This window comes from Salvelinus fontinalis, chromosome 32 (assembly GCF_029448725.1).
Source record: "Salvelinus fontinalis isolate EN_2023a chromosome 32, ASM2944872v1, whole genome shotgun sequence".
Taxonomy (NCBI): domain Eukaryota; kingdom Metazoa; phylum Chordata; class Actinopteri; order Salmoniformes; family Salmonidae; genus Salvelinus; species Salvelinus fontinalis.
Window position 1 is genome coordinate 43,576,373 of NC_074696.1, and position 71,898 is coordinate 43,648,270.

Consider the following 71,898-nt stretch of genomic DNA (forward strand, 5'->3'; position numbering starts at 1 on the left):
GACCAGGCCTACACCAATCTCCCCCTCCGTTCAACACACCACCCAGCAGAGGACACACACCCATCCAGCAGAACACCACCGCTCTCCACGAGACCGACTCAGCCCAGACACCTCCCGTCGGAGACACCACAACTACTACACGGGCCATCGGTCCCACCTTGGTACAGGAAGATACCACCACAAGACATCCTACAGCAGGCACTCCCACTATACGGGGAGGCAGAGCAGACCAACAGAACAGGACCGAACAGCTCCTGCACCCCTACGTAGCACCTCCAACCCAGAAGACCACCACCACACAGAGAAGATTGAACACCACCACGCCCTGGGACATCCTCCACGCTACACAACGGCTTCCAGACACTCCAGAGAATCAAGAAACCCACCTACCTCCAGAGAAACACCTCCCCAGCAGCGAACTGATCCACCTCTGACTCACCTCTGATCAAACACCACCACAGCAACCCCTCCGGAACAGAGACTACGCCCCACACCGGCAGCAGCTTCAGCCAAGCCGCAGAGGCCACCACTACTACTACAAGGGACCATGGACTACTCACCAGTCCCCAGCCCTTCTCCTCCCCTAAGACAAGACACCAGGAACACCTACACAGAGGACTCCACACCAGCAGCACCGAGACCCCTCTTCACGACACCAGAGGACATCTCCTCCTCCTCTTCCCTACCATCATTCCAGCGGCCCATCTCTCCTCTCCACACCCATAGAACTACAGAACAGCAACCAAGAGAGACCTTCACCCTGTTCCACCCTAGGGGCAAGACAACAGCTAAGCTGATCTCCAGACTCCTCAGAGCGAGACACCACCTGGAAGCAACCAGCGAACACCTCTCCGGAGGCCCTCTACCACCTGGCTACCAGACCAAGACAAGGGAACTGATAGCCCTCTTCACCCCATCTAGAGCATCAAACGACACCCTCAATGAACTAACCATTACCACCACGCAATGGCTCAGAAGAAACCATGAGATCCTGGAGAGACACTACAGGAACGAGACAGAATACACCCACCACATCCTCTTCGATAACACCAACTGCACCAACTGGACAGAGGCCGGGTACCTCAGCAGCAGATGGACAGAAGAACTCCTTCAAAGATCCCCACTACTACCTCTTCTGGAGAGCCTGCGGAACTCCCTCCCTCACCTTCAAGGAGACTGGCCAACCAGAGACAACGGCCAATTCATCCCCCACTCACCCACACCCCCCCCAGGCAGTAAAGCAGAGGACGACTCACCTCTCCAGACCTCTCTACACATCACTCCAACTGAGGAGAGACCTCCTTCGCCACAGCAAGGCCTGAAACGGCCCCTCTCCACAGAAGAAGAACCGGCAGGACCCGAACTTCGACCCTCAGGACAAAGCCACTACCTCCCACATCACGGAAGAAACCTACAAGACAAGATACCCACAGACCGCTACTAGAGGACGCAAGAGAACCCACGAGACCTACAGGGCCTCTACACCCTCTCCAGATCCTGACAGAACCAGCCTCCTACAGATCAAGACTGCCCCCGACCCACTGCCGACCACCAGTACGGCCCAACCCAACCCCAGCACGGACCCCACCCAGACCAGGGAGACCGCACCTGAGGAAACCAAGGCTCAACCTACTACCTCTGAGCCCACAACACTCCACGCCACCCTGGACAGAGACCACCACCTACCAGAATATACAGACCCGCCAGCAACAACTACCTACAAAAAGACCAAGAAACGACTCAACCATTACTCCAAGATACGCCTGGTACTTCTCCAAAAGACCAAGCCCGCTCCACCCTCCAACCTATCCACCCGGCATTGCAGAGACCATCAACCAACTCGCCGCACTAGAAGAGGGGCTCCCCAACTTTCTGGACCTCACCACCAGCCCTCCAGTCCTCTTCTTCACTTCACCGGACTACCATCTCCACTGGCTCCAGAGGATCAAGATATCCTAGACGACGCCCTCCTCATGCATGCTGTGACAGAACACTCCCAGCAGGCTAGAAGAGAGAACACAACAGCCACCAGACGCCACTCAACCCAGACACAAGAGGCACCACTACCCTCCACAAGGAAGAAGACCACCACTACAACACTACCGTGGCACCTCCTCTTCTACCTTCTCCACGATCCTCCACCACCATGACGAACACCAGACAACATCGAAAGGAACACAACACCCCCAGGATCAACCAACCACCGCCCAACAGCAAGATCATCACACCAGCACAGACCAAGAGCAGCTCCTCCACACCTCAACCCTCCACCAGCAATGACTCCTCTACACACTTGTGTAGAAACATCGCCACCACCACCTCCTCCACCGCCGCCGCCGCCTCCTCCTCATCATCATCCCTCTCCTCCTCCACCTTCTCATCCTCGATGTGCTCCCATCACCACCATCACCATCCAAAACCTCTGCCATTGCGGACCAACCCAACACCTACACCTACCACATCTCATTATAAAAAATGACACAACAGACTCCAATCAACACTACTCAACAAGATACAAAGCCAAGTACGGACCCAGCAATGGGCCCCCAAGGCACTAGCCATCGAGGGAGCAACAAAAACACACGGAGGCAACAGCCCTCCTGTGTTTCAACCCATCCACTCTCCAATCAAGCCTCTCATCAATCTCAACTGCAATCAACCCACTACAACCCACCAACAAACCCTACGACAGAGAGGACCTAAACACTCCTCCAACCTTCAGTCGCTTGGCTCCCCCAACGGGCCGTCTGTGCGCTGAGCCTCCCTTGCAAATCAGGCCCATCCAAATCCTAACACCAAAGGGTGAAAATTACGGTAAAAAGGTAACCATTTAAATACGCCTGTGGGACTGGATGTAGGGTCTTCTCCTCCAAATCTACCCTTCAACCACATCTTTAAGGCCTTCATGCGACCCTCGCCCCCGCTGCGCAAAGGGGCTCAGAGTTGGAGTGCACCTTGGATTTATGCCCGGCATAAGATGCTCTAACAAAGCGATGCTGCCCTACGCATATCCGTTCCATATCTCTTTAAAAAAAATGCCAGACACACTTACTGAAGAGTATGCGGGGCTTGACTAACATCCAACGACATGCCTTCGCTCCCGGCAGAGCTACCCTGTAAGTCACTGGCCTGCTGATTTAGTACCTTGACAGAATGAGTCGGGAAATTCAGCCTCTGACCGGCTGGTGGCCCTCGATGTCTCCAATGGAGCGTTGGTGAAATGGGCTTGGGATCACTTGGCGCGCTGGAACCTGGTTGGGGCCTTGGAACCTGGAAGGGGGACCAGGTGCAGTTTGACGGGGAAGAGGATCCGTCAGATATGAAAATCAGCTTCGGACACTCTGCGGACACCTGGCCCAGTCTCGCTCATACTGATCTGACCACTATAAGACTTGGAACAACATAGTTACAATAACTCACTGGCTAAGAATGACACCCTATGGGGACCCACGATCCTGGAAGGGAGTGGCCTCACTAGTTCTTGCCATCTGAACCACTGAGTACGAAGGACTGACACCGTAGAGGGGGTTATACTTCCTGGGTTTTTGTCTGCTCAATCTCTCAAGGACGACTGATTGACATGCTTGGGATGGACACATGGCAACCGACTGAGAAGCTGGGTTCCTGGAAGGGAGTAGCCGTCTATGTGTTTTGCCTGACCCTTAACCAAGTAGGTATCCACGAGGACGATGGACGGAGCTCAAAGGGTGGATGCATGAGAACCAGCGCAGGCGGGGGTTCAGTGTCTCCCCTCACAATCGCCCTGGCGATGGCAGGGGAGCACCCGGACGCTCTCATTTCAACCTCAAACCTTTTTGTGAAATATGTCCTCTTGCTCTGGCGAAAGGCGGGCGGGGGAAAGAAGGGCAACCTCCCCGACCCCCACCTAGCCACCAACCTCTGCGAAACAAAATTATGTCTACTGACAGAATTAACCAGGTAATGAACTCAATTCCATAAACGTTCCAGGGCGACCAACCCGGGTTATCAAAACTGGCATCACCTTGCGGCAAGGCAGAGCCGTAAGACAGACATTGCTCTTTCAACCCCTACTCTGTGTCATCTATTTAGGGGAGTCGCTCCAACGACTGGGAAAAAAATAACTTCTAGCAGGATAGTATGAGGAGGTAAGGAAGGTGCCCTCTAGTAGGGCCTCTCTAATCCCTTCTTGTATGACACCTGGTGGGGTTGAGTTGATCTATCTCTGACAGGGTAGTGCGAGGAGGTAGGGAGGGGGGCCTCTAGTAGGACCCCTCTGGTCCCTTCTTGTATGACACCTGGTAGGGGCAGGTCGAACTGTCTCTGGCATGTTAGTGCAGGGAGGTAAGGGAGGCAGCCTTCCAGTAGGGCTCTTCCAGCCCCTCCTTGTAGGTCACCTGTTCTCAGGTGTCGATAACGATGCAAACAAGAGTACCCAACCAGAGAATGGTGGCTCAGCTAGGAGGGGGAACTATGTTCTGGGAGACGGCTGATGGAACTTCGGCAACATCAGTCTGATCACTGTGGTGAAACGTTTAAACACGCGTCCCTCGCATACTTGGGTAACTATAAACCGCGAAGGTTTGAATCGAACGCCAAAGAGTGAGCATTAAAGGGAGACGGTCGGTGCTTAGCGGTTAGATACTACCAGGTCTCAGGTTTGCCTGAGTACGGGACTCTACACATTAAGGTGGGAGCTCCCTTCCACGCTTCTCAGAGCATGAAGTGGGATGGCATGTGACTAACCCTTAGCAAAAACATATCGTCTACAGATGGGTCTTAGGTTCCGAGGACCCGGGGGTAATAACTGCCCCCATGGTGAATAGAGCGGATAAAAATCAACCGAGGGTCAAATGGCTGACGTTCAAAAGAGACGAGCCCCGCTTCGACCTGTCAAAGTGAAGAAATTCAATGAAGTGCGGGTAAAGGGCGGGAGTGATTGTGACTCTGTTAAGGTAGCCAAATGCTTCGTCATCTAATTAGTGACTAGCATGAATGGATGAACAAGATTCCCACTGTCCCTACCTACTATCTAGCGAAACCACAGCCAAGGGTTTGGCGGAATCAGCGGGGAAAGAAGACCCTGATGAGTCTGATGTTCAAGAGGTGGACATTGAGGAGGTCCATGGAGAAGACATGGAAGCCTGAGAGGAAGAGAACCAAAGCTTTAGTTTCTAGACTATCATTTTACAGATGTATGTTGAAAACGTTTTTGGGAGATGCGATGAATCATTGGGATCATTCAATATTCCCTTTATTTTGTTGTTCAGTGAAATCATTCCATGCGAAGAGTCAACTCATTTAATTAAAGTTAAATTCATAACTAAATTGTTTTTTGTTTTTTTCTATTGGAAGAATTTAATCATTTGCAATTATGTCTACTGATGATAAGGTAAAATGTTTATGTTTCTGTCTTCATATGATATGGTAAATATATCCAATGCAAAAAACATCTACATTTAAATGGTAATAATATTAATTTACATATATTTCCATTAGTTCCCATATATTCCCGTTAATTCCCACGGAAAGTTTCCACCTCTGAATACTCCCCAAATTGTTCAACCCTAGTAATGATCATGTTGTTTAGTCAACTTCATGATATGCCACACCTGTCAGGTGAATGGATTACCTTGGCAAATGAGAAATGCTCACTAACAGGGATGTAAAATTTGAGAGAAACATTTGTTGTCCATAGACAATTTCTGGGATCTTTTATTTCAGCTCATGAAACACAGGACCAACACATGTTGCATTTCTATTTCTGTTCAGTGTATACAGGGCATTCGGAAAGTATTCAAACCCCTTCACTTTTTCCACTTTTCTGACCAATATTTGAGCAGTGTTTCACCTTGACCACTGGGAGGCAGTAGAACATTATCTATTCTAATAGTAAGCCTAATTCATACCTTGGGAGAATCTCAATTGTATTGCTGTGATACCTCATGTCCTCTCTCCTTGCCTCCTCAAAACCCATTGGATGAGAAAGTGAAAAGGGAGGGACCACTGACATTCTCATCCAAGGGGTTTTAAGAAGAAGGCAACGAGAGAGGACGCGAGGAATCAAGGAAAGGCTATTGAGATTCTCCCCGTACTATATTATATTATATGTATTATATGTACTATGTACTGGGATAGACAGCAGTGATGAGGGAATGTAGCTCACTGTGTCAACTATGCATAAAAACCATGGTACATAAAACTCACCCTGGCCAAACAAACAATCTTAGGGATTTAAAAAAACATTTTATATTATACCACAGTGGTATACTTTAGCGTTGTGGAGGCATGGAGCCACCTGTTGGGAGATAATGACAATAGAGTCACTGGCCTGGTACCTAATCTCTATAAACTATAGCAAGTCCTCAGAAGGACAATGATAGTCAAACGACTTGGCTAAAGCACACATACAGATCTTTAAACAAGCAATGCTGCTATCCCAGCCTCATAATATATACAATATGGTTTACATCTATGATGCTTTATTGTAGTTGAATGGAAGGAAAAATGTAGGTTTCCTTCTCAGTAGCCTGAATGCTGAAGATGGATGACGTTGTAGACTATACAGTACATTTTTTTTAACAAATTCCACATGTTTAAACAAAAAACACAATTCTGACTGTAAAATGCCGTATTTATGAAATAACACTTAACTGAAGTGAGAAATAATGTCGTCTTATGAATCATGTGAATAAAATGAACATCTGATATGTCATTAAACATCATTACACAATAATGAATACTGTAAGACTGTACCGAACATGTGAGAATGTTCAGCATATGGTCCCTATGTAGATGAGCGTGATGTAAATCCCTACATTTTTTACGAGACCTCGATATGAAAATCCACATATGTATTTAATTGGGTCTATGTTCAGGGGAACCAAAGGGTGGATGGGTTTGCTAGCTTCAGCCACCAAGGAGAAATAAAACCGACCAAAAAACTGTAGAAAGCCAACAGCACCATACAAAGGTTCTGAATTTCCTAATACATAGATAAAAGTCATCCAACGTGGCTTTATCTCTCTATCGCCGCATGATAGAGGGAGCGGAATTGGAATGTATTGTACTGTACCACTCCTCTCTCTTTCTCTCCTGCTTTCCCTCTCTCGCTCGTTGGCATTGCACCTCTCTTTTTTTTATATTTCGTCTAAATCTGTAACAGATTGTGTTTAGACTGGCTGGAGGTATGCTGCCCCAACACCACATGCAGGGGGACCACGTTATCCTCCCATTGAGCATTAAGCCCAGCATGGGCCTTCTTTTAAATACCTCAGAATAATTACCACCAATACTTCATCTCCATGGTCATTGTTTAACATGTACTGTAACGAGAGGGGGGAGGTGGATGGGGGACTGGAAAAGGCATTTGACATTTTCTGATGAAGGCCTGGCTGGCTGTGAGACCAAATCTGGAAGAGCTGTACTGTAGCCTACCATCTTGAAAACCCACACTGCACATTCTGGTTGTTGAGGCTGGTAATGATCTTCTGTATACAAGATCCGTGTTAGTACACACTCTAAGACAATATAATTTGTAAGGCCCAGTGTACTAAATAATATCCATATAGCATGAGTTCCAGTCTGTTTGTGCTATCATGTCAACTCCCTGTCAGCAGCAATGGAATAGACAAGAGACAAGAGCACAAACAGATCTGTGACCAGGCTACTGTCTGTATACATGGTCCATATTTCAAGGTTTTTTGATGACCTGTCCTATACTGCACAGTTAAAGTCATCATTGCCATGCTTTGCTGAAATGGAGGCTCTCAGTGATACATATAGACAATGCCTTTTATGAACCAGTATAAATAGTAGCCTAACATCCCACTTACATGGCACTGACTGTTCCACTTTGGTTTGATTGCAATACAAAAGGCTGTGAATGAATTGCAACCCAATCAGCACATGTTCCCACAAGTTACATAATAAAACTATTCTATTTATCTTCCTTTTCCCCTTTGGCATGCTGTAACATTCACATTACCCATTGTCCCAAATTATACTTTTTTATCCTGGACTTTAAACTCTAATTATAAAACCATTTTACACAAAAAAATAGGCCTCTGGTTAAAACAATTACACTGTTTCTTTCATCCATCAGCAGCAGGAATGTATTCCCGTCTGGCTGCCTTCATCAAATTGATAAGCTGAATTGAAGTGCGGGGGTGGGGGGCGGGGTCAATCAACTAAATGTTTGGTAAGAGGATTTGAGAAGCCATTGTGGGGTCATCTTCATTCACTATAATAAATTAGGGGTGACAGTAATACTAGACACAGCCCATATGGCCACATACTGTATCCTGGTGCACTACGGCCATGGAGGGGAGGGCATGGCTAATTCAATTACCATTTACACTCCCAAAAGCCACATCCATTTGGATTGTCTTTCAATATTTCCGTTTTCCCTATACAGACAAACTCTGCTTTTATTGTTACACAATGAAGATGAACTGGCAGAGTGAATGTGAACAGGCAAGCATAAAGGCTCAGTCATTGGTTTGCTGCTGCGGCTACAGTATATCCTTAACCCAGTTAGGGTAAACTATAGCTAAAACTATTCCACCACTCACTTTGAAATGTGATATTGACAATAAACTCTAGGGTTTCTCCATGCATCGTCGAGATCGGACAGCGGACAAAAACAAAGGGGGGAGGGGGGGTGTGCCTCTTTGTAAACCCTAACCCTCAGGAGGTTGAAAAGATTTGTCACGGCACCTCAGATCCTCAAAAAGTTCTACAGCTGCACCATTGAGAGCAAATTGACTGGCTGCATCACCGATTGGTATGGCAACTGCACCGCCTTCAATCGCAAGGCTCTACAGAGGGTGGAGCAGAGGCCCAGGCAATCATTTTGGCCCAGCTCCCTGCCATCCAGGACCTCTATACCAGGCGGTGTCAGAGGAAGGCCCTGGAAAATTGTTAAAGACCACAGCCACAAAAGCCGTAGACTGTTCACTCTGCTACCACATGGCAAACAGTACCAAAGCACCAAGTCTGGGATCAAAAGCCACCTGAACATCTTTTACCCCTAAGCCATAAGACTGCTGAACAGTTAATCAAATCACTACCAAGACTATTTACATGGACCCTTATTTGCAGTGACTCTTACACTCTCTGCACACTCATTGGACTCTACCCACACACTCACACATACTTACACGGCAACATACACACACACACACTCACGCTCACAAAACACACACACATGCATATTGACGCCACACACACACTCTTCACATACACTGCTGCTTCTCTGTTAATTATCTATCCTAATTGCCTAGTCATGTTTTACCCCTACCTACTGTACATCTACATACAGTATTACCTCAACTACCTGATACAGATGCACATTTACTCGGTGCGCATACTCCTTGTATATAGCCTCCTTATTTTTATTTATTGTGTTACTATTTTTCTACTTGCCATTTTCCTTACTTTTTAACTTTGCATTGTTGTCAAAGGGCTCGTAAGCATTTCACAGTAAAGTCTACACCTTTGGTATTCGGCGCATGTGACAAATACAATTTGATTTGGTTTTGATTTTACAATAATGCTGACTTAAACTGTGGCATCAATCTCAAAGACTTAAATCAAGTGTATAGGAGGAATCCAACACATTTCAAAACCCCTCAACGGTCTATGGTACAAAGATCTCCATCTTTAACTATTCTTCATACTGAATTGCAATCTGGAAAGAAATCTCTTAGTGAACCTCAAGTGCATGTGGTGAAACTGGGTCCCATTCTATAATGTATTTATCAAACTAAACATTAACGTAAAGCCTTTGTGGCCCTCTGGTGTAACTTTAAGGCTGGTGCAACTTCAGCTATTCTGGAATAGCATCTGGAAAGAGTAATGATATAGTGTTATTTCGATTGGGCTTTACATCCTGTCACAGATCTATGCGGCAGGGCTTTCCCTTCCATGGTCAAACACACTGTACTGACTGGAACCTCAACCAACAGCCCCAGAGCTGTTAAAATTCCAGGTCCCTGAAAAGTGAAAGTCGAGGCAAATCCGAGTGTCAACAGGGGGTTTGTAAACCACACGTTTCCTGGACCGCTCTGTCAGCAGCAGCTGTGCACTTCAAAATCCTAACGGTGTATAGCCACCGGGAGACACACAGAACACGCACCCCGAGAGATGGACAGAGTGGGAGAAAGGAGAGAAAGGATCAGGGGAGAGACAGGCAGTGAGGGAGGGAAAGACAGAGAAGACTGAAGAGAAGTATAGAGAAGGTTTAGACAGCCCAGGGAGGAGGGGGTAGTTAAAACAGTTGACCTGTGAGAATAAAAAAAACAGTCTGAGCTGTCTCTTTAAAGTCTGGAACTGTTGGCCCTATCTGTTACAGTGTCAACACTTAACCCTCTCCAAACGCTCCCCAGGTTCACAGGTCAGAGGTTGGCAGGTGCCTGAGGGGGCTCTGGGGTTGAGGGTCCAGGGGTCAGATTTCTGTGGAGAGCACAATATCCCCAGTGTCCAGACTAAAGCCATCGACAGGCAGGTCATCAGAGTCCAGCAGTCCAGTCCAATCAGCCCCATAATGATTGATATGCATGCACACACACACGCACACACACACACACACACACACACACACATACACACACACACACACACACACACACACACACACACACACACACACACACACACACACACACACACACACACACACACACACACACACACACACACACACACACACACACACACACACACACACACACCTAGAGCAGGTAACTGTACATCACATCAGCCTACAGGATGGCGGGCAGGGAGGCGAATTCTGGGCCTTTCTTCCGTCACAGCAGCAGCTGAAACAGGTGTGTTTTGACTTAGGGCAGCGAGGGCACACAAGTGCAATGCCATCCTCATATAGTTTTCATAGGACACACTGACTGACTACACACATAGCCACACGCTCACCTCACACCCCAGTTGCATATTCTTTCCTTAGCAGGAACACTAATTATATGCAGAATATCCACACGTACACACAAGCACGCACATGCACACACACACACACACACCGACACACTCTTAGTCACCCTGGGTACACAAACACTCATTACAACCATCTCATGGCTACATAACACACAACGGACTAGGTCTCCGACTCAGGAAACAGAGGGTTCCTGTTAGTTCGCCAAGCTCTATTGTTACCCTGGCTGACTCTCTCCTATACTGTATACACTCTCAGCTCAGTGAGTCTCTCTCTCCCCTTCTCCCTGTTGCTCTTTGTGTTACTCAGAATTATATTCTGAGTTATATACTGCGCGTCAATATTTATCAATACAAAATGTTCAATATGTTCTTTGTTCTTTTAGACCACAATCTCTTATCTGAACCTCTCACTCGACTGATATTGACCTAACCACACACACATACAACATAAATCTCTAAAACAAATGTTTCAGCTTTATCTCTCTCTCTGGAGTCATGAGTCACTTCTCCTCTTTCCTGACTTAATGATACAGTACCTTCTTTTTCAACTCAATCTTTCTTTCTCTCCTCTGTTCCTTCTATTCCCTCCAAGCTGTAACTTCACACTGTTGGAAGCAGGATTTCTGTTTGCACGTGGGAGGTGGTTGGAGGTGTTGGGGGATTGAAGAAAAGTCTGGATGAGCATCTGGATTTAATGCACCATTCAGGTCATCAATTGTTCAACCTGCACCTGCAAATTCCCTTCCTTTCAACCGCATCCCTTCTCAACCTCTCTCCTCTGTTCCCTCCTCTCCTCTCCTCTCCTCTCCTCCCCTCTCCTCTCCTTTCCTCTTCTCTTCTCTCCTCTTCTCCTCTCCTCTCCTCTCCACACCCCAGACCCAATCCCCCCTATTTTCTCTCCCACTTCATCCCCCCTCTCTCCCTCCCAATCTCTCTCTCTTTCACCTCTCTCCCCACTGCCTCTCTCCCTCCCAGTCCCTCCCCCATCTCTCCCCACTGCCTCTCCCTGTGCCTCTTCCCTCCCCCAGACAGGCTGTTGTGCTGTGTCTGCCAGGCCCTCTCTGCTGGAGCACAGGTTTCCTGAGGAACAGGAACAGGAGCTGGCAGAGAAACACACTGAGAAACGCCAGCATGGCCGTTCCCACTGAGACTCACACACGCACACTGGCGTAGCATTGACAACTACACTACACATCACAGAAACACAACACACATTCGTACACAAAGGCAGATACATGTACGCAGGTAGATGCAAGCACATGTACGCACACACTATTGCAAATGTATTAGCAGAGGGATACTCACATTCACTGTATGTAATAAATATGATTTGACAATTGCAGTTATATATACTCAGGCTCAGTACTCAACATACAATCACAGTCAAATACGCACCAGATGTTTGTGTAGGGTAGGCCTATATGAGTAGCGTATGTGTGTGTTAAAAGATATACTATATTTTTGTGTATGTTAGTAGAATGTGTGTATCTTACACTCGTACGCATGTGTAAACCCTGTATAAACAGAAAGAGCAACATGTGCCGTCACACCGTCACTCACACATTTAACAGTGACACACACAAACACCAACGTCCCAAGAAGAACTCTCCATTTTCCTCAGTGAATGATGTTTATGTCTCAGTGGCTCTTCGGTGTCTCCCTTGCCCTCCCTAAGTGAATTATGTTGATGTCTCTCTGGCTCCTAAGTAGACACTAAAGAGGGCCGTGAATGAACGGATGTGACCCTTGGCACATCCCACCGTACCTTCTCTGCTATGCAATCTGGTTTCCGAGCTGGTCATGGGTGCACCTCAGCCACGCTCAAGGTCCTAAACGATATCATAACCGCCATCGGTAAAAGACAATACTGTGCAGCCGTATTCATCGACCTGGCCAAGGTTTTCGACTCTGTCAATCACCACATTCTTATCGGCAGACTCAATAGCCTTGGCTTCTCAAATGACTGCCTCGCCTGATTCACCAACTACACTGCTCAAAAAAATAAAGGGAACACTTAAACAACACAATGTAACTCCAAGTCAATCACACTTCTGTGAAATCAAACTGTCCACTTAGGAAGCAACACTGATTGACAATAAATGTAACATGCTGTTGTGCAAATGGAATAGACAAAAGGTGGAAATTATAGGCAATTAGTAAGACACCCCCAAAAAAGGAATGGTTCTGCAGGTGGTGACCACAGACCACTTCTCAGTTCCTATGCTTCCTGGCTGATGTTTTGGTCACTTTTGAATGCTGGCGGTGCTTTCACTCTAGTGGTAGCATGAGACGGAGTCTACAACCCACACAAGTGGCTCAGGTAGTGCAGTTCATCCAGGATGGCACATCAATGCGAGCTGTGGCAAAAAGGTTTGCTGTGTCTGTCAGCGTAGTGTCCAGAGCATGGAGGCGCTACCAGGAGACAGGCCAGTACATCAGGAGACGTGGAGGAGGCCGTAGGAGGGCAACAACCCAGCAGCAGGACCACTACCTCCGCCTTTGTGCAAGGAGGTGCACTGCCAGAGCCCTGCAAAATGACCTCCAGCAGGCCACAAATGTGCATGTGTCAGCATATGGTCTCACAAGGGGTCTGAGGATCTCATCTCGGTACCTAATGGCAGTCAGGCTACCTCTGGCGAGCACATGGAGGGCTGTGCGGTCCCACAAAGAAATGCCACCCCACACCATGACTGACCCACCGCCAAACCGGTCATGCTGGAGGATGTTGCAGGCAGCAGAACGTTCTCCACTGCGTCTCCAGACTCTGTCACGTCTGTCACATGTGCTCATGTGCTCAGTGTGAACCTGCTTTCATCTGTGAAGAGCACAGGGCGCCAGTGGCGAATTTGCCAATCTTGGTGTTCTCTGGCAAATGCCAAATGTCCTGCACAGTGTTGGGCTGTAAGCACAACCCCCACCTGTGGACATCGGGCCCTCATACCACCCTCATGGAGTCTGTTTCTGACCGTTTGAGCAGACACATGCACATTTGTGGCCTGCTGGAGGTCATTTTGCAGGGCTCTGGCAGTGCACCTCCTTGCACAAAGGCGGAGGTAGTGGTCCTGCTGCTGGGTTGTTGCCCTCCTACGGCCTCCTCCACGTCTCCTGATGTACTGGCCTGTCTCCTGGTAGCGCCTCCATGCTCTGGACACTACGCTGACAGACACAGCAAACCTTTTTGCCACAGCTCGCATTGATGTGCCATCCTGGATGAACTGCACTACCTGAGCCACTTGTGTGGGTTGTAGACTCCATCTCATGCTACCACTAGAGTGAAAGCACCGCCAGCATTCAAAAGTGACCAAAACATCAGCCAGGAAGCATAGGAACTGAGAAGTGGTATGTGGTCACCACCTGTTAAACCATTCCTTTTTTGGGGGTGTCTTACTAATTGCCTATAATTTCCACCTTTTGTCTATTCCATTTGCAAAACAGCATGTTACATTTATTGTCAATCAGTGTTGCTTCCTAAGTGGACAGTTTGATTTCACAGAAGTGTGATTGACTTGGAGTTACATTGTGTTGTTTAAGTGTTCCCTTTATTTTTTTGAGCAGTGTACTTCTCCTCCCCACAGAGTTCAGTGTGTCAAATCGGAGGGCCTGTTGTCCGGACCTCTGGCAGTCTCTATGGGGGTGCTACTGGGTTCAATTCTCGAGCCGACTCTTTTCTCTGCATACATCAATGATGTCGCTCTTGCTGCTGGTGATTCTCGGATCCACCTCTACGCAGACGACACCATTTTGTATACTTCTGGCCCTTCTTTGGACACTGTGTTAACTTACCTTCAGACGAGCTTCAATGCCATACTACTCTCCTTCCGTGGCCTCCAACTGCTTTTAAATGCAAGTAAAACTAAACGCATGCTCTTCAACCGAACGCTGCCCGCACCTGCCTGCCCGTCCAGCATCACTACTCTGGATGGTTCTGACTTAGAATATGTGGACAATTACAAATACCAAGGTGTCCGGTTAGACTGTAAACTCTCCTTCCAGACTCACATTATTAAGCATCTCCAATCCAAAATTAAATCTAGAATTGGCTTCCTATTTCGCAACATAAAATCCTTCACTCATGCTGCCAAACATATCCTTGGAAAACTGACCATCCTACCGATCCTTGACTTCAGCGATGTCATTTACAAAATAGCCTCCAACACTCTACTCAACAAATTGGATGCAGTCTATCACAGTGCCATCCGTTTTGTCACCAAAGCCCCATATACTACCCACCACTGCGACCTGTATGCTCTCGTTGTCTGGTCCTCGCTACATATTCGTCGCCAAACCCACTGGCTCCAGGTCATCTATAAGTCTTTGCTAGGTAAAGCCCCGCCTTATCTCAGCTCACTGGTCACCATAGCAGCACCCACCCATAGCACGCACTCCAGCAGGTATATTTCACTGGTCACCCCCAAAGCCTATTCCTCCTTTGACCGCCTTTCCTTCTAGTTCTCTACTGCCAATGACTGGAACGAATTGCAAAAATCACTGAAGCTGAAGACTCATATCTCCCTCACTAACTTTAAACATCAGCTGTCAGAGCAGCTCACAGATCATTGCACCTGTACATAGCCCATCTGTAAATAGCCCATCCAACTACCTCATCCCCATATTGTTATTTTTTTGTTGTTGCTTCTTTGCACCCCAGTATCTCTACTTGCACATTCATCTTCTGCACATCTATCACTCCAGTGTTTGATTGCTAAATTGTAATTACTTCGCCACTACGGCCTTACCTCCTTAATCTTACCTCATTTGCACACACTGTATATAGATTTTTTCCATTGTGTTATTGACTGTACGTTTGTTTATTCCATGTGTAACTGTGTTGTTGTTTGTGTCGCACTGCTTTGCTTTATCTTGGCCAGGTCACAGTTTTAAATGAGAACGTGTTCTCAGCAGGCCTACCTGTTTAAATAAAGGTGACATAAATAAAATAAATAAAAAACATAAAGAGACATTGAATTAATGACGCCGTCTGTGCCACTGAGCGCATGTAACCTTTGTTGGTCCCGTTTTAACTTGGTATGTCATTACCATCACATAGGATGAGACCAAGGTTGTGAATGACAATATTTGAAAATTAATTTCTACATTTAGAGCAGTGGACATATGTTTGCTTAAAGAAACAATTAGAGGTACTTTGAGTAATCTGTTTCCAATATGTTTTACATATCCTAGGACCATTAAAAACAGATTTGCTTTTCATGTCTGAGTATTTCTAAAGAAATGTGTCACTTGTTGGACACTACTTGTAGTCCCTTCAATCTCTCTGACACTCCATATCCCATACGTCCCTATTTACTTATGACGTCATTTCTCTGCGCCTAGTGGTGAGTTGGCTTTAGGAAGAAGGTAAGAACACGTATTAATATTTAACGATGTATATTTGTATTTTTAAGTCAATTTTCAAATGTATTTAGCTAGGTCAAATACTACATGTACCGCAAATTCGACGTTGAATATATGCCCTTTTGTCGCTAGTTTGTTGTGTAGCATTGGAACCTAAACTGGCTAACGTTAGCTACAGAGCTAGCTAGCTAAATACTCTGTTCTCTCTAGTCTAGTAAAAACTCACATATCGCAAAATAGTTGTCATATAGGCCAACTAACTGAAGCTATTCCTCTTTTCATATAGCTGTAGCTATGTGATGTCGCCAGTTTCTACTGCGACAGAGTTGTGACCTGTTGAGTTAGGGTAGCTTGTTAGCTACCTTATTTGCAGTCTTGGCAACAAATAGCCTAGCCTAGAACCAGGATCAGGGCAGAAGAAGAGACGATGAATATGACGGGTCTCCATTCATTGTCCGACTGGACAGTTCTGCAAGCGTTATAATTAAGCAATAAGGATCAAGGGTGTGTGGTACATGCCTAATATACCATGGCTTGTGGGTTGTGGGTTCGATTCCCACGGGGGACCAGTACAAAAAAAAGTAGGAATGTATGTACTTGTAAGTCGCTCTGGATAAGAGCGTCTGCTAAATGACTTAAATGTAAATGTAATGGCTAAGGGCTGCTCTTACGCCAGACGTAACGCGGATTTCCTGCATATAGCTATGGTATATTGGCAATATTGCTATTATAAACTGGTTACCAACGTAATTAGAGCAGTACAAATAAATGTTTTGTCATTGGCTTTCAGCCAATCAGCATCCAGTTCTCGAACCACTGAGTTTATAATGTCAAAATACGTTCATTACCAAATATGGAGATTCCCTGCGCAACTATTGTCTGTATTTAACTAGGCAAGTCAGTTAAGAGCAAATTATTATTTACAATGACGGCCTAACCCAGGCAAACCCGGATGACGCTGGGCCAATTGTGCGCAGGAACCAGGTACTGCACTGGGATGCAGTGTCTTAGACCACTGCGCCACTCAGGAGCCCGAATCTACTGACGTCCCGCACAGTATGTACTTCAATAAGAGTTTGAAATAAAAATGTATTTTCTGGAATGAATCTATACTCAAAGAAAATATAAACGCAACAATTCCATAGATTTTTACTGAGTTACAGTTCATGAGGAAATCAGTCAATAGAGCTATGCATCTGTTGGTCACATACCTTTAAAAATGGGCCTCACAATAGGCCTCAGGATCTCATCATGGTATTTTGGTGCATTCAAATTGCCATTGATAAAGTGCCATTGTGTTTGTTGTCTGTAATTTATGCCTGCCCATACATAACCCCACCGCCACCATAGGGCACTCAGTGCATCACTGACATCCAGGTCATAGACTGTTCTCTCTGCTACTGCATGGCAAGCGGTACCGGAGAGCCAAGTCTAGGACCAAAAGGCTCCTTAACTGCTTCTACCCCCAAGCCATAAGACTGCGGAAAAATGTATCAAATGGCCACCCGGGCTATTTACACTAACCCCCCCCCCCCCCTTTGTTTTTACACTGCTGCATTCGCTGTTTATTATCTATGCATAGTCACTTTACAAATTACCTCGACTAACCTGTACCCCCGCATATTGACTCGGTACCGGTACCCCCTGAATATAGCCTCATTATTGTACATTTTTGGTGTTACTATTTTTTACTTTAATTTATTTAGTAAATATTTTCTTAACTCTATTTCTTGATCTGTTGGTTAAGGGCTTGGCATGTCACAGTAAGGTTTACACCAGTTGTATTCGGCGCATGTGACAAATTTGATTTGAGTTGCCAACGTTGACATCAACAAACCGTTCACCCACACGATGCCATACACGTGACCTCAGGTTGTGAGGCCGGATGGACATGCTGCCAAATTTTCTAAAACGTCGTTGAAGGCGGGTTATGGTACATTCAATTCACTGGAAACAGCTCTGGTGGACATCCCTGCAGTCAACATGCCAATTGCACGCTCCCTCAACTTGCAACATCTGTGGCATTGTGTTGTGACAAAACTGCACATTTTAGAGTGGCCTTGAAAACAGGAACAGATTGTCTTCGCAAATATTGAAATTAAGTCAGTTAGCTTTGTAAATAAATATATATTTTTGTTTTGTATTCAGCAGATTTCATTTAGAAAACCCCCATTTTCACACACGAACCTGCAGCCACTAGTTAGCGTGTCAGTTGACGTTCGAAGTTGGTGACGTTGTGCCGCGAAGCAGCGCCACAGAGTTCTGAGCAGTGACCACTTTTTGATCATGCCAATGATGACATTCTATTCACTCTAAATATGCTAAATTCTCAGAGTAAATCATCTAACTTTTGAACCATATATAGTAGGACATGGGGTTTGGACTGTTTTTCTGACAATTCTCTATTGAGTGGACATATTTGTATAAACTTTGAATGAATTAATCATTTTATGTGTGAACACCCTACAATTGGTTAAAAACTTTTTCAGTTGCTTGTAAAACTTTTTGGGAAGTACGTACCGAGCGGGACTGCAATAAATAACAATAGTTGCTCAGCAAAACTCCATATTCTGTGAGTAACAAACGTATTTTGACATTATAACGCTTGCAGAGCTGTCTAATGGGAAAATGTAATGGTAGCTAACTGGGCTAGAGAGGAGACTTGTCATATTCATTGTCTCCGCCTTTGCTCAGATGCTTGTTCAGCCTAGCCCAGAGCATACACATAATTTTGGCTACAGTTGTTTTGTAACAGTGTTTTGCCAACACTGCTGAACATGACTGTAGAACATATCTAAAGATGCAGATAGCTAGGGAGAATTTGAGATTGATATGATTAAGATGCATGTATTTTTTTCTTGCTGATATATCCATTAAATCAGGATAAGGGCAGTCACTGGACTGCATTGAATAAATTAGTTAGTAAAGCGCTCAAGATCTGAGTTTTCTTTTCAACCCTAAGTTACTCTTTTCCTATCTCAGGCTTATTGACATCTGGTCTCCTGGCCCTGAAGTTTCCCATCATCTTGCTGACCATGACCAAGCTTCTGGAGTGGGTGTTTGGCGTCTCGGTAATAGGCGCAGCATGGGCTCTCGTGACTTTTGACCTTCTGAACTTGAGGCTCCCAGAGGCCTACAAGGAGGTGGCCTGGCCCATGCCTGTGTATCTGCTGGTGGTGTTCGGCTGCTACTCCCTGGCTACTGTGGGATACAGGGTGGCCACCTTCAACGACTGTGAGGAGGCATCCAAAGAACTACAGGATCAGATCAAGGAGGCCAAAGAGGACCTGAGGAAAAAAGGCTTGAAGATGTGAAACGTACAGACTATAGAGACTCTTGAGAGACTATGCGATAGACACCACAATGGCAGACTTGGACTCCTATACAACTCAAAGTTCTTATCATGGACCATGTTATTTTATTTCGTACAATGTCCATAGTGGATAAAGTCTTAGTCAAAGCGGTTCTTGCTTAGTTACATACGCCATTGAATGCTGTTGTCCCTATTCTGTATTCATGATTCACCCTATACAGATGCCTAGTCACTCGGCTGACTCATCCATCATCCAAAACCGACCGCTATCAGAACCAGTTTCAACCAATAACATCAACGGAAACGGAGAACAACAACACATAAAATGTTTGTACTGTTACATCACTGGTGCTTGTACTATTACGTCAACCCTATAAAGGGCACTTTGTGCACTGTTAAGGTAATAGACAAGACCCTTTAGCACATGCAGCACAGTCAAATCACTGTTCTGTGGCCAAATGTAGTTCATTGTGAAATGCCTACTAATAAAACTCAAGGGTCATGCTGATACAGAACGGGACTAGGATTAGTTTCCACCCAAGGATTGTCTAGCTAATTGAGTAGTGTGTCTGGAGATTCAGCTGTTGATCGCGCCAGCTAGTTTTTGTGTTTGAGAAGTGCACATTCCATTGAGATGTTTCTGACTTGTGTCCTGAGGCAGTTGTGACTTAATAAAGACTGACACATTTTTCCCAAAGCTCTCTGTGTGTGTTGTGCGTGTGTATATCTCTCAACATATGGCCTTGGCTTAGGGGCTTCTTTACTTCAACCACAGAATGAATGCTCTGTACTGTTCTATGGAATGGTCTTATATAATATTTGTATATTTGGCAACATAAAAATACATACTGTTGTTTCCCTTTAGACTCAGTTTCAGACAGTGCTTGATTTGGGCAGGACCTTGCCAGAGCTGAGTACCGGAACCTAAATATTTGCTCCAAAGTATTGTGGAGCTCCTGCACTTAAATACACTATATATCCAAAGGTGTATAAAAAGCTTGTAGCATGTAAAAATTGCCTGTCCTCGGTTGCAACATTCACTACCGAGTTCCAACTGCCTCTGGAGGCAAGGGTCAGCACAAGACCTGTTCGTCAGGAGCTTCATGAAATGGTGGAGCAGCCGCAGACAAGCCTAAGATCACCATGCACAATGCCAAGTGTCGGCTGGAGTGGTGTAAAGCTTGCCGCCATTGGACTCTGGAGCAGTGGAAATCCGTTCTCAGGAGTGATGAATCACACTTCACCATCTGGCAGTCCGTCGGACGAATCTGGGTTTGGCGGATGCCAGTAGAACGTTACCTGCCCCAATGTGTAATGCCAACTGTAAGGTTTGGTGGAGGAGGAATAATGGTCTGGGGATGTTTTTCATGTTTTAGGCCAGGCCTCTTAGTTCCAGTGAAGGTGTATCTAAACGCTACAGCATCAATGACATTCTATACGATTCTGTGCTTCCAACTTTGTGGCAACAGTTTGGGGAAGGCCCTTTCCTGTTTCAGCATGACAATGCCCCCATGCACAAAGCGAGGTCTATACAGAAATGGTTGGTCGAGATCAGTGTGGAAGAACTTGGCTGGCCTGCACAATGCCCTGACCTCAACCCCATTGAACACCTTTGTGATGAATTGGGATGCCCAGGCACAACTCCGACATCATCATTAAGTTTGCCGATGAAGAAACAGTGATAGGCCTGAACACTGACAACGACGAGACCGCCTATAGGGAGAAGGTCAGAGACCTGGCCGTGTGGTGCCAGGACAACAACCTCTCCCCCAACGTGATCAAGACAAATGAGATGATTGTGGAATACAGGAAAAGGAGGACCGAGCCTGCCCCCCATTCTCATCGACGAGGCTGTAGTGGAGCAGGTTGAGAGCTTCAAGTTCCTTTGCGTCCACATCACCAACAAACTAACATAGTCCAAGCACACCAAGACAGTCGGGAAGAGGGCACAACAAAACCTATTTCCCCCGTGAAGACTGAAAAGATTTGGCATGGGTCCTCAGATCCTCAAAAGGTTCTACAGCTGCACCATCGAGAGCATCCTGACGGGTTGCATCACTGCCTGGTATGGCAACTGCTCGGCCTCCGACCGCAAGGCACTACTAAGGGTAATGCGTACGGCCTAGTACATCACTTTGGCCAAGCTTCCTGCCATCCAGGACCTCTATACCAGGCAGTGTCAGAGGAAGGCCCAAAAGATTGTCATATACTCCAGTCACCCTAGTCATAGACTGTTCTCTCTGCTACCTCACAGCAAGCGGTACCAGAGCGCCAATTCTAGTTCTAAACAGCTTCTACTGCCAAGCCATAAGACTCCTGAACATCTCATCAAATGGCTACCCAGACTACTTGCATTGCCACTCCCCTCTCCCCCTCTTTTATGCTGCTGCTACTCTCTGTTATTATTAATGCATAGTCACTTCAATACCTACATGTATATATTACCTCAATTACCTTGTCTAACCAGTGTCCTCGCACATTGACTCTGTACCGGTACCCACTGTATATAGCCTCGCTATTGTTATTTTACTGCTGCTCTTTAATTATTTGTTACTTTATTTCTTATTTTTGTAGGTATTTTTCTTAAATCTGCATTGTTGGTTAAGAGCTTGTAAGTAAGCATTTCAATAAGGTCTACACCTGTTGTATTCAGCGCATGTGACAAATAAGATTTGACTTGAAATAAATAGGCGAAAATATATAGCTCTGAACTAATCGGATGTTTTTGGCATCAAGTGTCTCTTTCTCGTCAGCCTAAAATGGCTGCCTATGCTCATTTTCAGTGATCCCTGCTGTGCACAAACAAAGCACAATCTGAGCAAAGGCATCATTAAAGGGTTTAAAGCCCTCTTATGACTTCAGAACGAATGCAAACGAACTGGCAGTTTTTCAACCAACGTGTTCCATGTGCCTGATTTGGCACGGGATCAAGCTCTGCCTTGCCACCCCCCATGGATCTGTTGCAAGCTGTTGACTGAGTGCTGACTGGCTCGATGATGAAAAGGAACCTGTGATACACCACAGAAAAACAGACCTCTAGTCTGGCAGATTTGCACTTTCCACTCATAACCACATGCATGCGTAACTTTAATTTCATCTGTTTTCTTTTTCATCTGTTTGTCTTTATCTCCGAGATGATCCAACTTTGGTTGTTAGCTTGTATGCTGACACAAACCTTGGCCTAATACATCAAAAGATCCTTGTTGATGTCAATGTTTTGCATCAGACAATCAAAAAAGGGCAACAGAACTCTAGACTAAAGCACTAACTTCCATTTTGACTTTAATACCAAATCTTCAAAAATGACATTGCCTTCAACACAGTTTGAGTATGTTTATGGTTTAGCGGTAAATCTGCAATCTAATGTAGCCTAGAGCCAGTAATACACAAAGCTCTCCCGTTAGAAATAACCTTTCCACTACTAGAGCTCTTTGTTAAGTCTCCTTGCATTTTGCTTACGATGCACGTGAGAGGATTACCATTAGTGTTATTGCTGTGTGTTGGGCAAAAGGCTATTCGCAAGAGGGAAGCTTTTGATTTAGTACAGTACTGTAACTTGAAACGCAGAGCCAAATCCATAATAATGATCGCATAATAATGCAAAGTCTCTACCAGCCGGCCCACTGAGGAGGCTGACATGCTGTCCAGACCGCTAGCGCACATGTTGATGTTGTACACACACACCAGACACATAGGTTGAAATATCAAAACGAACTCTGAACCAACTAAACTCAGCAAAAAAAGAAACGTCCTCACTGTCAACTGCGTTTATTTTCAGCAAACTTGACATGTGTAAATATTTATATGAACATAAGATTTAACAACTGAGACATAAACTGAACAAGTTCCACAGACATGTGACTAACAGAAATTGACTAATGTGTCCCTGAACAAAGGGGGGGGGTCAAAATCAAAAGTAACATTCAGTATCTGGTGTGGCCACCAGCTGCATTAAGTACTGCAGTGCATCTCCTCATGGACTGCACCAGATTTGCCAGTTTTTGCTGTGGGATGTTACCCCACTCTTCCACCAAGGCACCTGCAAGTTCCCAGACATTTCTGGGGGGAATGGCCCTAGCCGTCACCCTCCGATCCAACAGCTCCAGACGTGCTCAATGGGCTTAAGATCCGGGCTCTTCGCTGGCCATGGCAGAACACTGGCATTCCTAACTTGCAGGAAATCATGCACAGAACGAGCAGTATGGCTGGTGGCATTGTCATGCTGGAGGGTCATGTCAGGATGAGCCTGCAGGAAGGGTACCACATGAGGGAGGAGGATGTCTTCCCTGTAACGCACAGCGTTGAGCTTGCCTGCAATGACAACAAGCTCAGTCCGATGATGCTGTGACACACCGCCCCAGACTATGACGGACCCTCCACCTCCAAATCGATCCCGCTCCAGAGTACAGGCCTCGGTGTAACGCTCAGTCCTTCGACGATAAACGTGAATCCGACCATCACCCCTGGTGAGACAAAGCAGCTACTAGTCAGTGAAGAGCACTTTTTGCCAGTCCTGTCTGGTCCAGCGACGGTGAGTTTGTGCCCATAGGTGATGTTGTTGCCGGTGATGTCTGGTGAGGACCTGCCTTACAACAGGCCTACAAGCCCTCAGTCCAGCCTCTCTCAGCCTATTGCGTACAGTCTGAGCACTGATGGAGGGATTGTGCGTTCCTGGTGTAACTCGGGCAGTTGTTACCATCCTGTACCTGTCCTGCAAGTGTGATGTTCGGATGTTCCGGTCCTGTGCAAATGGTGTTGCACGTGGTCTGCCACTGTGAGGACGATCAGCTGTCTGTCCTGTCTCCCTGTAGCGTGTCTTAGATGTCTCACAGTACGGACATTGCAATTTATTGCCCTGGCCACATCTGCAGTCCTCATGCCTCCTTGCAGCATGCCTAAGGCACGTTCACGCAGATGAGCAGGGACCCTGGGCATCTTTCTTTTGATGTTTTTCAGAGTTGGTAGGACACAAAAGAGGCTAAGTTTTGGGTGGACCGAGCACGCCCCTATTCTCATCGACGGTGCTGCAGTGGAGCAGGTTGAGAGCTTCAAGTTCCTTGGTGTCCACATCACCAACAAACTAACATGGTCCAAGCACACCAAGACAGTCATGAAGAGGGCATGACAAAACCTATTCCCCCCTCAGGAGACTGAAAAGATTTGGCATGGGTCCTCAGATCCTCAAAAGGTTCTACAGCTGCACCATCGATAGCATCCTGACAGGTTGCATCACTGCCTGGTATGGCAACTGCTCGGCCTCCGACCGCAAGACAGTACAGAGGGTAGTGCGTACCGCCCTGTACATCACTGGGGCCAAGCTTCCTGCCATCCAGGACCTCTATACCAGGCAGTGTCAGAGGAAGGCCCTAAAAATTGTCAAAGACTCCAGCAACCCTAGTCATAGAATGTTTTCTCTGCTACCACACGGAAAGCAGTACAGGAGCACCAAGTCTAGGTCCAAGAGTCTCTAAACAGCTTCTACCCCCAAGCCATAAGACTCCTGAACATCTCATCAAATGGCTACCCAGACTTTTTCCATTGCCCCCCCCCCCCCCTCCCCCTTTTTCCATTACCTCAACTGACTCTGTATCGGTACCCCCTTGTATATAGTCTCGGTATTGTTATTTTACTGCTGCTCTTTAATTACTTGTTACTTTTATCACTTATTCTTATGTTTTTTTTAAAAACTGCATTGTTGGTTAGGGGCTCGTAACTAAGTATTTCATTGTAAGGTCTACACCTGTTGTATTGATTTGATGTTATGAATTAACCTTTGACCTCCTGGCCAATAGCTCCTGGTCCTGTGGTATAGGCCTACCCTCAGTTGCCACTAGATTTAGTGTTATAAAGCACTTCATTTTGACAGTGTAGTTGGGAATGTTAGTAATGAATTAGTGTATATTCATAAATGACTGCTTCATTATTGTTATCAGATAACGCCTACACCTACCCATGACAATCAATCAATCAAGTTTATTTTATATAGCCCTTCGTACATCAGCTAATGTCTCGAAGTGCTGTACAGAGACCCAGCCTAAAACCCCAAACAGCTAGAATGCAGGTGTAGAAGCACGGTGGCTAGGAAAAACTCCCTAGAAAGGCCAAAACCTAGGAAGAAACCTAGAGAGGAACCAGGCTATGAGGGGTGGCCAGTCTTCTTCTGGCTGTGCCGGGTGGAGATTATAACAGAACTATGCCAAGATGTTCAAAAATGTTCATAAGTGACAAGCATGGTCAAATAATAATCATGAATAATATTCAGTTGGCTTTTCATAGCCGATCATTAAGAGTTGAAAAACAACAGGTCTGGGACAGGTGGCGGTTCCATAAGCGCAGGCAGAACAGCAGCAAGGCCAGGCGGACTGGGGACAGCAAGGAGCCACCACGCCCGGCAGTCCCGACGTATGGTCCCAGGGCTCAGGTCCTCCGAGAGAAAGAAAGAGAGAAGGAGAAAATTAGAGAGAGCCAAGATTTTCAAAATGTTCATAAATGACAAGCATGGTCAAATAATAATCAGGAATAAATCTGTTGGCTTTTCATAGCCGATCATTAAGAGTTGAAAACAGCAGGTCTGGGACAGGTAGGGGTTCCGTAACCGCAGGCAGAACCGTTGAAACTGGAATAGCAGCAAGGTCAGGCGGACTGGGGGCAGCAGGGAGTCGTCATGCCCGGTAGTCCTGACGTATGGTCCTAGGGCTCAGGTTCTCAGAGAGAGAAAGAAAGAGAGAACGAGAGAATTAGAGAAAGCATACTTAAATTCACACAGGACACTGGACAAGACAGGAGAAGTACTCCAGGTATAACCAACTGACCCTAGCCCCCCGACACAAACTACTGCAGCATAAATACTGGAGGCTGAGACAGGAGCGGTCAGGAGACACTGTGGCCCCATCCGAAGATACCCCCGGACAGGGCCAAATAGGAAGGATATAACCCCACCCACTTTGCCAAAGCACAGCCCCCGCACCACTGGAGGGATATCTTCAACCACCAACTTATAATCCTAAAACAAGGCCGAGTATAGCCAACAAAGATCTCCACCACAGCACAAACCAAGGGGGGGCGCCAACCCAGACAGGAAAATCACGTCAGTAACTCAACCCACTCAAGTGACGCACCCCTCCCAGGGACGGCATGAAAGAGCACCAGTAAGCCAGTGACTCAGCCCCTGTAACAGGGTTAGAGGCAGAGAATCCCAGTGGAGAGAGGGGAACCGGCCAGGCAGAGACAGCAAGGGCGGTTCGTTGCTCCAGAGCCTTTCCGTTCACCTTCACACTCCTGGGCCAGACTACACTCAATCATATGACCTACTGAAGAGATAAGTCTTCAGTAAAGACTTAAAGGTTGAGACCGAGTCTGCGTCTCTCACATGGGTAGGCAGACTGTTCCATAGAAATGGAGATCTATAGGAGAAAGCCTTGCCTCCCGCTGTTTGCTTAGAAATTCTAGGGACAATTAGGAGGCCTGCGTCTTGTGACCGTAGCGTACGTATTGGTATGTACGGCAGGACCAACTCGGAAAGATAGGTAGGAGCAAGCCCATGTAACGCTTTATAGGTTAACAGTAAAACCTTGAAATCAGCCCTTGCCTTAACAGGAAGCCAGTGTAGGGAAGCTAGCACTGGAGTAATATGATCAAATTTCTTGGTTCATATTCAGGTTTATACATTTCCACAGAAAAGCATATCAAAATATAATGAATTATTTGAATTGTATAGTCAACAGATTTAATTATTTGTAAAGAATATTCAACCGGTTCAATCGACACTGTTAAATTCAAAGAAAGATTACTTTCATGTTTTTGTCTGATTTTATGTGGAATTGTATGAATCTGTGTTATGAGTAGGTGTAGTCATTATCTGATACCAAGATAGATCGATCAATTACCTGTTATTCACTAACACGCCCAACTATCAAATACTCCCCTTTCTTGGAACCATGAGCTGTTGGCCTGGAAGCCAAACGTTAACACGTAACATCAACGTCAAATCATGAATTACCTTGAACAAATATTCTGAATAGATGTTTGTATGAGATGTGCTCCTTGTGGTCCTCTGTGGCTCAGTTGATAGAGCAAGGCACTTGCAATGCCAGCTCAGTGGATTCGATTCCTGGGACCACCTGTACGTTAAATGTATGCATGCATGACTGTAAATTGCTTTGGATAAAAGCGTCTGTTAAATGACATAAAATATGTTTGATAGATTTAGAGTTGACACACCATTGTTTCTACATTGCTGGTAAAAGGATGGTTCATTTTGAATGATTATTTTGTTTTGAAACATAAAGTGATACATTCTGTGCAAGTCAAACTCATCCGAGTTCACTAAAACAGAAAGACACGCTAAGTGTTACTTCATAATTATCTTCGTTGCAGACACTCCCTAGTGATTTTGCGTGTTCTTTCTGTAGACTTTTTTTTTGTTTTGAAATTTTGCCTAACAATTTCACGAGAGGACTGGTTTTGGCATCGGAGGATCTGACAGAGGCAGCAAGAGAGAGAGAGAGAGAGATGACTTATGCACACAGAATGTTCCCCCTGTTTTTCGGCACTCCCTCTGCTTGCTGAGCTGGTGAGAGGCATAGGCTACAACAGTGTGAGAGGAGCGCCGAAAACTGGGAACAAACAAACCAGAGATCGAGCAAGAAGGGAAGGATAAGAAGGTCACACTTAGGTCCTCGCCAGTCCTACAGGGATCCAAAGACATTGACAGCACTAAGATTAGAGTCATCAACACAGACAAGAGTTTAAAGCCAGAGAAAGTATAGCTAATCCTTCTAGCATACAGAAAAACCCTTTGCTCTCCTACACATTTCACAGTAAACCTAAGAACCTTCAAAAAGATAGGAATATGGCGAAGTCAGAGAGGTAGGAGGAGGACAAAAAGACAGAAATAAAGTGATGAACTGGGCTGAAAAGAGAGCAAGAGAGAAGGTCAGGCAGAGAGAAAGAGAAAGCCTCGGTAAGTGACAAGGTCAGGAAAGCTGAGCTAGAGCTGGAAAACAAGATAGATGACCCTGGCAGAGGCATGATGGGTGAGAAGAGCGTGTGACAGGACTATTTGCCGGGAAGAGCAGACCACACCCAGACCACGCTCCGATGGCAGGGTGCCAGGATGCGCCCTGATTAAAGAGAGAGCCTGAGCCGAGCTGCCTGGCTGTGTTGTTGACAGTGACCAGTCTGTCTTCCTTTCCTTCAGCCCTCTGTGTCCCTGACCCGTAGGGCTACTCTCTATCTGTCATTTCTAGCCAGTGGGCTAGGCAACCGCTCAGGGGGCTCTCCTTCCTAACACTTTGGCGAGCTATGTTCTATTTGTGTTCATTTGACATTGATGTAAATGTAATCTGCACACACCACTGCATAATAAATAACTAGAATGAGATTATAAAGTCAGCCACAGGTCAGCCTATTTTGTTCACTCTGTTCCGTTTCCACAACTACAGTACCGCCCAGCAAGGTTACAGATGCTACAACATGTGTGCGCCACAAATGTCACCCTATTCCCTATATAGTGCACTACTTTTGACCAGGGCACATAGGGCTGTTCAATAGTAGTGCAGAATTTTTTTTATTAGTGTGCAATTTTGGACGCATTCATTGACTAACATAACTTTAGATAACATCCCCCTAGGCTCTGGAAACTCCAGATTATTGTATCCTCCCTACTCCGTGACTGGGTTAAACATCCGCTGGCGATGACCCATGCTGTGTCCTGCTGATTGGTTGGTTGACTCGGTCCACAGGGCTAGACCAGCCGGCTGTGCCAAACCCACTCTGTTGTAATCCTAATGAGGTCCTCTCCCTGTGTCTCTGGCATCAGTCCTGCTTTTTATGTTGTATATGCAGCTCTTGTACATGCAGCAACTATGCCTATGAATATGGACTGCTGATGTAAAATGCTGTTTGTCCTGACCTATGAAATCGCGTAGTTTTTGCAAATGGTTATGTCACAGTGCATTCAGAAAGTATTCAGACCCCTCGACTTTGTTACACATTTTGTTACGTCACAGCCTTATTCTAAAATGAATTAAATTAGATTTTTTCCGCATCAATAACCCATAATGACAAAGCAAAACAGGTTTTTAGATTTATTTTGCAAAATTCAGAAAAAAAAAACTAGCACATTTACGAAAGTATTTAGACTTTTTAGTCAGTACTTTGTTGAAGCACCTTTGGCAGCGATTACAGCCTCGAGTGTTCTTGGGTATGACGCAACAAGCTTGGAACACCTGTATTTGCGGAGCTTCTCCCATTCTTCTCCTCAGATCCTCTCAAGCTCTGTCAGGTTGGATGGGGAGCGTTGCTGCACAGCTATTTTCAGGTCTCTTCAGTGATGTTCGATGGGTTTCAAGTCCGGACTCTGGCTGGCCCACTCAAGGACATTGAGATTTATCACTAAGCTACTCCTGCGTTGTCTGGCTGTGTGCTTAGGTTCATTCTCCTGTTGGAAGGTGAACCTTAGCACCAGTCTGAGGTCCTGAGCACTCTGGATCAGGTTTTCATCAAGGATCTCTCTGTACTTTCTCTCTCTGTACTCTGTACTTTTCTGTATCTTTCCCTCGATCCTGACTAGTCTCCCAGTCCCTGCCGCTGAAAAACATCCCCATAGCATGATGCTGCCACCACCATGCCTCACCGTAGGGATGGTGCCAGGTTTCCTCCAGACGTGACGTTTGGCATTCAGGTCAAAGAGTTCAATCTTGGTTTCATCAGACCAGGGAATCTTGTTTCTCATGGTCTGGGAGTCCTTTTGGCAAACTCCATGCGGGCTGTCATGTGCCTTTTACTGAGGAGTGGCTTCCGTCCAGCCACTCTACCATAAAGGCCTGATTGGTGGAGTGCTGCAGAGATGTTTGTCCTTCTGGAAGGTTCTTCCATCTCCACAGAGGAACTCTGGAGCTCTGTCAGAGTGACCATAGGATTCTTGGTCACCTCCCTGACCAAGGCCCTTCTGCGATTGCTCCGTTTGGCTGGACGGTCAGCTCTAGGAACAGAGTTGGTGGTTCCAAACATCTTCCATTTAAAAATTATGGAGGCCACTGTGTTCTTGGGAACCTTCAATGCTGCAGACATTGTTTGGTACCCTTCCCCAGATCTGTGCCTCGACACAATCCTTTCTCAGAGCTCTACAGACAATTTCTTCAACCTCATGGCTTGGTTTTTGCACTGACGAACTGTCAACTGTGGGACCTTATATAGACAGGTGTGTTCCTTTCCAAATCATGCCCAATCAATGTGTAGAAACATCTCAAGGATGATCAATGGAAGCAGGATTCACCGGAGCTCAATTTCAAGTGGCATAGCAAAGTGTCTGAATACTTATGTAAATAAGGTATTTCTAAAAAACTGTTTTTGCTTTATCATTATGGGGTATTGTGTGTAGATTGATGAGGAAAACATTTGATTTAATCTATTTTAGAATAAGGATGTAACTTAACAAAATGTGGAAAAGGGGAAGGGGTCTGAATACTTTCTTAATCCACATATGGCTACATGTCTAACTGCGCTGACGCTTGATGTTTAGCCTAAAATGTTTTGTTTTATTATTTACAGAAATGTGCACTACTGACCATGCCTTGCCCTTTTTTGTTTTTACAGTTGAAGACATTGTTCTTAGCCTGGCTTTTCTCGTCTTTGCTGTGTCTAGACTGCCCTTACGTTCAGTACGGGCGCTAATGATTTTACATCTGTTAGTCAACACTCTTCACGTTTACTCATGTCAGGGCAGTGGAGGAGCAAGTCAACAGAGGAGCAGTTCTCCTCAACAGGCTCCCATTATGTTCTCGCTCTCTGAAGGGTCAACTGTCTGCTTGACCTAATTTATGACAACCACTTTGAAAACGCAGGGGAGTGCTGTGGCACCACACTTTGGTGCCACAGCTGCTTTTACTGTCACGGCCATAAAGCTCCTCTGGGAAGAATGAAAGGGAGAGAAAGGAAGAGAACAATGGATGGAAAATACAAACAGAGCAGGAGAGGACTACTAAGATGGGGATATGAAGGAGAAATGAGAAGGACAGGGGGAGAAATTGGCCTTTGGAAAACTGGCGTGAACATCTGTATTTAACTCACTATTAATCTGAGTGATCATTATTATAGCTATCAACTTATCTCTGTGATGTTCTTTCCACTGTAATATAACAGAAATCTGTTAGGAGGGGATAAAAAAAATGGGGAAATTATAAAGTCAGAGGAAGGGAAACCACTAATTGTTCTTGTTTTCACAAAAATATATTTTATTTCACATGAGAAGTTCACATTTATCATAATTATCAAATGGGGTCTTTATATAATCTTCTATATATATACACATATAATACACTTTACTTACACATATACAAAATAAGGTAACAAAAAGGATTGACTCAATGTTAGCCATATAATGTTGTCTGTTGTTCAAACCACCCGTGAAGTTGGGCTTGGCAGCTGTGATTGATACTGTGTCTTGTGGTTTCAGTGAGTTCTGTGTGCCTGACTGGGTGTGTAGGCCTATAATCTTACCCTAGCAGTATAACCCTGACTGGCAAATTACATTATAATACAACCAAATTGTAAATTACACTACATGACCAAAAGTATGTGGATACCTGCTCGTCAAACATCTCATTCCAAAATCATGGGCATTAATATGGAGTTGGTCCCCCCCCTTTGCTGCTATAACAAACTCTACTATTCTTGGAAGGCTTTTCACTAGATGTGTGAAGATTGCTGCCCTGGATTTGCTTCCATTCAGCCACAAGAGCACTAGTGAGGTCGGGCACTGATGTTGGGTGATTAGGCCGGGCTCGCAGTCATCGTTCCAATTCATCCAAAGGTGTTTGATGGGGTTGAGGTCAGGGCACTATGCATCGGGGCAGGTAGCATTCTCCTGGCATCCGCCAAACCCAGATGGTGATGTGTGAGTCATCACTCCAGAGAAAGCATTTCCACCGCTCCAATTGTGGAGAGCTTTACACCACTCTAGCCAACGTTTGGCATTGCACATGGTGGTCTTAGGCTTGTGTGCGGCTGCTCAGCCGTGGAAACCCCATTTCATGAAGCTCCCGACGAACAGTTATTGTGCCGACGTTGCTTCTAGAGGCAGTTTGGAACCCGGTAGTGAGTGTTGCAACAGCGGTTCTGTTCTGTGAGCTTGCCACTACCACTTCGCAGCTGAGCTGTTGTCGCTCCTAGATGTTTCCACTTCCCAATAACAGCATTTATGACCGTGGCAGCTCTAGCAGGGCAGAAATTTGACAAACAGACTTGTTGGGAAGGTGGCATTCTATGACGGTGCCACGTTGAAAGTCACTGAGCTCTTCAGTAAGGCCATTCTAGGGCCAATGTTTGTCTATAGAGATTGCATGACTGTGTGCCCGATTTTATAAACCTCTCAGCAACTGGTGTGGCTGAAATAGCCAAATCCACATACTTTTGTACATCTAGTGTATTACCAACCAAATTACAACTGTTTTTGAATAAAAACATTTTTACTTGGTTGACTTTTTAGTGTCAGAGGTAGAGAACAGTGCAACACTGCTCTGGCAAGCACTGTGATGAGCATAGTTCAGTCTGGGTTATTTTGTTTGTCAGTTTAAACGGTACGGGTGCATGATCTGATATACAGAAGGTCTGCCTTACACTGCAACATACAATGTACTGTATCCGTGTTTGCTTTTGGCAGTTTTAACATTTTTGTTTGACCTCTAGCTCTCCCTCGCACACGTTCTCTCTCACTGAAACACTCATTCTAACTCTTCCCCCCTCAGAGAGAGCTCACTTACCAACAGTCAGCATAGCATTTGTTAAACATACGGTATGTCTTTCAACTGCAAACTTTTACAAATGATTTTTCACAGAATGTACACAATACCTTTTCACGTAGTGTCTACTATGTCATGGATCTGTATTGTGATGTCAGTCAGTCTGTCTGTTGTTGTGCTGTATGGTTAGTGCTGTGAAAGCACATGGTCGAGTCTGCACAGGAACATTAATAGTTAGCTAACCCGTCCCCTGCTTTTGTCGATGCTACATTAAGAACCACTTGGACATTTAGTGCCACTCAATTACAGTACAATAACAATACCACAAACAGAACACAATAGTCAAGGTTGGAATAGAATAGTTACACACTGAAGAGATGATCACTGTATTCTTTGGCTCAAAAGCTTAGAGATGATGTTTCACTAAATGCAGTTTTTTTCCCCTAACACAAATTCATATCAAATCCAAAATAGTTGTCCATATAAGAAAGTCCTTTAGCTTTTGTCTTCAGTGATTGTTCTTCGTCCATTTATGTTCCTCTTCAAAAATTTCTTACGCACTTTTCCAAAATGAATTATGTTTTTTTTTTTTGAGGAGAAGAGCAAAAGCACTAACATTAAAGAGAACAAAATCTCTCCAGGAAATACTGGCATCTTGAGAAAGCTCAGTGCCTTCCCACAAAACTCCAACCAAATTCTCACTCAGCACACTTAGTGCATGTGTCCATCCGTACTTACGAGATTAAAAATGTCCCTCTCCCAGTGACCAGCACTTGGGCTTTGAGAACTGTCTTTTGTGTCTGTGGTTCCCCACAGACCAACTTCAAGTCTATGAGATTTGTAGTCTCACTGTAACAACAGTAATAATAAGACGGGGACAATCAATGACAGGATGGAGAAGGACGCCTTTGACACCGACGAATTTGTCCGCACACTTTTCTGGACCTCTGGCAGGATTACCACTGGGTCATCTGTATGGTGAAAATATAGAATATATATATTAGTCCATGTTAACTCATCCTTAATCTTAACTTCAAGGGCCGGTTTCCCGGAAACAGATTAATCAGAGTCCGGGATTAAAAAGCATCATCAATGAAGAATCTCCATTGAAATAAACAATGCATTTGGAAAGTATTCAGACTCCTTGACTTTTTCCACATTTTGTTACGTTACAGCCTTATTCAAAAAAATAAATTGTTTTTTCCCCTCATCACGTCTTTCATACCGGCCCTAAACGTTCAGTCCTAGGATCAAGTACAACTGGCCCATAGAGAATACAACTGGCCCAATGGTTTGTTCATTAACATACCTGCAGGCAGTCTGTTGGAGGGGTTGTGTGCTCCACCCCCAGCTCCAGGTACAGCTGCAGCTCCTCCAGTTGCAACCCTGGCCTCTTGAGAACCTGGATGAGGAAAATAACAATCAATTCCTCTGCCATACTGCAGCCTGGAGCTAAAATCATTATCAGACAAAGGTTACATTCCAAATGGCACCCTATTCCCTATATAGTGCACTACTTTTGACCACCCAACCACTAGGGCAGTGAAACTTACCATCAGTAGCTACGACGTCTACCCTGAGCCTGAGGCACTCCTGTCCGTGGTGGTGCAGAGGTTTGGCTGGAGAGGGGAAGGAACAAAGACGAGCGTTAATTACAGGAAAAAAAATGCACTTATCCTCCTGTGTCACCTTAATCCACCTCCACAGACACAGACGCACGCACACACGACCTGCAGCCATCTGTGAACAGGCGGAGGGTGTCCCGTCCTGTCGCTCATCTAATTACAACACACTCAGGGTCACAGCATCGCCTCTCTCTGGGTGATTGGGCCACCAGCTATCTACTAGCTACCATGTGAGCGCTGATGCACAACATAGCATGCCAACAACACAACATAGCATGCCAACATTCACTGAATGTTAACATAAGCCTTCAAGGTGGCGACTTGTTTGTCCGGCTGCTTTACCAAGGGTCATAGACATCTATATCATCGGCAGTGCTTTTCCCTCACATTTTTCCTGACTTAAAGGGACATTTCACCTCACTCTCATTTTGACATGACTACTTTTGAGGTCTGAAAACATCAAACAAACGTTGACTTTCGGGTTAAGTTCTCTTACAAATTCTCCAGGAATAGTTCATTTACGTGGATAAAAAAAAAATAGCTAGACACTTACAGATATAGTAGTAGCTCTCTCCCTGACGGAACTCCTTGCCCAGGGTGAAGGGGGTGAAACGCTGGAACTTCTCGGAGAACTTCTCGGCGGCGTGGGGGGCGAAGGGGTGGCCGCACTCCCAGCGCATCTGGTCGTAGGACTGAGGCTTGCAAGCGTCGTAGTCCTCCCGCTCCACCATGTAGAGCACGTAGCGCTCGGCATCCTGCGATGCCACCTCGCCCAGCGGGTAGTGGGGGCACACGATGTCCAGGTAGTCGTTCAGACGCACCTCCACCGCATAGCTGTCCCTTAGGAACCTGAGGATGAAGATCAAAAGGGGTTAGTCGAGTCACAAGTGTCATCGGGATTAATAAGTACGGCGATGACTTCAGAGCGGCAAAAAAAATATACAACAATCAAATTTTGAATTATGTTTCGGCCGGTGGCGTGTGCCAGGTATTCAACATGGGAAATCATGGAGGAGATGGAGAGGCATGAGCAGCAGGCAGGGAGAAAACACAATAAGTGGGGAAAGTGAGTTGGGTGGATGTGTATAAATATGGATGAGTGTGGACAGCAGTCCTGTCTGTGCTGGGAGCTAGTCCTGAGTGCACATTGATTCCGGCTCCCCCCCTGGCACCCAGCGATGTTTACCGAGAAACATTAGCAGTCATTCAGGACACCGGGCCGGGAGATGAGTATCGATACTAAACTGCAGACAGAGCTAGACACCAGACATGCACAGACAAGGGGTGCCTAATCACAAACACACACCACCGCCCGAAAGAGTGAGAGGCATGAATATGAGGAGGCCAGGTCTCTCCTGAGCATTTAACCCTTTCATTAAGGACAAACAGACACACATGTCTGGTCCCTGTCTGTTTCTGTCTCCTGCCACACTCCCCCTCTCATAGTCTGACTGTATCTGCTCCCTATCTGCATGCCTCTCCTCCCTCCAGTCCTCTCCCAGCTTTTTACACCAGCAGTCCTTGGATGGATTTACATTTGTAAAATGTGTCTAGTGAGATCTAAAGTATGTCTCTTCAACATCCGATTTGCAACTTCTCTGTTTACACTAGCCTTGACGTGATTCCTGCTTCATGTGTGAGTGCAGCTTTTAGCATACCGTAAATGCCACAGTATGTAGACAAACAAAATAAGGATAGCAATTCAAACTATACAGGAGCTTCTCATCTAAACCATATTGCACATAAGTTTGCACACTTGATTAATGCAATGATACACAAATGTGTGGATATTTTTTAAAGCCATACATTTTCATTGTGGCTAACAGAGCAAAAATGTTGTCTTCTGGTATTAAGGTAACTATTTAGGGGACATGTGGTGTGAGAGAGGGTGTCTTACACTGTTCCACTCAGATGGGGGTATGTGGTGTAGATATCTCTCTTTAAGAGAAAGTAGTTTGAGAGACTTCAATCTACAGTTAAAGAAGTCAGAAGTTTACATACACCTTACCCAAATACATTTAAACTCGGTTTTTCACAATTCCTGACATTTAATCCTAGTAAAATACCCTGTCTTAGGTCAGTTAGGATCACCACTTTATTTTAAGAATGTGAAATGTCAGAACAATAGTAGAGAGAATTATTTATTTCAGCTTTCATTTCTTTCATCACATTCCCAGTGGGTAAGAAGTTTACATACACTCAATTAATATTTGGTAGCATTGCCTTTCAAATGTTTAACTTGGGTCAAACATTTCAGGTAGCCATCCACAAGCTTCCCACAATAAGTTCCTCCTGACAGAGCTGGTGTAACTGAGTCAGGTTTCTAGGCCTCCTTGCTCGCACACGCCTTTTCAGTTCTATAGGATTGAGGTCAGGGCTTTGTGATGGCCACTCCAATACCTTGACTTTGTTGTCCTTAAGCCATTTTCCGCAACTTTGGAAGGATGCTTGGGGTCATTGTCCATTTGGAAGACCCATTTGCGACCAAGCTTTAACTTCCTGACTGATGTCTTCAATATATCCACATAATTTTCTTTCCTCATGATGCCATCTATTTTGTGAAGTGCACCATTCCCTCCTGCAGCAAAACATCCTCACAACAAAAAGTACAATCTTCGTCTCCATGTGCAGTTGCAAACCATAGTCTGGCTTTTTTATGGCGGTGCAATGGCTTCTTCCTTGCTGACCGGCCTTTCAGGTTATGTTGATATAGGACTCGTTTTACTGTGGATAGATACTTTTGTACCTGTTTCCTCCAGTATCTTCACAAGGTCCTTTGCTGTTGTTCTGGGATTAATTTGCACATTTCGCACCAAAGTATGTTCATCTCTAGGACACAGAACCCGTCTCCTTCCTGAGCGGTATGACGGCTGCGTGGTCCCATGGTGTATATACTTGCGTATTATTGTTTGTACAGATGAATGTGGTACCTTCAGGCGTTTGGAAATTGCTCCCAAGGATGAACCAGACTTGCAATTTTTTTCTGAGGTCTTGGCTGAATTCTTTTGATTTTCCCATGATGCCAAGCAAAGAGGCACCGAGTTTGAAGGTAGGCCTTGAAATACATTCACAGGTACACCAGCAAATTGACTCAAATTATGTCAATTAGCCTACCAGAAGCTTCTAAAGCCACGACATATTTTTGTGGAATTTTCCAAGCTGTTTAAAAGGCACAGTCAACTTAGTGTATGTAAACTTCTGACCCGCTGGAATTGTGATAGTCAATAATAAGTGAAATAATCTGTCTGTAAAGAATTACTGGAAAATTTACTTGTGTCATGCACAAAGTAGATGTCCTAACCGACTTGCCAAAACTATAGTTTGTTAACAAGAATTTTTGTGGAGTGGTTGAAAAACGAGTTTTAAATGACTCCAACCAAGTGTATGTAAACTTCCGACTTCAACTGTACATCTGTCTCTCTAAACTACACAAGCATCTCTCCTGGACCTTTGTGTCGTCAAAGTAGCATAGTGTAAAGAGGCCCATAGTTCCACCCAGTAAAAAAAAAACTACACTCCCACCAGCTCTTTCTCTTTCGCTGTCCTTCTCTACCTTTCTTTCTTCCCCGTCATTCTTTCTCACGGAGATATGCGTTCATCCCCATCCATCACCACACACACCAACCTGGAGGGAGCAGTAGCTAGCTCTAGCCTCTAGCAATACAACCACCACCCCCTCACCCAGTCTTCAGTTACTTAAACTGTGCTTATCCATTACCAACTCATCCTGCCTGAATCGGTCTGCATCACCAGGGTGCCCAGAGTAACGGAGAGGTGGAGTAAACTCACCCAGCGTAAATGTTTTCACAACACGCGCCCCGAATGTGTGTCTTAGGTAGAGTTTTATTGCTTTTGCAATGAATACATGTGCAACTCTGCATTTGGGGGACTCTCACAAAGCCAGCTAGTGTGTGGTGTGTTATATCCACCCCCTAGTAAGGCGGCCGCATGCTTCCCAACCGAAACAGTTTGGTACAGTTTGCGCATATATTATGCTGACATTTTGTGCCGTTTTTGTTAGTTTTGGAGTTCGGCTAGAGTTTTGTCGGCTGCTCCAGAAATGTTGCTGCTGGCTTGTTCGGCACATGACGCATGGGAAGCCAGAAAGGAACATGCTCTCTTCACCAAAGGATGGGGTATGTTGTTATATTTTCTATTGTAGTTGACGAAGAGTAGTCATGTTTGGCTAACAATAGCTAGCGCTAGCTTCTTGGCTGGCTATTGGCTAGCTAGCCTAGCAGCATACTCATGCATGGAAAGAAAGCCAACCAACTAAAGATCTTCACAACTTTTGATCAAACAATTTTGTCAGAGAGAGAAAATCATAAGCGTCCCACATTTGTAACACCAAAGTCAAAGTTTGGTAGCAAAGTCTGGTAAAGGGAGAAAAGAGCTCCAGACTCAGTCCTTGACACATCACTGGCAAAGGCATTGCAAATGATTGAAAACATATCTCAAGATCTGGAAAACGTGATGCACAGAGCCACCAGGTTGCCCCAGAGGTAAATAAAAAATAAAATAATTTCAGACTTTACTTTGATCCCCTTTCCTCTGTTCTGTGGTCTTTTTTTCCTCCTCTGCTCTCCAGACACTCCTTATTTCCTCCCTCATCCCATCCTCTCCACAGGGTCCTGGCACCTATAGCTGATTTCATGGACGAACTCTCGCCAAGACTCCAGGAGGAATTTGACCACCAGCTGCTTGAGTTTGTGCATGACTTCAAGAAAATGACATGGACCAAATGACCGGGACCCCAATGAAATGAACAACTTGTTCGGTCGTTGTTCAGACATCTCAGGAGTCAGACACTAGACACTTTCATTTTATTCTATCAACACTTTTTTTGGCTTACATGCCTGTTCATAGCAGACACCGTTGCACTATTTTCCAGAAATATTTATATTCAGAAAGGTGTGCAACTACTCTGACACTTATTTTACTTCATTAGACACTTGTTTACACGTCTGTTCTCAGCAGACCATTTTGTATTGTGGTTTAATTTCAGAAGCAAGAATAAAAGGTTCATTTGTTTGCTGAACAAGCTCTGTTTGTATTTCTTCATGTCAATACAACGGAGTTACAGTTCATATAAGGAAATCAGTCAATTGTCAAATTCGTTAGGCCCTAATCTATGGAATTCACGACTCGAAATACAGATATTCATCGGTTGGCCACAGATACCTTTTAAAAAAGGTAGGGGCGTGGATCAGAAAACCAGCCAGTATCTGGTGTGACTAACATTTGCCTGATGCAGCGCGACACATCTCCTTCGCATAGATGATCAGGCTGTTGATTGTGGAATGTTGACCCACTCCTCTTCAATGGCTGTGCGAAGTTGCTGGATATTGGCGGGAACAGTAACACGCCGTCTTACACATCAATCCAGAGCATCCCAAACATGGGTGACACGTCTGGTGAGTATGCAGGCCATGGGAGAAATGGGATATATCCAGCTTCCTGGAATTGTGTACAGATCGTTGCGACATGAGGACATGCATTATCATGCCGAAACATGAGGTGATTGCGGCGAATGAATGGCACGACAATGTCTCATCACGGTATCTCTGTGCATTCAAATTGCCATCAATAAAATGTAATTGTGTTTGTTGTCCGTAGCTTATGCCTGCCCATACCATAACCTCATCGCCACCATGGGGCACTCTGTTCACAACGTTGACATCAGCAAACCGTTCGCCCACACGACACGTGGTCTGCGGTTGTGAGGCCGGTTGGACGTACTGCCAAATTCTCTAAAACGACAATGAAGGCGACTTATGGTAGAGAAATTAACATTCAATACTCTGGCAACAGCTCTGGGACATTCCTGGAGTCAGCATGACAATTGCACGCTCCCTCAAAACGTGAGACATATGTGGTGTGTGACAAAACTGCACATTTTAGAGTGGCCTTTTATTGTCCCAAGCACAAGGTGCACCTCTGTAATGGTCATGTTGTTTAATCAGCTCCTTGATATGCCACACCCGTCAGGTGGATGGATTATCTTGGCAAAGGAGAAATGCTCACTAACAGGGATGTAAACAAATATGTGCACAAAATTTAAGAGAAATAAGCTTTTTGTGCTTATGGATTATTTATGGGATCTTTTATTTCAGCTCATGTAACATGGGACCAACACTTGTTGTGTTTATATTTTTCATTGCAAATGACTGCACACTGAGACGTCCCAGAATCAGGTTTTATTGTGTTATAAAGATTAGAACGCTACTGGTTCACAGTGCACACAAAGAACAGTATGTGCGCGTCCATCAAGAATCCTCCTTCTTGCAGCCATGATGCCAAATGCAATTTCTAACTCTCCGACAACACGAGTGGTGGTAGTTCCAGGTACCCCCAGGTTTATTGAGATGTTACCTCTCACAGGAGTCTAAGATAAATGTCAGATTATATATACATATATTTGGGAAACAAAAACAAAATGTTTCCAGGAACCATATTCCAAAAGCCTTGATAAATTGGCACTTTCATATAGGAGGTGCATACATGTACGCAGTAACAAGGGAAATTATTCCAACATTCTATTATCAACATACCTGGATAAGGGTGCACGAGGTTCTCGTGTAGGGGGAATGGCGCACATGAAAACATGAGGACGTTGCCGTACCTGGCAGGACAGCTGGCGGTGGTAAATCGGGGGTCTTCTGCAGCAGTTTGGACCCAAAAGAACTCTTGAAACACTTCACCCTAGCTCTTTCGGCCGAGCTTCAATGCCATCCAACACTCCTTCCGTGGCCTCCAACTGCACTTAAAACGCTAGTAAAACCAAATGCATGCTTTTCAACCGGTCGCTGCCTGCACCCGTACGCCCGACTAGCATCACCACCCTGGATGGTTCCGACCTAGAATATGTGGACATCTATAAGTACCTAGGTGTCTGGCTAGACTGCAAACTCTCCTTCCAGACTCATATCAAACATCTCCGATCCAAAATCAAATCTAGAGTCGGCTTTCTATTTCGCAACAAAGCCTCCTTCACTCACGCCGCCAAACTTACCCTAATAAAACTGACTATCCTACCGATCCTCGACTTCGGCGATGTCATCTACAAAATAGCTTCCAATACTCTACTCAGCAAACTGGATGCAGTTTATCACAGTGCCATCCGTTTTGTTACTAAAGCACCTTATACCACCCACCACTGCGACCTGTCGTCGTCGTCAGACCCACTAGCTCCAGGTCATCTACAAGGCTATGCTAGGTAAAGCGCCGCCTTATCTCAGTTCACTGGTCACGATGGCAACACCCACCCATAGTACGCGCTCCAGCAGGTGTATCTCACTGATCATCCCTAAAGCAAAAACCTAATTTGGCCGCCTTTCCTTCCAGTTCTCTGCTGCCTGCGACTGGAACGAATTGCAAAAATCTCTGAAGTTGGAGACTTTTATCTCCCTCAACAACTTTAAACATCTGCTATCTGAGCAGCTAACCGATCGCTGCAGCTGTACATAGTCCATCGGTTTATAGCCCACCCAATTTACCTACCTCATCCCCATACTGTTTTCATTTATTTACTTTTCTGCTCTTTTGCACACCAGTATCTCTATTTGCACATGATCATCTGATGATTTATCACCCCAGTGTTAATCTGCTAAATTGTAATTATTCGCTCCTATGGCCTATTTATTGCCTACCTCCTCATGCCTTTTGCACACATTGTATATAGATTCTCTTTTTTCCCCTACTATGTTATTGACTTGTTTATTGTTTACTCCATGTGTAACTCTGTGTTGTTGTCTGTGTCACACTGCTTTGCTTTATCTTGGCCAGGTCGCAGTTGCAAATGAGAACTTGTTCTCAACTAGCCTACCTGGTTAAATAAAGGTGAAATAAAAAATAAATAAAAAATATGCCCCTACATCCACCATTGTGAACCTGTAGCGGGCATCTTCTCTGTCTCCGTATCTCGCCTATTATATGTGTTGCTAGGCACATCAAATCTAGTAGATCCCGGGGCAATTCAAAAAATGCAATTCTCGCCAGTCAAGTGTCTCTCTATATACACAATTTTTTTCTTCTGAGCATGTATTCCTTGTTTAGGTGTGTCGTCACTTCCTTGTTTGGCTGTTACCAGCTCACCCACCTCTAATGTCCTGGGGTAATATTGCCGCTTTCCTCTTCATTTGTCAAGCGAATATCTTTTCAGGGAGCATGGGATCACACTTGTTCAGTTTGTCTAGTCGAAGTCGAACTGAAGCATGCTGACGCCTTTACACCACACAGCTCTGTGGGAGATGGGTTGCTCCATAGTCCTGGGTTGGGTATTTGCACATCTGCCAAATGAAAACTCCACATTGGAGCCATTTTGGCTCTTGGGTATCTGTTTTTTTTTTGTTGAGAAATCCAGCTTCACCCCATGAAAGCAATGAACACAAGAAGTGACATTTTCGATGTGTTCCGGGGGGGGGGGGGGTGACAAGGTCCATATGTGTGAGTAACAATCAAAGTGCACAGGCAGAGAGAGGCCCTTGTCGCTCATTAGATTGGGTTTGTTTGTTACCGGTGGACCCCCTGGTTAAAGGACAGACGCTGTGGCTCCAAACTCCTAGTGCCCACTACCCTTCCCCCACCCCTCCAGCACAACCCCCTCTGCCTCCCCGCTTCATTGCTTTCTCTCAATGCAGATGACCAGATTAACAGCACTGTGGCAAGAGTAGTGTGGAGCCAGTAAAAAGAGCAACTGTTTCTCTCTGTATACTAATTAGGAGAGTCCACATCCATCTAGCTGCATAATAGTAGCATATTAAGCAAAAACAGGACCAGTAATTATTATTCCACTGACTGTGTGCTAGGACAGCTTAGTGCTTATCTACAGTTTGCCTAGCTGCCACACACTGTTTACAAGTCCCACTGTAGAGTGGTCATTTTGCCTGCCACTCACAATTCCAGCTAAAATCGGTAATACTACTGAGCAAACATGTTTGTATGCTGCGTTTGACCTGGTATCCTCCTCAAACAGTAACCACACGACCGAGCGCGCACGCATGCATGCAAGCACACTGGCTGCGAGCTGCGAATGGCTTTTCCTCTGTGGTAAACTTTGTGTGTGAGATTATTGCAGTTGCTTCATCAATGCCACCGTTTCATACAGTGGTACTATTCACACCCTCCTCGGATGGAATATCTTACTAACCCAAATTAACAGGGGGCTGAATACACACCCAAGAGGGGCCCCTTTATTAATTGTGAATAGTTTAATTATCCCGGGGGCTTTTGCAGAACGACTGATTAAAGGAACTTCAAAAAATGCCCGATTGAAAAGTCTTTAACAATGTCAAACCTTGTCACCATCACTCAGGCAGACTCTAAACAGCTTCTCTCTCTTGATTTCAGACTCCATATTGAAAATGGCGCCTGAATTGCTTATCACTATGGTTACAGAGCTGATTTATGCCCCCTGTTGTTCCTTGGATGCTCAGTTTTAATGACAGCAACATTTACAGAAATAACTTCAGGGAGGGGGTGACTGCATTCTCTGCTTATGGAGGATTTGTGAAACTATGACAGATATGCAACTACGATTGTGTGTGTGTGTGTGTGTGTGTGTGTGTGTGTGTGTGTGTGTGTGTGTGTGTGTGTGTGTATATTGGGTTTGCTGAGGAATCTGTGCGATGATAAGGGGGGATAATGAATGACAACGATAGCAGACAGCCAGCGAACGTCAAGTGGTTGTGTGTCTGTCTGTGTGTGTGTGTATTGTGTCTAGTGCAACAGACTCCAGACTGTTTGAACGTCTCCTCCTCTAGAGTTAATTCTTGATTTATTAGAGCCTCTTCAGTGGCAGGAGCCTGATCTATCTACTTTAATCTCTCTGGCCAGCGTTTGGCTTTTTTCCTTCACCTCTAACCCTCTCCCTCCATCTCCCTCTCTCATCTCTGCACTCTATCGCCCTGTGGAATGTTGGACATCTGAGGGGAGGAGGGGCTCACTCGGGATCAAAGGTCGGACAATCGCAGAGTCAGCACCAGAGGGTCCTTGGACACACACACATACAAGCACACACACACACGGTCAGCAAGTAATGTGCTGCTCCCGTGCATTTAAAAGCCCCGAGATGGATGTTGTGTGGAGAATCACCTGCTTTGAGGTTCAGTTGTCTATTTAAATAGCACGAGGTTACACCAGCTGACAAGCTCGCAACACCTGACCACTGTGAAGCTCCACAGCAATTACCATCAGTGCCATCGTCTAGAGCCATCACTCAAACCTAGAGCAATTACACTAACCTCAGAATCTTTTTTTCTCCCGTCGGGTTATAATGCCACACTAATACACAGCCTAAGAGGCGACTGGTCGGCGTTACGGCTGAGTGGATCGGAATGCCGCGGGGCGTCTAATCGGCTCGTCCGAGCACAGATTATCGGGTGGAGCAGCGGCTGAACTCGGGTCCATTCAGCTGCACCAGACTCTGCCTAATACAAGGGCTTAGAGCCGACACCGAGGCCCAGAGAGGGAGGGATGGTAGTGGGGGAGAGCGGGGCAGGGTGGGGCCCTGGGTCCATTGTTCCCAAACAGAGAAGGGGTATTACTCTGGACTTTGGGACTTCAAAAAGGACTGAACACAGTGTGTGTGTCCTGTGTGTGTGACTGTGTATGTCCATAGGACCATGGAGGGAAAATGGGAAAGTGAGAGGTGTTAAAAAGGAGAGATGAAAGACATGGGTTACAGAGGTGGCATTTATTTCTGAATTTATCCTCTGCAAAAAGAAAAACAGTTAAGAGATGTTTTTTTTTTTAATTGAGGAGCGTGAGAGAGGAGAGCCACTCTGAAATATAAGTCTGGCTGTGCGGCTAGTTCCCATTTTTCTACACAGCTAAATTCCTCTTTCGTTTCATCTATCCATCCATCCATCCATCTCTGTCAGGTCTCCCCACCCTCTCCATCTTGCATCACTCAATAAGCCCAATAGATCCCCATTTAATTCCGACCTCTCCCCTAGCACTTGTCGAACCAATCAGAGCCGGCCTTGTTGGAATGCCAAATATGTGAGTTTGTGACCCACTGTTTGTAGAGGCTAACACAGTTAATAGAAACAAGAATGGTCCGACTATTAGCCTCTCCCGCTTAACATAATATTCAGAGGCAGGTTCATACTTGGGTTGTGTTGACTTCTGTCATCAATCGCTCTCCTTTCTAGATCTGTTACTTTACCTTTGTCCATTGTTCATTCTGACAGCGCCCTTGGCCAAAGACTTCAATGCCTTCCCTCCCACAAAAGTAACCACAGAATCCACCAGCAACATAATTGCCTTATTTTGGACAACCACATGGATATGAATATGTGTGCTCTTTCTAAACGGTCTAACACGGTCCCAGAGTCATTTGTACTCCTGTAAGAGCCTGACCAAAAATGTCACCACTGAAATTACATTACTCAAGAGGCAAACCTTTTGCAGAATCGATTTCCATAAGATAAACCTTGTTTTTTCTCATCATTATTTCCCCAATCCTCAGAGTATAATAGTCTGTGAGCATTCACCATTGTTTGCCTGCCCGTGGCTTTGAAACTGTACAAGGAGGTAATCATTACACATCTTGACCTCCAGGGGGCACCAGTAACTGGAGCTGTGTGTGTGTGAGAGACCCATACCGTAGATCAGTGTTACTCACTATTTTTTGTAAGAGGGCCACTTTGGGTTAAGACAATCATTCAGGGGGGCGCACAGATCTTTACATTTGTTGTACTTTTTCTTCCAATATTATCGATTGAGCAAATTCAGAGCAAGAGAGCACATGCAATTGATTTGATGTACAGCACAAATATATACATACACACATTAAATAGGCTACGTCACATGTATAAAGACCCATATTAAAGGGTTACCTCAGTAGTTGGATGAGTGAAAATGTCCCGTCTGCTCCTTAACTGAATTCATTCTAAATGCATAGTGTTGTTTCTATCCTTGTGAGGCAATCCAGGTGTGCATTGGGCAGTCTGTTTCTATGTTTCACAATGTTCATTGTTGAAAATGTTGCTTCACATGAACAAGTGCTGATATAAAATGGTCACCTTTTGCACACACGGTTTCAGAAGTGGATACTCTGTGTCTGACACAAGGCTCCAGAAATGGGTAACACCTGATCTTAGTTCACATTGCAATGAACTGATATCCTTGAATCTTGACTCAAACTCCCTTGGAGCTGGAGATTCACCGTGTTCAGCTGGCATGTGATGTCAGTTGAAAAAGCCAGCTTTAATATCCTCCTTCACAGATTTGAGGGAGGAGAGAGAACTCTTTCCAAAACTCTGTCATGAGACAGCCATTGTGAAATATCGAGTCACCGTATTCTGTCTGGTATTCCTCCAGCAACTCGCGGAATTTCCGGTGATTCAGTGCCCTCGCAATAATAATAATACAATAATAATTATTTATAACAATTTTTATTTAACTAGGCAAGTCAGTTAAGAACAAATTCTTATTTACAATGACGGCCTAGGACCAGTGGGTTAACTGCCTTGTTCGGGGGCAGAATGACAGATTTTTACCTTGTCAGTTCGGGGATTAGATCTATCAACCTTTCAGTTACTAGTCCAACGCTCTAACCACTAAGGTTACCTGCTGCTCATAATAATGTTCACCACGCTCATAATAATGTTCACCACGCTCATAATAATGTTCACCACGCTCATAATAATGTTCACCACGCTCATAATAATGTTCACCACGCGCACAACTTGCTGCATCACATTCTGTAAGTATTTTGATTTTCCCATGATGTCAAGCAAAGAGGCACTGAGTTTGAAGGTAGGCCTTGAAATACATCCACAGGTACATCTCCAATTGACTCAAATGATGTCAATTAGCCTATCAGCTGTGTGTGTGTATATATATATATATATATAATCAAGTGATTTGGGCCTGCATTAGACACATTGAATTGAAATTGTATCATCATTGTTATGTACTACGAATGGAAAATATGAAAAATCACCGCAGGCGGCAAATTAAAGGGCTTTGGCCTGCGGAGTGAGTACCACTGCTGTAGATGGACAATATGCATGCAATCGCTGTGGGAACAAGTTAATAACCAGAGTCCAGCCATTTCAACAACAGGACAAACACATCAAAACGACCCTTATTTACAGAACAACACACATAATGGCTCATTTTCAGACACAATAAATCGACCCCATACACATTCTCATACACACCTTCATTACAAATGCATGGATACGTGCAAAGACTATGTAGTTGGACAAGTCTGGACACACACAATTCCATGTTTATCATATTCCTACGCCTGTTTACCAGGAAAGTCTTTCATACACAGTATTTGGGGTTGAGAGGTTGTAAAACATTGAGGAGGAGGTGGAGAAAGAGGAAGTCTGGCACGTAGATAAGGAAGAGGCAGAGACGGGGGCAGAAAAACACCCATGGGGTTGATTGAGGTGAAAATGATCAAAAGGAAAATCTTGAGGAGGGAGACAGTGGAACACACACACACACACACACATTATCAAACAACCAATCACTATTCATCCAATTACTCTCACTGGCAGGAAACGCGTTGTGTTAATTTTGATAAAATGTTCTCAGGATCATTTCATCAACCCCCTTAAGTAATAAGTAGAGGGTTTGGTGATTGCGTGTGCCGGTGTGTGAGAACGGTATTGTTTATTGTGTCGGCAGGATATGCCGTTTCCCGGGAAAAGACTAGGCCAGGAAGCTCACATTCGTAGGGAAACACGCACATACACGCTCTTGTAACACTGCCTCTGAAAACCTTTGGCCTGAATCACTATCTTACTTTACTCAATAAAACTTAGCAACCTTCCTTCTCCCACCCAGACAAACAGGAAGTTGGCTTTGTCATTATGGTCGTCAAGGTAGTTCGTCTGCTTAACTGATGATTGCCATCTATAATACTGTCGCTTGGGTGATATACTGTTTATACAGTAGTATTTCAAAATACTAATGGTATGATTTTCAATACCGTAATTTGTTTGTATGTATACAGTATCAGTCAAAAGTTTGGACACACCGACTCATTCAAGGGTTCTTTATATTGTAGAATAATAGTGAAGACATCAAACCTATGAAATAACACATATGGAATGTAGTAACCAAAAAAAGTGTTTAACAAATCAAAATATATTTTAGATTCTTCAAAGTAACCACCCTTTGCCTTGATGACAGCTTTGCACACTCTTGGTGTTCTCTCAACCAGCATCAGCTGGATTGCTTTTCCAACAGTCTTGAAAGTGTTCCCACATATGCTGAGCACTTGTTGGCTGATATCCTTCACTCTGCGGTCCAACTCATCCCAAACCATCTCAATTGGTTTGAGGTCGGGTGATTGTGGAGGCCAGGTCATCTGATGCAGCACTCAATCACTCTCTCCTTCTTGGTCAAATAGCCCTTACACAGCCTGGAGGTGTGTTGGGTCATTGTCCTGTTGAAAAACAAATGATAGTGGGACTAAGCCCAAACCAGATGGGATGGTGTATCGCTGCAGAATGCTGTGGTAGCCATGCTGGTTATTAAGTGTGCCTTGAATTCTAAATAAATCACTGACAGTGTCACCAGCAAAGCACCCCCACACCACCTCCTCCATGCTTCACGGTGGAAACCGCACATGCAGAGATCATCCGTTCACCTACTCTGCTTCTCACAAAGACACGGCAGTTGGAACCAAAAATCTCAAATTTGGACTCATCAGACCAAAAGGACAGATTTCCACCAGTCTAATGTCCATTGGCCCAAGCAAGTCTCTTCTTCTTCTTATTGGTGTATTTTAGTAGTGGTTTCTTTTCAGCAATTCAACCATGAAGGCCTGATTCATGCAGTCTCCTCTGAACAGTTGATGTTGAGATGTGTCTGTTACTTGAACTCTGTGAAGCATTTATTTGGGCTGCAATTTCTGAGGCTGGTAGTAACTCTAATAAACTTATTAGAGGGGTTTCTCGGGGTTTCCTTTCCTGTGGCGGTCCTCATGAGAGCCAGTTTCATAATAGCGCTCATGGTTTTTGCGACTGCACTTGAAACAAGTTCTTGAAATTTTCCAAATTGACTGACCTTCATGTCTTAAAGTAATGATGGACTGTCATTTCTCTTTGCTTATTTGAACTGTTCTTGACATAATATGGACTTGGTCTTTTACCAAATAGGGCTATCTCCTGTATACCACCCCTACCTTGTCACAACACAACTGATTGGCTCAAACGCATTGAGGGAAGAAATTCCACAAATGAACTTTTAATAAGGTACACCTGTTAATTGAAATGTATTCCAGTTGACTACCTCATGAAGCTGGTTGAGCTAATGCCAAGAGTGTGCAAAGCTGTCATCAAGGCAAAGGGTGGGTACTTTGAAGAATCTCAAATCTATTTTGATTTGTTTAACAGTTTTTGGTTACTACATGATTACATATGCGTCATTTCATAGTTTTGATGTCTTCACTATTATTCTACAATGTAGAAAATAGTAAAAATAAAGAAAAACCCTGTAATGAGTAGGCGTCCAAACTTTTGACTGGTCCTGTGTGTGTGTGTGTGTGTGTCTGTGTAATATATATATATATATATATATATATATATACACACGCACGCACACAAAAGTATGTGGAAACCCCATCAAATTAGTGGATTCAGTTATTTCAGTCTCACCCGTTGCTGACAGGTGTATAAAAAACGAGCACACACCCATGCAATCTCCACAGCTAAACATTGGCAGTAGAATGGCATTACTGAGGAGCTCACTGACTTTCAACGTGGCACCGTCATAGAATGCCAATTTTCCAACAAGTCTGTTCGTAAAATTTCTGCCCTGCTAGAGCTGCCACGGGCAACTGTAAGTGCTGTTATTGGGAAGTGGAAACGTCTAGGAGCACAAGCTCACAGAATGAGACTGCCGATTACTGAAGCGCATAAAAATCATCTGTCCTCGGTTGCATTACTCACTACCGAGTTCCAAACTGCCTCCAGAAGCAACACCAACACAAGAACTGTTTGTCGGGAGCTTCATAAAATGGGTTTCCGTGGCCGCACACAAGCCTAAGATCCCCATACGCCATCTGGCAGTTCGACAGGGTTTGGCGGATGCCAGGAGAACGCTACCTGCCCGAAAGCATAGTTTCAACTGTAAAGTTTGGTGGAGGAGGCACAATGGTCCGGGGCTTTTTTTTTCATGGTTCGGGTATGGCCCCTTTAGTTTCAGTGAAGGGAAATCTTAACACTACAGCATACAATGACATTGTAGACAATCCTGTGCTTCCAACTTTGTGGCAACAGTTTGGTGAAGGTCCTTTCCTGTTTCAACATGACAATGCCCCCGTGCACAAAGCGAGGTCCATACAGAAATGGTTGATCAAGATCGGTGAGGAAGAACTTGACTGGCCTGCACAGAGCCCTGACCTTAACCCCATCAAACACCTTTGGGATGAATTAGAACGCTGATTGTGAGCTAGGCTAAATCGCCCAACATCAGTGCCCGACCTCACTAATGCTCGTGGCTGAATGGAAGAAAGTTCCTGCAGGAATGTCTAGTGGAAAGCCTTACCAGAAGAGTGGAGGCAGTTATAGCAGAAAAGGGGGGGACCACCTCCACATTAATGCCCATGATGTTGGAGTGAGATGTTCGACGAGCAGGTGTCCACATACTTTTGGTCATGTAGTGTATGTCTTGTGGGGGCTATGGTGGTGTGTGCGTCGCCACTGCTTATAACTATTAACTATAAGAAATCTAAGATGTGTCAAATAAATTATATTCAGCTCAGGGCTCCACTCCAGCTATGCAAGTGGCTAGATGTCAAGATCAAGCTACTTGGTTACAGCAGAGACATTAAATCCCCTCCTGGATTAAGAGCCTTTGTTGCCTAAATTGCATTGAGTTTATTTTTTATAATAAGTTAAAAAAAATAGCTCCCCACTCGATAATACCATATACCCCGGTATTGTACAGAAACATTATGATGGTATCAACATCTGGATACCGCCCAACCCTGCGACACACCCCGTCATCCCTTCTCACACGCCAATGATCAATGACCTACAGTTGAAGTCGGAGGTTTACATACACCTTAGCCAAATACATTTAAACAGTTTTTCACAATTCTTGACATTTAATCCTAGTAACAATTCCCTGTTTTAGGTCAGTTAGGATCACCACTTTATTTTAAGAATGTGAAATGTCAGAATAATAGTGGAGAGAATGATTTATTTCAGCTTTTATTTCTTTCATCACATTCCCAGTCAGGTCAGGAGTTTACATACACTCAATTAGTATTTGTTAGCATTGCCTTTAAATTATTTAACTTGGGTCAAACTTTTAGGGTAGCCTTCCTCAAGCTTCCCATAATAAGATGGGTGAATTTTGGCCCATTCCTCCTGACAGAGCTGGTGTAACTGAGGCAGGTTTGTAGGCCTCCTTGCTCGCACACACTTTTTTAGTTCTGCCCACACATTTTCTATAGGATTGAGGTCAGGGCTTTGTGATGGCCACTCCAATACCTTGACTTTGTTGTCTTTAATCCATTTTGCCACAACTTTGGAAGTATGCTTGGGGTCATTGTCTATTTGGAAGACCCATTTGCGACCAAGCTTTAACTTCCTGACTGATGTCTTGAGATGTTGCTTCAATATATCCACATAATTTTCTTTCCTCATGATGCCATCTATTTTGTGAAGTGCACCAGTCTCTCCTGCAGCAAAGCACCCCCACAACATGATGCTGCCACCCCTGTACTTCACAGTTGGGATGGTGTTCTTCGGCTTGCAAGCCTCCCCCTTTTTCCTCCAAACATAACGATGGTCATTATGGCCAAACAGTTCTACTTCAGTTTCATCAAACCAGAGGACATTCCTCCAAAAAGTATGATCTTTGTCCCCATGTGCAGTTGCAAACCTTAGTATGTCTTTTTAATTGCAGTTTAGGAGCAGTGGCTTCTTCCTTGCTGAGCGGCCTTTCAGGTTATGTCAATATAGGACTCGTTTTACTGTGGATATAGATACTTTTGTACCTGTTTCCTCCAGCATCTTCTCAAGGGCATTTGCTGTTGTTCTGGGATTTATTTGCACTTTTCGCACCAAAGTACATTCATCTCTAGGAGACAAAACGCGTCTCCTTCCTGAGCGGTGTGACGGCTGTGTGGTCCCATGGTGTTTATACTTGCGTACTATTGTTTGTACAGATGAACGTGGTAACTTCAGACGTTTGGATATTGCTCCCAAGGATGAACCAGACTTGTGGAGGTTAAGCAAAGAGGCACTGAGTTTGAAGGCAGGCCTTGAAATACATCCAGAGGTACACCTCCAATTGACTCAAATGATGTCAATTAGCCTATCAGAAGCTTCTAAAGCCATGACATAATTTTCTGGAATTTTCCAAGCTGTTTAAAGGCACAGGCAACTTGTGTATGTAAACTTCTGACCCACTAGAATTGTGATACAGTGAATTAAAAGTGAAATAATCTGTCTGTAAACAATTGCTGGAAAAATTACTTGTGTCATGCACAAAGTAGATGTCCTAACCGACTTGCCAAAACTATAGTTTGTTAACAAGAAATTTGTGGAGTGGTTGAAAAACGAGTTTTAATGACTCCAACCTAAGTGTATGTAAACTTCCGACTTCAACTATATATAGTTGGTGTGTATTGCCTATTGTAAAAAAGTAAAGTATGTCTTGAGCGGTTGTCTATTAATGTTCTGTATTGTGTCACGTTTCATGTTTTGTGTGGACCCCAGGAAGAGTAACTGCTGCTTTTGCAATAGATAATGGAGAATCTAATAAAATACCACCAAAAAAAATACAATTGAGTCTTAATTCAGATTAATGGTAGTCCGCAATCTCAGCGTGTTCTCCGATTCCAATTCACTAGACAGAGATTAGGGAGCAGTTTATGGGATTTGGGGGAGGTAGAGAAACAGAGAATGAGTGGAGGTGGAAGAGTCATTCACAGAAATTACTAGAAAGCGGGTGAAAAATAAGGGAATAACATGAGATTAGCGAGAAGAGGAAAAACTGCCCTTTTTTGCAGAAAATAGGAGATGAGGGAGATACAAATGTAGAAATCCCATCTCACACACCACCTACTTATACCAGAAGACACGGCTATCCAACCCTCTCTCTCTCTACACACACACACCTTTGTTATTCTCAATTTTACTCCTTCCAGAGTGGCAGAGCAGAGTTCTCAGACTGGTTCGACCACTTCCACTGCCTCGTGGAAAAAAACACAAGAAGAGAAAAGCATACAGAGTGAGCCAACAACTGAAAGAGGGGTCGAAATTGCTTGAGTTCATTGAAAAACCCATGGTGGCTTGAAGGAGAGGTGGGGAGGGGTTTGCTTGAGGGAAAGTTAAAGCCGGGAGAAAGAGAAAAATAGGGCAAAGTGCCTAGTGACGAATGGCTATGGGTGCCAAAAACGATTAAAAAAAATCCACACCTCTTACCATTCTTTCCTCCTTCCCCCCTTCAGAAAGGGAGACTAGGAGGTGAGGAAATAATGGACTGAAAAGGGGCAGCATGTAAAGATGAGATAAAAGGTGTAGAGGGAGCAGAGAGAGAACCAAAGACAGGAGGAAGAATGAATCTCTCCGAGGCAGTTCCAAAACCTTGTGAAGAGGAGAGGCCTGAGCGGCAGACAGCATTCAAAGGCCACCGCAGTGACAGAATGACTGACAGACTGATTGAGGCAATGGCACTTCATCACCGTGTGCACTCTGACCCCCAATCAGTCACACCAGTTACTATTCTGTTCTGTGGCACTCTGTGAAGAGAATACCCCCAATTTGTATAGGAAGCACTACAAAAACCTCCAAATTGGCTGAATAATACTTGCAAAAACCACTTATATGGGTGAAACTTACCATAAAAATCACTAATTCGAGGCAAATGCACCGTAAAGGTCAATTCTTTTGATGAAATACACTATAGAGCGATAAGCCTGTTAAGTGAAAATATCGCAAAACTCATTTAGGTTTAAAGAAAGCTAAGCATTAGCGAAGAAGATTAAACCCCCAAAAAGATAAATGTGCAGCGAGAAAAAGAGATTGTTGGAATTATGTGATAAGAAAAAAATTGTAAATAAAATGTGAAAGAATTCTAAGTAAGTACAGAGTAAGGAAAGCGTTAACATTGAACATGTGGAACTTTATGCCACGACCAGCTTGAAACAAGGAACCGAGCCAAAACGAGAGAGGAGGCGGTGGAGAGAGGAAGAAACAGGTACAGGGAGGAGGAGGGAGGTTTACTCATGTTCTGTCAGAAAAAAATAATGGGTAAAAGAGAGAGAAGGAGCAAGCTGAATGAGTAGGCTACTGTATTACTTTACTTTTGGGTTATGAATGTTAACATCAAATCACGGCAATGCAGTGCAGTGTGCCCGTTGCCCAGCAGTGTGTGAGGGTGGAAGTCTGGGTTAATGTGTGTGTGAGCGAGCAAGTCAGTGATTTAGGAGCTGGTGCTTTAACACACTGCCTCCCCCATGGGACACACCTTTCACACAGACACGTACCTACGGACACACACAGACCGAGCGAAGCATATTGATAGAGCAACTTCTGGGAACCAGTGTGAATGATACAGCCTTTCTTAACCTATGATGCAAGCTTGCAGATTGACACATGTAGGCACACACAGCTCTAAATGAAAGAATGTCATTGGTAGCACTCGTGCTCCCAATTTGAAAAAGTTCAGAGAACAAGATTTAAAAAAATAAAAAAATAATTATATATATATTGATTGAAATACAGCCTATATTGGGCCTACGTTGCACCCTAGAAACGAAGATGTAACACTGTAAATACATTAGTTTATTATAAAAGCTAAAATGTTGATATGAAAGTTGTGGAATATTAGGATACTACATTGTGTAAAAGCACACATTTCTTATTTAGATGCATTACATTTAAAAGTGTACACTGTCTCTTTAAAAAAAAAAGTCCGGTTTGTGATGACTGTCATTCATGCATCGCTATGCTCATTGATTTTCTGAAGAAGCTATCACTTTTCCTTTCTTTCTGTGGCCCCAAATGTTTAGATATAGTGGTAAAATTACGAGGTTGTTAGCTAGCCAGCAATGAGGTAACATGGCTGAAAAAGTGTAAACTAATGTTTAACGACGCACACTCAGTTTTAGAACTACCCACAACGTTCCGGTATAGGAAGATAAAAATGTTGCGCTAGTAATATGGGTCAGGTCTTTTGACCTGGTTGGTCTAAAAGCAAGCCTTTTTCGTTGTAGTAATGGTACAACCATGACCATCACAAATCTGCACTCGCTTGTTTCTCTAGGGCACTCGGAATCAACGATACAGGGAAGCCTTATCATTACAACGATTGATATCTGGGAGATTTTTTTTTTTTAAAGTCACGCGGTGCTCCTAAAAAAAAAAATCCTGATCGCACAGCAAAATATTTTGTCGCATGCAACGAAATTGGTCGCACTTCAGAGCCCTGGGCGCACACACATCACAACCCAGCCAGAAACAGATCTCCGTTGGACTGAAACACAGCGGTAGCTCGCTCACAAGCAGCGTCAACCTTGCAGTCAACATGCCCCAAGACACAAACATAGTACACACCAATGCATAGTAGGGCATCTGTAACTGACACACACACACACTGTTGATTCCGTAGGGAAGCGGACAGGGTAAATCGTTACCACCTAACTGATCAAAATGATTCGTCTGTTGTCAAGGTGATTAGCTACAGCTTTCTAATCAAGACCATTGATTGGATCTGCCACGCAAACTGGGGGAGAGGGCGAGGGCGTCGACCCAAAAAGGACTGATAGAGAGAGCCATGAACAAAACAACAACAGTAGGCTTATCAAGCAATGGGTTTGAGGGGGAAAAACAGATTTAAAGAAAACCAAGAAAAGAAGAGAATAAATTGAGAAAGAAAAAAATGTATCTCCCGAACTCTCCTTTATTTCTGCGAGTGTGGGATTAAGTGCAGCCAGAGGGAGAGATTTAGTGCAAATATCCAGTAAAAATAGCAAGCCTGGGGATTATGCGTTTATTTGCAGAAATGATGATCATTGTTGTCACTGCATCGTAGCATGCTTACATCTGGGACTCGTAAACTTCATTCTCTGAGATTATGACATGGATGCGTTTCTGAGAACAATGACTGCAGTGTCATGGCTTTATGGGAAATCTCTATGATCACAACAAGAAACTTAACTGAGTTTAGTACTGTGTGAATTTGAATATAAATGTATGTGTGTGTCTACAAGACAGGACATGTTAAATAAAGGTTCAAAAAATGTGTTTGCATTCAAGTGAGAGTGTATGCCTTGCTGTGATTGATTGGCCGTTTGTCTTGTTTGTTTGTGCGTGATTGAGTGAGTTTGTGCCAGAGTGTGTTAGTGTATGAGTGAGTGTGTGTGTTTTAATCTCACCCTCCCAACTTTTCACCCCAACCCCCATAACTCTAATTGACCTCCACTTATTCAGTGGGGGCTCCAAACCCCAAACATTTGGGCTCCAATTTCTCCTTCCCAAGCTATCCATCGCACTCCCACAATATGACCTACTAGGCAGGCTTCAAGTTACATCCTCTGTCTCCGTCATACACCATTATTCCTCATCTTTCCATCTGAAATATGAACCATCATATGTCTCCCTGTCCTGTCAGCCCATCATATATATCCAGTGATTTAGTGGACAGACAGACACGCGTAATGAAAATGTAAGATGGAGATATCAACGCCATCAGTTGGGATGGGTTTGCAACCGATATTTACTACCACGGTCACGTCTCTGGGTGACTGTTATAAAGCCTTGGGTAAAGATAGGCATACCCATTTAAAAAAAAAAAAAGATATCTGTTGATACAAATGGAATGTGCAATTACATTTACTGTTGTGTGGTTGGGTCTTTAAATAGGATATTTTATTATTATTAAATAGATATTACACAAGCTTAAATACTCATAGTTGCTAAAGGTGGTGCTAATAATAATGCACCTCCCATTCCATATGTCCTTGAAAGTGTGGTAATTTAGATGGTAGCCTATCAATAAATCAGATTTATGGTATAACAATGTGTAACTACCAACTCACCGAAAGGGTAGACAGACAGATTGTGACACAGATAAATTGACCAGGTTATACAAGGAATTACAGATTTAAAAAAAAAGTTTCCCCTCAGGCAGTAGTGAAGCCAGTGAACAAGAAGATACTGTAACTACCTTGCATTATCATGACAACAACAGTGGCCAGCTGCATATTCAGTCGACTCAGAATGTAAACCAATTAAGGCAGTGGGCTACAACAACATAATCTATTTGAATACCCTAACAGTCACATTCATGTGGTAATTAAAAGGTATAGGCTATTGCATAGTCATTTCTATGCACAGATATAAAGAGGTACTGTAGCATTATTGAGCACTGACTAGTTTGCCGACAATCCTAATCAGCAAATTATGCAAGTCACAATCACAGCTTCTGATACATTGTTTTACTTTGTTGCACTTACGAATCTGATATGCAAACTTTTACAAATGAACAGTAATGAAATAGAATGACAAAAAACACAAGCGATCACGAATAGTTTAACTTACTTGCTGTTTGTGCTATTCCAATATATGCTGTGCCTTTCTGCAGAAGCAAACCAAGCGCCGAGAGTCCCAACGAAGCACAGGCTCCAGACCAAATCCATTATTTGAGTGGAGAGGATGCGTTCAGAGGAAAACCCGCGAGTCTTGCAGTCAAACAACTTTAGGAAAATATCTATGCGTTCGAGTAGGTTATTTACTCAACAAATGTACTTATGCACGCAACAGCTTCAAAACAGAAAGCAAAAATAGGAAGCACTCGGCAAAATAAGACGAGCCTGTTTCAGTCAAGCACAGTCCGTAATGAATGAACAACAATTTGCTTGGTTTCTAGTTTTGTGGAACGCCTACTATCGTTAAACACGCCTCATTATGAATGAGAACCAATGGGAGGACAAAGCGCCCCCCCCCTCCTCCTCCCCATTTTGTTTGTCAGATGCGGGATGCACTCCCTCTGTGGTACAGGAGGAGGAGGGGAATTTCTAAGAAGTATTAGTACCTATTCTATTGACGATTTCTTTTTCCAGACTTATTCGTAGTAGGATAGATATATCGATGAAGAAATAACACGATTTTCACAGAATCAAACGACCCAATCTGAGGGAAGTAAGTTGTATAATAGCTTTCCACCACAACCACTTTATAGTGGTCAGTTAATTAACAGACCACCTGACCTTTAGGCTATTTTACTTCCCAAATGGCACCCGATTCCCTACAAAGTGCGCTGGTCAAAAGTAGTGCACTATATAGGGAATAGAGTGCCATTTGGGATGCATATTACATTCTATTCTTGATTCCCGAGTGTCGCAGCGGTCTAAGGCACTGCATCTCAGTGCAAGAGGTGTCACTACAGTCCCTGGTTTGAATCCAGGTTGTATCACATCCGGCCGTGATTTGGAGTCCCATAGAGCGGCGCACAATTGGCCTAGCGTCGTCCGGGTTTGGCCAGGGTAGGCTGTCATTGTAAATAAGAATTTGCTCTTTAACGGACTTGCCTGGTTAAATAAAAAAAGATCCAATTCCTCAATTTCAGTGATTGGTTGTGTGTAGGTCTGGTGACATTGTCAACATGACATAGGTCCATAGACATAACATTTAACTAGGGAACATTTACTGTTGCAGTATTTGACATGGCGCCGGAAGAAATGTCAGCAGTTTTACAGGGGCCCAACCAATTGTGCTATTATGTGGGGGTTTTTCACGTTATTTGTAACTTATTTTGTACATGACGTTTCTGCAACCGTATCTTAAGGCAAAAAAGAGCTTCTGGATATCAGGACAGCGATCACTCACCTCGGATTAGACGAAGATTTTTTCTACAACAAGGAGGACGCACAAGACATTCTCCAAACACCCGACAAGGCCGACATCCCCGTTATTTGCAATAGGAAGAGAAACAGATACAGAGGGCACAGAGTGGGATGCCTCGTGAGGGCCCGCAGAAGGCGGGTGGGAAAGCTGCCGTTACCGTCAATATTACTCGCCAACGTGCAATCATTGGATAATAAATTAGACGAGGTACGATCACGAATATCCTACCAACGGGACATCAAAAACTGTAATATCCTATGTTTCATGGAATCGTGGCTGAATGACGACATGGATATTCAGCTAGCGGGATATACACTGCACCGGCAAGATGGAACAGCACACTCCGGTAAGACGAGGGGGGGCCGGTCTGTGCATATTTGTTAACAACAGCTGGTGCACGAAATCTAAGGAAGTCTCTAGATTTTGCTCGCCTGAAGTAGAGTATATTTTGATAAATTGCAGGCCACACTACTTGCCTAGAGAGTTTTCAGCTATACTTTTCATGGCTGTTTATTTTCCACCACAGACAGATGCTGGCACTGAGACCGCATTCAGTCAGCTGTATAAGGAAATAAGCAAACAGGAAACCACTCACCCAGAGGCGGCGCTCCTAGTGGCCAGAGACTTTAATACAGGGAGACTTAAATCAGTTCTACCAAATTTCTATCAACATGTTAAATGTGCAGCCAGTACTCCACACACAGAGATGCGTACAAAGCTCTCCCTCGCCCTCTATTTGGTAATTCCAACCACAACTCTATCCTCCTGATTCCTGCTTACAAGCAAAAATTAAAGCAGGAAGCACTAGGGACTCGGTCTATAAAAAAGTGGTCAGATGATGCAGATGCTAAACTACACGACTGTTTTGATATCACAGACTGGAACATGTTCCGGGATTCTTCCGAAGGCATTGAGGAGTACACCACATCCGTCAAGGGCTTTATCAATAAGTGCATTGAGGACGTCATCCCTACAGTGACTGTACGTACATACCCCAACCATCAGCCATTGATTACAGGCAACATTCGCACTGAGCTAAAGGGTAGAGCTGCCGCTTTCAAGGTGCGGGACTCTAACCCGGAAGCTTACAAGAAATCCTGCTATGCCCTGCGATGAACCATCAAACAGGCAAAGCGTCAATACAGGGCTAAGATTGAATCCTACTACACCGGCTCCGACGCTCGTCTTATGTGGCAAGGCTTGCAAACTATTACAGACTACAAAGGGAAGCCACCTGGACAAAAGGAACACTTATGTGAGAATGCTATTCATTGACTACAGCTCAGCGTTCAACACCATAGTACCCTCAAAGCTCATCACTAAGCTAAGGATCCTGGGACTACACACCTCCCTCTGTAACTGGATCCTGGACTTCCTGACGGGCTGCCCCCAGGTGGTGAGGGTAGGTAGCAACACATCTGCCACGCTGATCCTCAACACTGGAGCACCCCAAGGGTGCGTGCTCAGTCCCCTCTTGTACTCCCTGTTCACCCACGACTGCATGGCCAGGCAGGCCTCCAACACCATCATTAAGTTTGCAGACGACACAAGTGGTAGGCCTGATCACCGATAACGACGAGACAGCCTATAGGGAGGTGGTCAGAGACCTGGCCGGGTGGTGCCAGAATAACAACCTATACCTCAACGTAACAAAGACTAAGGAGATGATTGTGGACTACAGGAAAAAGAGGACTGGAGCACGCCCCCATTCTCATCGACGGGGTTGTAGTGGAGCAGGTTGAGAGCTTCAAGTTCCTTGGTGTCCACATCACCAACAAACTAGAATGGTCCAGACACAACAAGACAGTCTTGAAGAGGGCACGACAAAGCCTATTCCCCCTCAGGAAACTAAAAAGATTTGGCATGGGTCCTGAGATCCTAAAAAGGTTCTATAGCTGCAACATCGAGAGCATCCTGACTGGTTGCATCACTGCCTGGTACGGCAATTGCTCGGCCTCCGACCGCAAGGCACTACATAGGGTAGTGCGTATGGCCCAGTACATCACTGGGGCTAAGCTGCCTGCCATCCAGGACCTCTACACCAGGCGGTGTCAGAGTAAGGCCCTAAAAATTGTCAAAGACCCCAGCGACCCCAGTCATAGACTGTTCTCTCTACTACCGCATGGCAAGCAGTACCGGAGTGCCAAGTGTAGGACAAAAAGGCTCCTTAACAGCTTCTACCCCCAAGCCATAAGACTGCGGAAAAATGTATCAAATGGCCACCCGGACTATTTACATTAACAACCCCCCCCCCCCCCCCCCCCTTTGTTTTTACACTGCTGCATTTGCTGTTTATTATCTATGCATAGTCACTTTACAAATTACCTCGACTAACCTGTACCAGTTTTTACCCTCAAGCCATAAGACTCCTGAACAGGTAATCAAATGGCTACCCGGGCTATTTGCATTGTGTGTGTCCCCCCCCCCCCCCAACCCCTCTTTAACGCTGCTGCTACTCTCTGTTTATCATATATGCATAGTCACTTTAACTATACATTCATGTACATACTACCTCAATTGGCCCGACCAACCAGTGCTCCCGCACATTGGCTAACCGGGCTATCTGCATTGTGTCCCGCCACCGACCACCCGCCAACCCCACTTCTACGCTACTGGTACTCTCTGTTCATCATATATGCATAGTCACTTTAATCATGTCTGCTGGTACATACTACCTCAATCAGCCCGACTAACCGGTGTCTGTATGTAGCCTCGCTACTGTTATTTTAAAGTCTTTTTACTGTTGTTTTTATTTCTTTATTTACCTATTGTTTACCAAATACCTTTTTTTGCACTATTGGTTAGAGCCTGTAAGTAAGAATTTCACAGTAAGGTCTACACCTGTTGTATTCGGCGCACGTGACAAATAAACGTTGATTTGATTTGATTACCTCCAATGACATGTTACATTTAAGCGAGACATTAAATCCAAACTCTCCGATTAGCGCATTTAACAAACCTAATCCGTTACAAGTAGGGTTCCGGAAATTAAGTTTATTGAGTTTATTTTATTTTTACAGGGACAGTGCACATTAATCAACGTTTCAGTAAAAGTGCCGGTTTTAGCCAGCCGGCTAATTTTCAACCGCAGTCCCTGGTAGGTTATTTAGATCTGTTCCAAATGTAACTTCTGGGGTATAAACCTCTGAGCTCTGACGTACTAATGAGGCCATAAAGCACACATACTTAGACAACATAAATTATACTGGATACTGTATAGGACCAGAGCTCTGTTTGGTTAATTTATGCCCTATTTGGATGTTGAGGACCTTACATTTCACTTTCACCCAGATAGCAATCAAACAAAAATAATTAAATTAACATGGTTGCCAATTGAGGTTAGTTCATTTATTTAATTCACCTTGGGCAGACCCTACTGTAAGTATTAGGCCTACATACAAACTTAAACACTTTGCCTACCTCAAGTAGCAAAGTAATATGGTTCTGGCAGGTAAGTAACTAAGTTTCATTCTCAAAGTTTCTTTCTAACTTCAACCAATTGGAATATGAAGTATCACACAAAGCACCACTGCACATGGATACTGGTATAGAGTGCCTTCGGAAAGTTTTCCAGACCCCTTGACTTTTTCCACGTTTTGTTAGGTTACAACCTGATTCTAAAATGTATTAAATTGTTTTTCCCCCCTCAATCTACACACAATCCCCCATAATGACAAAGCAAAAACAGTTTAAAAAAAATGTTTGCCAATTAATAAAAAATTAAAAACAAAAATATCATATTCACATTGGTATTCAAACCCTTACGTCAGTACTGTGTTGAAGAACCTTTGGTAGCAATTACAGTCTCGAGTTTTCTTGGGTATGACGCTACAGGCTTGGCACACCTGTATTTGGGGAGTTTCTCCCATTCTTCTCTGCAGATGCTCTCAAGCTCTGTCAGGTTGGATGGGGAGCGTTGCAACACAACTATTTTCAGGTCTCTCCAGACATGTTCGATGGGGTTCAAGTCCAGGCTCTGGCTGGGCCACTCAAGGATATTCAGAGACTTGTCCCGAAACCCCTCCTGCGTTGTCTTGGCTATGTGCAACAGGATAACGACCTTTCGCCCCAGTCTGAGGTCCTGAGCGTTCTGGAGCAGGTTTTCATCAAGGATCTCTCTGTACTTTGCTCTGTTCACCTTTCCCTCGATCCTGACTAGTCTCCCAGCCCCTGCCGCTGAAAAACACCCACACAGCTTGATGCTGCCGCCACCATGCTTCACTGTAGGGATGCTGCCAGGTTTCCTCCAGACGTGATGCTAGGCATTCAGGCCATATAGTTGAATCTTGGTTTCATCAGACCAGAAAATCTTATTTCTCATGGTCTGAAAGTCCTTTAGGTGCCTTTTGGCAAACTCCAATTTCAAGTCTCATAGCAAAGGGGCTGAATACTTATGTAAATCCGATATTTCTGTTTTAATTCGTAAAACTTTTCCAAAAATGTCTAAAAAACAGTTTTTTCTTTGTCATTATGGGGTATTGTGTGTAGAGTGACGAGGAAAAATCATAATTTAATCCATGTAACAACATTTTGAAAAAGTGAAGGGGTCTGAATTAGAGGTCGACCGATTATGATTTTTCAACGTTGATACCGATTATTGGAGAACCAAAAAAAAGTCGATACCGATTAATCGGCCGATTTTTATATATATATTTGTAATAATGACAATTACAACAATACTGAATGAAGACTTTTATCTTAACTTAATATAATACATCATTCAAATCAATTTAGCCTCAAATAAATAATGAAACATGTTCAATTTGGTTTAAATAATGCAAAAACACAGTGTTGGAGAAGAAAGTAAAAGTGCAATATGTGCCATGTAAAAAACTAACGTTTAAGTTCCTTGCTCAGAACATGAGAACATATGAAAACTGGTGGTTCCTTTTAACATGAGTCTTCAATATTCCCAGTTAAGAAGTTTTAGGTTGTAGTTATTATAGGAATTATAGGACTAGTTCTCTCTACACCATTTGTATTTTATATTCCTTTGACTATTGGATGTTCTTATAGACACTATAGTATTGCCAGCCTAATCTCTGGAGTTGATAGGCTTGAAGTCATAAACAGCGCTGTATTTCAAGCATTGCGAAGAGCTGCTGGCAAACACAGGAAAGTGCTGTTTGAATGAATGCTTACGAGCCTGCTGCTGCCTACCACCGCTCAGTCAGACTGCTTTATCAAATATCAAATCATAGACTTAATTATAATATAACAAACACACAGAAATACGAGCCTTAGGTCATTAATATGGTCCAATCTGAAAACTAATATTTAGAAAACAAAACGTTTATTCTTTCAGTGAAATACGGAACCGTTCCATATTTTATCGAACGGGTGGCAACCCTAAGTCTTGCTGTTACATTGCACAACCTTCAATGTTATGTCATAATTATGTAAAATTCTGGCAAATTAATTACAGTCTTTGTTAGGAAGAAATGGTCTTCACACAGTTCGAAATGAGCCAGGCGGCCCAAACTGCTGCATATACCCTGACGCGAATTTGCTTCGTTAAATCATAACCCGTTTGGCGAAGTAGGTTGTGATTCGATGATTAACGAACAGGCACAGCATTGATTATATGCAATGCAGGACAAGCTAGTTAAACCAGTAATATCATCAACCATATGTAGTTAACTAGTGATTATGTTAAGATTGATTGTTTTTTATAAGACAAGATTAATGCTAGGTAGCAACTTACCTTGGCTCCTTGCTGCACTTGTGTAACAGGTGGTCAGCCTGCCACGCAGTCTCCTCGTGGATTGCAATGTAACCGGCCATAATCGGCATCCAAAAATGCTGATTACCGATTGTTATGAAAACTTGAAATCGGCAATACTTTCCGAACGGACTGTAGGCTTATCTTAATTTGTTTTTCCTTCTTGTGCTATACCCGTCATGGATACACAACAAATGTACACTTATAGATAAATACGCTGTGTCCCAAATGTCACTCTATTCCCTATATAGTGTGTTAGTATTGACCAGGTACCTATGGATGCCATTTAGGATGCATTCATGACTTCTCTTGGCCTTTCTATGGTTTACTGACATTGGCCCAGACAGACCATTTTCTGCTCCTTGGAAACAATGGCGGAGCGGATGACTCCTGGAATCGGTGGCGGTGCGGATGACTCCTGGGTCACCTTGACGATGATGACATTCCCAGTATGGTGCCGGATGGGTCCGGGTTAGCAGCAGCTCACAGGGTCATCAGCTCTATATTTACCAGATCCACAGGCTGAACTTAATCTGTCAGTCACCTTAAGTGGACTAAATGCAGAGTTCCTCCTCCTTGGGAGTGTGTGGATCATTCCGGGGATGTTGTCTGCCTGTCTGCCACCCTGTTCTGTGAATCTCAGTGGGCTCACAGCTAGCTAAATGCAAATGGCCTAAAAAGAAGGAAGGACTGCATGACTGAGGTTGTTTTCTATAGGAAGGCTATCTCTGGAGTTCTACTGCCACCATGGCACATCGGTCAGAATGCAATGAATGAAGTTAGAAGGTGAGGTCTACAGTGCCTTGGGGTTTTGCGTCTCGTTCTGGGGATGTTGCTGGCTTGCTGCCTGGACTGTTATGGTTCTGCCATTAAACAATGGCATTAATATAATAGAAAGGAGTTAATGTGTGAGCGGCACACAGTCCAGTGTGTCCAGTGGATGTCCTATTATGGGCCTCCCTGGGATGCTGCTGCTTGCATAGAAACACAAGGACAAGATTATATTTCTATGACTGCCCTGCTGTTAACAGTAGGGCCATGTTTCCCATTGCTTATCCTGGATTTATCTGTATCTTGAGTTCAGAAGTGTTTGGAATTTAGAATCCACAAGTCAGCTGATTTTTGTTTGAATAAATATAGATCTGTACCTTCACAAACAGAATGGGGTTAGAGAGGACAAGCATAGACAATATACTGTATAGCCTATCAATGGGAACAAGTTTGTTCCTGCTATGTTTGACCTTGTTCTAGCATTAAGGCTAATACCCTGACTACACCGCTCGCGTTGCAAAATAAATTAAGGAATATATGTTATTCAATTATTGCACCCACAATGCTCGCTCGCGCCAATGAGCATCTGCGTTGCCAAGGGCTAAAATAGAAGTCATTCCTATTTCTGACGCATATCGCGCTGCAAGTCTTGCCTCTCCCATCTCCTCATTGGTTTATAGAAGCAGGTACCCACGTGCCATCTCCTCATTGGTTATACCCACGTGGGTGATTGAAAGACAAACTGTTTTGCCGGTTGTCGTGGTAATACTATGAAAGTGTAGATGCCAATCACCATATAAGTTCAAAGATGAAAAAGTCTGGAAGTTGGAGAGATGACTAGAAACGATTCGGTTGACCGTTTTATGTGTGGATTAATTGTCGGAGTAGAGGACCTTGTGCATTTCAGGTAATAACAACTGAATGTTTATATCCCAGGACAAATTAGCTAGCAACAGCAAGCTAGCTAAATAGGACAAATTAGCTAGCAAGTGCAAGCTAACTAGCTAAATTGCCATACATGTTTAATGCTTTTCGACCTGTCCCCAAATTAATGTCATTGGTTCAGAGTTTGTTTTGATATTTTAACCTGCGTGTCGTGATCGCGTTTGGTATAGGGGGACAAAATACATTTATACACGATAGCGCTCGATGGCGCACGTGCGCAGCCCGTTTGGGTTCCGTGTAAGGCAGCAGAATGTAAAAAAATGGTAAATGATTAGTGGCAGCAAGTCATGCAATATAGCCTTAGTGATTAATCAGTGACTGAGCACCTATATACTATTGCCACAGTTAAGTTGTAAATAACCTGGTCAATTGTGAGTGGGTGGGATGAGCGTGGTGGTTCATTATAGTGATCAGAAGTAAATGATCAGTGTGCTGCCAGCTGAGTGTTGTGCTCAGGTAAACCTACTGTATTAAGACAACACATCTCAGTCAGAGGTCTCACGGTGAGCTCAGCATTCTGTGTGCTCTCAGGCTTAAGAGCACAGAATCAAACCGGGCAGAGGAACAAAAGAGAATGGAGGAGAGGAGGAGGAATGATGCGAAATGCAATCACAGTGTTAGATAACCAGACGGTTCTCTGAGCAATGCGGAGATTGAGAGAGAAAGTGGGTGAGGAAGAGTCAGGGTCAAGAGATGGAGCAGGTTGAGAAGCCGAAAGAAAAGATGTAAAGAAATGTAAACAAAAAAAGATGCAAAAAGGAGTCACGAAGAGAGACGGATTGAGGGAGGGATACCAAGAGACAGAAAGGTACGCAGTGAGAGAGAGAGAGTTTGTGACACAAATAGACTGTAAACAGATTAAGGAAGGGAAAGGACTGTCGGAAAGAGGGAGACACACAAACACAAGTAAACAAAGCAAGCAAGCAAGGAGGAAGAAAGAGAGAATAAACTGCCCAGAGCACACCGCCGGTGGTCCTCAATAGCTACTTCAACATGTATGAGAAAGTTTTCCGTGCTAGTAGAGACTATACTATAGCGATGAGAGAGAGAGAGAGAGAGAGAAGAAAGAGAGGGAGAAGGAGGAATTCAAGTTTTCATGAAAAGGGACTCTTACTCCATCCCAGTGACAAGACGTTTCTGCATGTCCAAGAGATACAAGCATGAACAAGAGACCACCCAGAAGCCTTGTTAACAATCCCCTGCATTTCCCTGACACAACAAAACAACAAGCTCTGAGTGCAGAAGCCCAACTCAAACAACCTGCCCACCAAATTACAACACTACACTGTTGCCAACAACACAATTAGACCATTACATCCCAACCAGAGTGTAAGGAAAACCAAATGATAACACATTACACATTACCGCAGTACACATATACAAAAGTACATAGTCAACGAAAACCACCACAAGGCCTGAAAATGTCCCATAGGCCATATGGAATAGGGTGCCATTTTGGACCAGTCCCAGCCCTGCAATCGCATATTACCTCCTAAAATTGTTGAAACATAAGCCACAGCAGCTCTCCTCCCAATAGAGAAGTGATCTGTCCAAAGCACCCAGACCTCCGTGACATTGACGTCGTCTCAGAACCCTATGGGGGAGAAGAGACTCTGGTCTCTGTCACTTCCGGAACAGAGCGATCCAGCCTGTCATATTGATGGGGACAGTGACTGACACCGGTGCTAACAAGAGAGAATATTTACATTCCAATTCCATGACCTTGTCGTTCACTTCCTCTGATAGATGTGATGTGAAGTAATGCCCCAACTACGAAAAGTTGCAACTTGCAGTTTATTGTGCTGACTGGCAGGGAATTCAGAGTAAACAGCCATCAATTAGGAATGATATGATATAAGCCGACTGATTAATGCCTTCAAGTTGAGATTGAAATGGAAATAGATACTCCGTGTAATTGTTGCATCGAAAAGTTTGGAATATATACTCTTAGAATAAAGGTGCTCTCTAGAACCGTAAAAGGGTTCTTCGGCTGTCCCCATAGGAGAATCTTTTGAAGAACCCTTTCTGGTTCCAGGTAGAAACCTTTTGGTTCCATGTAGAACCATTTTGGTTCCATGTAGAACCCTTTCCACAGATGATTCTACATGGAACCCAAAATGGTTCTCCTATGGGGACAGCTGAAGAACCGTTTTGGAAGCCTTTTTTCTTAGCAACCGGTAAATAAAAGTGTAAAGAATGATAGCATGTGTTTAGTCTATTTACGGACACGTGTTTGTTTGTGAGTATACTGTACAGCATGTATGTCTGGTCCAGTTTACCTTGTGTCTTTATTGACTTTAAAAAAATAAAAATAAAAAGTAATCTTTGCACGTTCTCTGTGCATACTCACAGGGCCCTACACCGTGGTGTAAAGTACTTAAGTAAAAATATTTTCTACGTTGTTTTTTGGGGTATCTGTACTTTACTTTACTGTTTATATTTATGGCTACTTTTACTTCGCTTTCTTCCTAAAGAAAATAATGTACTTTTTACTCCATACATTTTCCCTGACACACAAAAGTACTCATTACATTTTGACAGGAAAATGGTCCAATTCCCTGGTCATCCCTACTACCTCACTAAAAACAAATGCTTTGTTTGTAAATTATGTCTAAGTGTTTGCTTAATATAAGGAATTTGAAATTATTTATACTTTTACTTTTGATACTTAAGTACATTTTAGCAATTCCATTTACTTTTGATACTTAAGTATATTTAAAACCAAATACTTTTAGACTTTTACCCAAGTAGTATTTTACTGGGTGACTCACTTTTACTTGAGTAATTTTCTATTAAGGTATCTTTACTTTTACTGAAGTATGACAATTTAGTACTTTTCCCACCACTGCCCCACTCAGTCACCAAGTCACTCACTCACATACATTTATACTGACTCTACACGCACGCACACCCACTCACATACAAGCTGCTTCTACTCTGTTTATCTTATATCCTGATGCCCAGTCACCTTACCCTTATACAGTCGTGGCCAAAAGTGTTGAGAATGACACAAATATGAATTTCCACAAAGTCTGTTGCCTCAGTTTGTATGATGGCAATTTGCATTTACTCCAGAATGTTATGAAGAGTTATCAGATGAATTGCGATTAATTGCAAAGTCCCTCTTTGCCATACAAATGAACTGAATCCCCCAAAAAACATTTCCACTGCATTTCAGCATGCCACAAAAGGACCAGCTGACATCATGTCAGTGATTCTCTCGTTAAGACAGGTGTGAGTGTTGACGATGACAAGGCTGGAGATCACTCTGTCATGCTGATTGAGTTCGAATAACAGACTGGAAGCTTCAAAAGGAGGGTGGTGCTTGGAATCATTGTTCTTCCTCTGTCAACCATGGTTACCTGCAAGACAACGCGTGCCGTCATCATTGCTTTGCACAAAAAGGGCTTCACAGGCAAGGATATTGCTGCCAATAAGATTGCACCTAAATCAACCATTTGTCGGATCATCAAGAACTTCAAAGAGAGCGGTTCAATTATTGTGAAGAAGGCTTCAGGGCGCCCAAGAAAGTCCAGCAAGCGCCAGGGCCGTCTCCTAAAGTTGATTCAGCTGCGGGATCGGGACACCACCAGTACAGAGCTTGCTCAGGAATAGCAGCAGGCCGGTGTGAGTTCATCTGCATGCACAGTGAGTCGAAGACTTTTGGAGGATGGCCTGGTGTCAAGAAGGGCAGTAAAGAAGCCAATTCTCTCCAGGAAAAACATCCGGGCCAGACTGATATTCTGCAAACGGTACAGGGATTGGATTGCTGAGGACTGGAGTAAAGTCATTTTCTCTGATGAATCCCCTTTCCGATTGTTTGGGGCATCCAGAAAAAAGCTTGTCCGGAGAAGACAAAGTGAGCGCTACCATCAGTCCTGTGTCATGCCAACAGTAAAGCATCCTGAGTCAGGTGGGAATGAGGTGTTTTGGAGGTGAGTCACCGTAGAGATGTCAACCTCAGGGGTGTCAGGGGGGAATGAGGTGTTTTGGAGGTGAGTCACCGTAGAGATGTCAACCTCAGGGGGGAATGAGGTGTTTTGGAGGTGAGTCACCGTGAGATGTCAACCTCAGGGGAGTCAGGGGAGAATGAGGTGTTTTGGAGGTGTGTCACCGTAGCGATGTCAACCTCAGGGGAGTCAGGGGGGAATGAGGTGTTTTGGAGGTGAGTCACCATAGAGATGTCAACCTCAGGGAGTGGGCTTACTCACAATTTTGCCTAAGAACAACAATAAAGAATGGTACCAACACATCCTCCGAGAGCAACTTCTCCCAACTATCCAGGAACAGTTTGGTGACAAACTATGCCTTTTCCAGCATGATGGAGCACCTTGCAATAAGGCAAAAGTGATAACTAAGCTCGGGGAACAAGACATCGATATTTTGGGTCCACGGCCAGGAAACTCCCCAGACCTTAATCCCATTGAGAACTTGTGGTCAATCCTCAAAATGTGGGTGGACAGACAAAAACCCACAAATTCTGAAAAACTCCAAGCATTGATTATGCAAGAATGGGCTGCCATCAGTCAGGATGTGGCCCAGAAGTTAATTGACAGCATGCCAGGGCGGATTGCAGAGGTCTTGAAAAAGAAGGGTCAACACTGCAAATATTGACTCTTTGCATCAACTTCATGTTAATTGTCAATAAAAGCCTTTGACACTTATGAAA

The 71,898-nt window shown here is 44.2% G+C and overlaps 2 protein-coding genes across 2 annotated transcripts; one reads left to right on the forward strand and one right to left on the reverse strand.

Moving 5' to 3' along the window:
• Window positions 1-16,207: 16,207 nt before the first annotated feature.
• Window positions 16,208-20,291, forward strand: LOC129831419 (dolichol-phosphate mannosyltransferase subunit 3-like). The gene is made up of 2 exons (XM_055894799.1): window positions 16,208-16,284; window positions 19,264-20,291. Exon 2 carries the CDS (start codon window positions 19,317-19,319, stop codon window positions 19,593-19,595), a length of 279 nt encoding a protein of 92 aa, XP_055750774.1. The 5' UTR covers window positions 16,208-16,284; window positions 19,264-19,316; the 3' UTR covers window positions 19,596-20,291.
• Window positions 20,292-31,803: 11,512 nt separating this feature from the next.
• On the reverse strand, window positions 31,804-58,784 carry LOC129831420 (ephrin-A1-like). The gene is made up of 5 exons (XM_055894800.1): window positions 58,487-58,784; window positions 35,515-35,810; window positions 34,890-34,955; window positions 34,646-34,738; window positions 31,804-34,307 (listed from the first exon to the last, which is right to left on the reverse strand). The coding sequence occupies exons 1-5, from the start codon at window positions 58,582-58,584 to the stop codon at window positions 34,183-34,185; spliced, it is 678 nt and encodes a 225-aa protein (XP_055750775.1). The 5' UTR covers window positions 58,585-58,784; the 3' UTR covers window positions 31,804-34,182.
• Window positions 58,785-71,898: the final 13,114 nt, after the last annotated feature.

Coding starts and splice junctions, on each gene's coding strand:
- LOC129831419 (XM_055894799.1), top strand. CDS start 19,317: ATGACCAAGCTTCTGGAGTGGGTGTTTGGCGTCTCGGTAATAGGCGCA.
- LOC129831420 (XM_055894800.1), bottom strand. CDS start 58,584: ATGGATTTGGTCTGGAGCCTGTGCTTCGTTGGGACTCTCGGCGCTTGG. Junction 34,956..35,514: donor AGAGAGCTACTACTATATCT/GTAAGTGTCTAG, acceptor TCCCCTCTCCAG/CCAAACCTCTGCACCACCAC. Junction 34,308..34,645: donor CTCCAACAGACTGCCTGCAG/GTATGTTAATGA, acceptor TTCACCATACAG/ATGACCCAGTGGTAATCCTG.